Source organism: Chiloscyllium plagiosum, unplaced genomic scaffold (assembly GCF_037043375.1).
Source record: "Chiloscyllium plagiosum isolate Xiang-an unplaced genomic scaffold, Cpla_swu_hap1 HiC_scaffold_35, whole genome shotgun sequence".
NCBI lineage: Eukaryota > Metazoa > Chordata > Chondrichthyes > Orectolobiformes > Hemiscylliidae > Chiloscyllium > Chiloscyllium plagiosum.
The window spans coordinates 34,101,016-34,173,104 of NW_028270173.1; the positions used below are offsets into that span (position 1 = coordinate 34,101,016).

Below are 72,089 nucleotides of genomic sequence, written 5' to 3' on the forward strand. Positions count from 1 at the left end.
CTATCAGTAAAGTTGCTTCTTTCTCACTAGTGGGACCAGTGCCCCAGACTCTGAATCGATCCCTCTGACAATAATCTTTGAGCTATACATTAGTCATTAGTTTTATTTAACCTATGTCAATTTTCACTTAGCTCAAATGCAAATTGGCATAAGGTAAGCAATATTGTAGAGATAATCAGCGATTATTGTTTTTGCAGATTTGCTTTTTAATTCAGCCCGAAGCTGCTCATCATCCCTCGGCAAAACCTGAATCTGAGTTCAAATTTGTCATTGGTACATACAAAGTCATTGGTACATACAAAGACATTGGTAACTGGATCTTGTCTCTCATTTTAGCTTCCTCTCCCACGCAGAGGAGAAGTTCTTAACTTTGGCACCAGAAAGGCAAGATAGACTTTGTGAATTTCTCTCCTTGCTACCGAGAACAGTATCTATTTACTGAAAGACGTTCTCATGCATTTCTCTTCTCTTCACCCGTTCGGTTCTTTGGTGAGTTCATTCATCCTCCCTGCCGTCGGTGTCCCCTTCCACAGAGAATTTCACTAAACTCATAGTTGATATTTTAGGGTATTTTGATGAAATCACACATGAATAATTATCGTGCTCAGTTTTGGTCGCTGTATCTGAGGAAGGATGCTTTTGTTTTTAGATTCAAACATCCAAGGTTCAATAGATTAGTTCTTGGGTCATCTTTATTTTTCGAGATTCTATGTAATTTGTGTCAAGACTGAAGTGTTTAAGAATTTTTGTTGATCTCACTGACATAGATGATTCTGATGGTAGAACAACAGTCTTTGCTGGAAATATTGTGCAAGTCATGAAGCATCAGCGCAGATAATCGGAGTTAACATAAGAATTCAATAGCGAAATTCTTTCACCTTTCTTCAGAACATCAGAATATGCTTCAAACTGTGGACATCCACAAGTTGAATCAGTTGCCTGGGGAATATGGAGGCACATTCTCACAATAAGCATTCAGTCAATTATTATTGGGATGTGGAGAGATTTGAGGAGAAAGTGAGGTCTGCAGATGCTGGAGATCAGAGCTGGAAATGTGTTGCTGGAAAAGCGCAGCAGGTCAGGCAGCATCCAGGGAACAGGAGAATCGACGTTTCGGGCATAAGCCCTTGTTCAGGAAAGCTTTCCTGAACAAGGGCTTATGCCCGAAACGTCGATTCTCCTGTTCCCTGGATGCTGCCTGACCTGCTGCGCTTTTCCAGCAACACATTTCCAGCATGTGGAGAGATTTGTCTACACAAATAGTTGTGAATCTTTGAATTACTCTAATACGAAAGTGTTCTTTTATGAAATACATTTCAAACTGAGAATACATCTTCCATTTGTCACATAAATATCAAGCATCTGTGGAGTGTTTTGGAGAGTGGTAATGATACATAAGAGCAGCCATGATCTTGTTAACAGCAGCACCAGCTGTCGATCCACTCCTCCTCCTATTTATTATATTTTCTGAGTATTGTTGAGATCCATCATTTGGTCATGTGAGTGTAAGATTATTCTGGAAAGAGGGATAAATCAGAAGAGAGACGAACGCACAAGTAAGATCAGAATAGGAGCCACTGAGAGTTGCCATTCATCAAAATGAGAGAGTTGGGAATGAAAAGTTTGCAACAATAGGAGGAACTGGAATTGTAAGAGATGGGTGAAATACGTTAGAGATAAAAATTGGGAGAAATGTCTCCCGATATTAAACACAATTGCTCGTTTCACTTTAGCAATAATCTTCATTGTTTACTTGGTTTAAAGCCAGAATGTATCCACTTCATGATTCAACGCCTTGCTCTTGTTCCCAAAGGTGGAGATCAAGAGCGTCTGCCTAATGACTACTACAGGGAAAGTCCATGTGCAATCAGAGCCTTGTGTGTTCCATCTGGATGAAATTCACTGAGGAATGCATTTCTAACAACAATGTGAGAGACCCACGTTTGTATAAATAGAACTCAAAGTTGTGTCTTTATTTTCACAGTTGCATTCATCGCCTCTACTACAGCAGGATTTCGCATCAGACTGCAAACTTCACCGTAAAAATGTCTCAGATTGCGATCATATATTATCCCATCCTCGCTATGATTGGAGTGCCGAGTAAGTACAATATGTTTGTGAAGTATATTCCCAATAGATGTATTATAATGGTTTCGAAGTCTGTGAGAACTGCTCTCAATTAGTCATGTCCTCGACTGAAGTTGTCTTCACTTTCAGAATATTTATTTTTCTCTTTAACATTCTCTTTTAACTGGTATTGCCTTCTCTCTAACATATTACATCCAAAATATTGTCAATACAATGCATTTCCTTATCAAATAAAGACGGAAAGAAATGTAAATCAAGCAACATGAGAAATTTCTGGAAAGCTCAGCAGGTCTGGCAGCATCGGTGGATGGAAGTCAGAGTTAACTTGTTGCTTTGCCTGATCCCTTCACCGAATGGATTGCCTCAGTACTGAGGAAGGATCACTCGACAAGACACATTAATAATGCTGCCAGACTTGCTGAACTTTTCCACCAATTTCTGGTTTTGCTGTATTTCCTTATTCCTCTTCTAGTCTCTTTTAATCACAGTAATTGTCACCTCTCTTGATCATGTCTGCTAAAATTATTTATGCTCTCTTACTCACTTTGATATTTTCTTTTATTTTCCTATTCTTTAACAGGTTTACTAGTGTTCTGATATCTCTCATCTTGATTTCTTCTTCAATACACTGCTTTCTCTGAAGCAAAGCCCCTCCCCTCTCCAACACCCTTTTACCTTTGTAGTCTTCGGTCTTAATTTATTTATTTTACTCTTTGTATTTGTTTTTCTTTTCTCCTTCCTTTTAATCAGGCACTCGTGAGCCTAATAATAAGTTCTTCTAAATCCTTCTGTAGTTGTTATCTCTCTCGTGCTAAGATTGATGCTCAGTGCTATCAAATTTTAAATCCTCCTACTGGATTGTTGTTGGTTAGAGAAGTTTAGCTGAGAGGATCAATCAAAAATCTGTTCAGATACCCAACGTGATTCTTCAATTTTTAAAGACCGTGGAGATCAAGAGTCATGAGAGAAAGATGGGAATATGAAGTTGAAGATTTTCAGATCAGCTCTGATTTCTTTGAATCAAAGACTGACTTGTTTGACCGAATGGTCTGCTTCTACTCCTTTGACCAAAAACCAAAACCATGTTCTGAAAGTAAATATTTTGATATGCAGTGTGGACATTATTTGTCCATCTTTGGATTATAGCAGCGTTTGCAGTTGAACTTGATACAAAATGCTGTATGAAAACGGAACTTTGAATGGCAAAAATAGCAGATTAGTTTGTGGGTTACTGAGCAGTTACCAATGACAGGCATGTTCTGCTTGTGAACAGCTGTAAGATCTATTCTCTCAGATAACTGTACAGCTTGAGAATGGTGAAAAGATAAAGGTAAGCCATTAGGTCTCCACCAGCTAAGAGTTTTATCTCTCAAGTGCTCTGTCTCTCTCCATTCTGTGTAGTGAGGTAGTAAAAACTATTTTTTTTCAAAAGTTGCTATGACTTTTAATTGACTAGTTTGAGACATTTTTGTAAGGCAACCAGCCACCCTGCACCCCTTGCAAAACAGTGGAAGCAATTGGTAAGGATAACGGAGAAGCAGAATTTTGACCAGCAGGGTCATTCCAGAACATCTTGAGAAAATAAACCGTTGAACTGCTTTCCCAGTGATCATTCGAACCATTTTCTACTTTTTTTTCCAATGTGTGTGTGTGTGCGCACACGCGCGTGCTGGGGAAATTATGATAGGAGTGGTGTTTTAATTGGTACTACAATATGCTAATAGTACTTATAACAAGCTTCTGTTTATTTCTAATAAATAAGAATTATTCATAGAATCGTTGAAACCCTAAATGATGGATGCAGGTCATTTGGTCCTTAGAAGAGTATCCCACCATCACCACCCACACCAACATCCCCCCTCCAACCTATTCCTGTAGGCCTGCATTTCCCATGTTTAAACAATCCCAGCCTACAAATCCCTGGACACTGTAGTGCAAATTAGCGCGGCCAATCCACATAAACTGCATAACGTTGGACTGTGAGAAGAAACAGGAGCACCCAGGCATGGGGTTAATTTTCAAAATCCATAGACTGGTGCCTGAGTCTGGAATCGACACAGATTTCCTGGCACTGTGAGGCAGTTATACCAACCATTGAGCCACTGTGCAGCTTGGTGTATGCTTTTGGTCAAAGATCAAATAAATGCAGGAATTTTTGAGGACTCTTTCACATTTGTAACATTTGCAAAAACTCCAGGAATACTAGGCTTGATTTTAGGACTATGCTCCTAAGCCATGTCAAATTTATTCCATCAGGATGACTAGTAACTTCATCACAGAAAAATGGAATGCAAAGAGAAAATTATGACAATTCCTTACTAGTTGACACATTATTGATAGTTACAGCCTGTTCTGTTAATGTTTCCTTTTGTATTCCTTACAGTAAACTTGGTGGCGATTGTGATCTTGTGTCGTGGGAAATGTGTACTCTCTAAATGCATCACTCTTTACCTGGTGTCTATGGCGACAGCAGACATCATGGTGATTGTCTTCAACGTGACATTACATCAGATTGCTGCAATTTATTGGTGGGACTCTGCGCTGCTCTACACTTCTGTTTGTAAAATTATTCTATTCCTCTCTCCAACTGCCATCGATATTTCTGTCTGGTTCACAGTCGCTTTTACCTTTGATCGTTTTGTAGCCATTTGCTGTCAGAAACTGAAATCCAAATATTGTACAGTGAAAACTGCTGTTGTGGTAACCATCACATTGTCCTTGATTTTCTGTTTAAAGAACATTCCCTGGGCCTTCTTGTACATTCCTTATGAACGAGTGAACAATATACTATGGGGTTGCTTTATATCACCGGTGATTTATTTTCAACCTGCTGCAATGGCATTTTCTTGGATTCAACAGCTGTTAACTCCCATTCTCCCATTCATGTTGATTTTGTCTTTGAACATCCTCACTGTCAGGCACATTTTAATGGCCAGTCAGGCCCGGAGAAACCTTCGGCTCCACAGCAGCAATGGTGAAAATGACAAGGACACTGAGATGGAGAATCGCAGAAGGTCCATTATTTTACTCTTTGCAATATCCGGCAGCTTTATTCTGCTCTGGATAACAACATTCACGTATTTCCTCCATTATCGAATCACAAACTACTTTCGTTTCTCATCTATATTTAGCCGTTACGAAACTTATGAAAAGACAGGAATTATGCTTCAGCTTCTGAGCTGCTGCACTAATACAGCCATTTATACAGTGACCCAGAGCAAGTTCAGACAGGAGCTGCTGCGTGCGCTCAAATATCCCTTCACTTTCATCTGCAAGCAAGCTCAGTGAGGAAAAGGGCTGCATTGATAATGGACCAGCTTTCCTTGACATCTCATCTCAACTCTATTTTAAGTTGACCGTCTCTCAAATGGATTCAATTTTGAGAGGAAAACTGCTTCCCTTAAAAATGCACTTGCCAATAAAGTTAGATTAAATGTGGCACAAAGCTGATCTTTTTTGCTAAAAGCTGTTCCATTTCCAGTTCTGTGTCCTTGGTTTTGTTCAGAGGGGTTGTAGACAGGCCGGTCTCCAGAACAGCTGGGATTGGCACAGAGATGCAAAGCCTTTTTGTTTATACACAAACTGAGTAGTCTATAAGCCAAAGCTTTTATGTTTTTAGAAGTCACCTGTATAAGTCAAGCTAGCATGGCCAGCTCTTTTGCTGAGCAGTTCAGTCCAGAACGAGTTAGTGAGTTCAGCAGTGAGCCATGCGGAAACAGGCTGCTAGATACTCTCTCCTCCTACCCTTCTAACTTCGACCAGTAAGCTTTTGTTTCATTTTTACTGTGTTTAAAGGGGTTTTGTTTATTGGGACTGTTGTGTACGTGTGAACCAGCATAATTAAGTCTAGTTTCGAATGGCTGAGTTCTGTAGGGGTTCTTTATTCTGTATTTTCTGTTTCATTGTGTAATTTTGTGAATAAATCATTGTCTGTTCTAAAGCTTGGTAGTCAAACTCGCTAACTTAATCCGGGTAATTTTCGATGTACAATCAATGCAACAAATTACAACGTTATGGTCTGGGCTGCCCTACTTAAGAATGTTTTGTGTGGTCTGGCCTAGTCCAGAACAAATACAAATTTAATCCTGCAAATTTAGCACATTGCAATATTAAAAAGATAGAGGCAGGGGCTCTGTGTTGTTATGCTCTTGCTCCAAAAGGCGATAACATTTTTTTTCATTTTGTGGTGTTTCTTCATTTCTCTGCTGTGGTTCTGTTCGCCGAGCTGGAAGTTTTTGTTGCAAACGTTCCCTCCCCTGTCTAGGTGACATCCTCAGTGCTTGGGAGCCTCCTGTGAAGCGCTTCTGTGGTGTTTCCTCCGGCATTTATAGTGGCCTGTCCCTGCCGCTTCCGGTTGTCACTTTCAGCTGTCCGCTGTAGTGGCCGGTATATTGGGTCCAGGTCGATGTGTTTGTTGATGGAGTTTGTGGATGGGTGCCATGCTTCTAGGAATTCCCTGGCTGTTCTTTGTTTGGCTTGCCCTATAATGGTAGTGTTGTCCCAGTCAAATTCATGTTGCTTGTCGTCTGCGTGTGTGGCTACGAGCAATAGCTGGTCGCGTCGTTTCGTGGCTAGTTGATGTTCGTGGATACGGATCGTTAGCTGTCTTCCTGTTTGTCCTATATAGTGTTTTGTGCAGTCTTTGCATGGGATTTTGTACACTACATGAGTTTTGCTCATGCTGGGTATCGGGTCCTTTGTTCTGGTGAGTTAAATTTAATCTAACTTTATTGGCAACATGAATTTGACTGGGACAACACTACCATTATAGGGCAAGCCAAACAAAGAACAGCCAGGGTATTCCTAGAAGCAGGCACTCATCCACAAACTCCATCAATAAATACATCGATCTGGACCCAATATACCGGCCACTACAGCGGACAGGTGAAACTAACAACCGGAAGCGGCAGGGACAGGCCACTATAAATGCCGGAGGAAACACCACAGAAGCGCTTCACAGGAGGCTCCCAAGCACTGAGGATGTCACCTAGACAGGGGACCAAACGTTTGCAACAAAAACTTCCAGCTCGGCGAACAGAATCACAGCAACGAGCACCCGAGCTACAAATCTTCTCACAAACTTTGATCTTCATTTCTCTATTGTGTCAAAGTTCATTTTTTCTGAGGCTGCTGTGGAAGAAGACGGTTGCCAGGGCCTACTGTGGCACCGGCAACATGGTGGAACCCGACATCCATTGTTCGTGATAACAATGGTTGCGGTTTCATCAAAGGCGTCATTGTCAGTGGGTCTTGTTCATCTTCCTGTTGGCAGTTTCAGTGGTGGCTATACTGTTGTGGTGGCTATACTGCTTCTGCATGTCGTGTCCAGACCACTTCTCATGGCTTTAGCAGCAGTATTGCACATTCAGATGGTGACTGAGGTAGTGAGGGCAAATTGGTGGGTCTGTATTGTCCCTCCTTTATAATTTCAGAAATTAACATGGCACGAATTGTGCGAATTATACACATCTCTCTGCAGTTTCGTAAATACAAGTGATAATAAATTACTTCTCTCGTCTTTTGCATCATGGTCCTTTTTTCAGATTGAAGATCTGGACCCCTCCTGAGCGGGCCCCTTGGTTCGAGATTGGTCAAAAGAATCACGAGGAGTACGGTCTGATTAAAGCAAGGTTACCAATTTCATAAATTAAGGCAGCCTGTTGCAGATTTGTCCAGAGACACTGCGTTTAAAAGCTTCTGTGTTCCGTGGAGAAATGGCGCCAGGCTGCTTTAACTTATTAAACTGGTAACCTTGCTTTAAACAGACCGTACTCCTAGTGATTCTTTTTACTGATCTAGAACTAAGGGAGTCCTTCTGGAGGGGTCCAGATCTTCAAGATCATTTTGCAACACGAGCCTGAAAATCGTGATTCGAGTTGAAGGGTGAGGATCAGCCATTTTATATTTATTCCTATTGGACTGATGAAAAACTGACTCTGCTTCCAAGAGCTGTGGAACAAATTCCCATTTTAAAATAATTCCAAACCCCAGCCAAGCCCCTTTCAGTCATAATGTCACAGAGTTTTATAGCATGGACTCAGACTCTTCGGTCCAACTCATCCATTCAAACCAGATTCCTAAATTAATCCAGTCTCATCTGCCAGCACTTGGCCCAAATCCCTCGAAAAACGTCCTTTTCATATACCCCTCCAGATCTATTGTAAATATTGTAATTCTACCAGCCTCCACCACTTGCTATTGCAGCTCATTCCATACATGAACCTCCTTCTGTGTGAAAAAGTTGTCCCTTTGGTCCCTTTTAAATCTTTCCCCTTTCACCCCTAAACTTATGCTCTCTAGTTCTGGACTCCACCAACTCAGAGAAAAGATCTTGTCAATTTACTCTATCCATGCCGCTCATGATTTTACACGCTACTATAATGTCACCCCTCAGTCTCCGGGAAAACAGCCCAGCCTACTCAACCTCTCCCTATAGCTCAAACCCTCCAACCCTGGCAACATTCTTGTCAATCTTTTCTGAACCAATTCACGTTTTTAGATTAGATTCCCTACAGTGTGGAAACAGTCCCTCCAGCCCAACAAGTCCACACCGACCCTCTGAAGGGTAACCCACCCATAGCCATTTACCTCCGACTTTGCACCTCAAATTAGGGGCAATTTAGCACGGCCAATTCATCCAGCCTTTGGATTGTGGGAGGGAACCCACACAGACCTGGGGCGAATGTGTAAACTCCACACAGACAGTCGCCCGAGGCTGGAATCGAACTGATAAAATCGATTAAGGAGAAATTGGTAGGTCAGAATTCTGAGACCACATGTTTGAACTATGTTTCCATTTTTTGCGAATGATTAAATAGAGTGGGGAGTTAGCTAGACAGCACTCAAAAGTATCACAGCATACAGTGAAATAGGAAGTACATAAGAAATTTTAAAAACGCACAATTTCGCTGTAGGAGTTAAGGTGTTCACGTTACTTCTAGTGATAGGTGAACCTTTAAAAACATGGTTTAGAGGACTTTATCAAGTCAAAAGGAAATTGGGTGAGGTGAGCTATTTGAGAAGGACACCAAACAGAATGAAATCTTCGAGTGTGTTCTGTAAATATCCTTAATAGGTATTTTGACAAGGAAGGAAATCCAAAAGAGACTGTCTTTTTGGTTACAACACAGAGGGAAGAAACAATTTCAGAGCATTGTGAATTGATTATTCCTCAAATTAAACTGCACAATGAAGAAGTTGTCAAATATTGGGATAAATTGTTGAGTTAACTTCCAGAGGAAAATCGAAATAACATGAAAGGGTTAGTGCACTCACATGGGGAGCTATGTCGAAATAGGCTGAGAAGTACTAACCTAACTGTACATGATGCAGATACAGGAGATGCTGTTCATATTAAGCAATATCCTTAGAGGCATAGCCTCTAACAATGGCACAGGTTCAAAAGGAGATTGAACATATGCTCCAAGGCAAAATAATCGAACCGAGTTACAGTAACTGGAGCTCACCCATTGTAATGGTGCCAAAAGCAGATGGTATCCAAAGGTTCTGTGTGGACTATCACAAAATCAATTCCTTTCACAGCTTGATGCATATCTGATTCTACGTTTGAAAGACTGTCTTGAGAAGGTGCGACAAGCAACTTATATTTTTTATTTGGACTTGCTCGGACGATATCTTTGTCAAAAATAGTGATGTCAATTTCACCTTTCGTAATGCCGAATGGAATGCATACATTTGAAGTTATGCCATTTGGGTATTAAAGGACACAATCCACATTTCAGACACTAACCAATAAGGTCATTACCAAACTACCCAAATGTGTTGTACATGTAGATGAGTGTTTGTCACGTGTGGAAGGAACAGTTGTAGCATTTATCAGACTTGTTTGATTGACTTCGAAAGACAGGCTTGGTGATAAATCTAGCCAAAATTGAATTTGCCAAAGTGCAAGTCACCTTCCTAGGCCATGAAATTGGACACGGACAAATGGCCCCATGGAATGCAAAAACAAAGATTATTGGGGAGTTTCCCATCGACAAATGGAGCAGTACTACGATTCCTGGGATTAGGTGGGTTTTGAAAATTCGCACCAAATGTTAACAGTGTGCCTGCTCTGCTCGCTAAATGGCTGCAGAAAGTCAAGAAGCGTCAGAGGACAGTCGACTGTCAGAAGGCATTTGACAGACTGAAAGCTGTGTTAACCACTACCCCAGTATTAGCCACACCTCATTATGCAAAGCTATTCAAGGTGGGTATTGATGCAATTGATGTGAGTTATGGTGCTGCACTCTTGCAGGAAGGTGACGAGAAGATGAAAAAAACCTATTGGCTATTTCTTCAGGATAATGAACATTCATTTGCAGAAATGTTCGACAGTTAAGAAGGAGACTTTGAGCTCGCTATTGGTGTTACAACATTTACAATATTTATGTGACCAGTTAAGTATCTGAGATAATCATACAGTGATCACAACGCATTAACATTTTTTGAAGAAATATAAGAAGATGCCATACTGTTTAGATGAAGCTTGTTGTTATAGCCATACAATTTGAAAATTGTGCATGTGGCAAGACGAGAAAATGTGATTGCCAATGCATTGAGTGAGAAATTGAGGCATTGGGTGGCAGGAGTAATACAGGCTGAATCAAAATGTGGTGGTGCATGATTACATGATTATTGTCAAGTTAATGTAAACGCTTCTTATAGACTCCTAACAGTTTAAAACTAAGAAAATTTTGGATACTAGTGTTCAAATTTTTCAGGGAGTGTGTACGAGAGGAGATGTGATGATGCTGTCCTTTAACAAAGTTATGTTGGACTTCTCTATTTTTTCAGAGAGGCCGTAACAGACACACAGTCCAAAAAGATGAAGTTGGATGCATTTTCAGGACAATTTGATTATAGCTAACAGATACTGGATCAGGAAAAAAAGGTTTGCAAATAATTTGAAAAACACTTGTATAATGTAAGGGGAGTGCCCAGTTCTCTCAGTTTGGCTTGGTTAGCAAGTAGTAGTGTTGTGCAGCTGCTGCACCCAAGAGACACAGTCCTATGATAACTCTGTCTGTCTGACTTCTCTTCTGTAACGTTCTGCGTTTGATTTTACTTTTTGTGCCAAGAGACGTTTACAGGGATTATTGTAAGTGTTTGGGGCAGCATCATTAAATTGGAATGATTTGTTAGATTTTTAGATAGGATAAGTTACACCGTATTCTGTTCTCTTTTGGTTATGTTTCATTCATTAATCTTTCCCATAAATTCTGTTTTGTTTAAAACTAAGTGGTTTGATCAGCTGTCCCCCTCCTGGGTATCCGCGTTGCACCTGCTTAAAGCAACTAGCAAATTTAGGGTCTGGGATGCATTCTTGAAATGTTTTATAGTGGTCTGGCCTGATCCATAACATGATTATTTCAAGCATATTCTCGCTTTTGGCATATGAGGGAAAATCATTTTGGAGAGAGGGAGAGAAGAGAAAGGAAGAGAGACGTAAGGACTTGCAAAACAGAGACAGGAACCACTAAGAGCAACCATTTATAACAATGAGAAAGTTGGAGTGACAGCATTACGATAATAACATAGACTGAATTTGTGAGAGACGAGTGAAATCCAATCGAGATAAAGAATATGAAAGAAAAGTTTGCAATAGTCATAATTGATTTTTAACATTCTTGATACACGTCATTGTTTCCTTGGCTTAAAATCAGAATATAACCGTTATTTCTATCAACATCTTGCTCTTGTTCCCAAAGGTATAGAAGAAAATGTGTCTGTTTAATGACTTCCACGTGGAAAACCCAAATGCAATGGCAGCCTTTTCTGTCCCAGCTAGTACAAGTTCACTTTGGGATGCAACACTACGGGCTCACTTTATATGAAAAGACATTACTGAGTTCTCTTTATGGACACAGTTACATCAATTGACTCTGCCAGAACAGAATTTCACAGTACTTTGAAAATGTTATGGACAGAATTATCTCCAATACCTTTCATATACTATCTTGTCCTTGCTGTAGTTGGAGTGCTTGCCGAAGATTATATTCTTTTGGAAATTATTCCCACTTCTGTTACTGTATTGATATCAAAACCTATAAGCATTGCTCTCATTAAGGCATCTCAATATTGAAGTCGTTTCCACTTTCATAACATTTTGACTTCAGTCTTACAACATCTTTTGATTGATTAAATTAGATTCCCTACAGTGAGGAAACAGGCCCTTCGACCCAACAAGTCCACAACGACCCGCTGAAGATTAACCCACCGAGACCCACTCCCCTCTGATTAATGTACCTAACACTATGGGCAAATCAGCATGATCAATGCACCTGACCAGCACATCTTTGGACTGTGGGAGGAAACCGGTCACCGGGAGGAAACCCATGCAGACACGGGGAGAATGTGCAAACTCCACTCAGGCAGTCACCCGAAGCAGGGATCAAACCCGGGTCCCTGTTGCTCTGAGGTTGCTGTGCTAACCCCAGAGTTGCCTTCTCTCAAACAAATTACATTCTTCATGTTGTCAACAAAATCCTGTTTCCTTATTAGTCATTACTTCTGTTCTTTTTTAGTCTCAGTAGTGTCGTTTCTGTTTATTCAATTCGATTCATGGTATGGTCTGCTCTATTGTTCACATTGGCTCGTAATATGTTCTACACTTGCACTGTTTTGCTATTGGTTTCATTTGTTCTTCTGATAGCTCTAATCCAGATTTCTTCTCCGAAAACATTGTTTTAAGTGAGTCATCCCATCTCTCTTCTCCAATTCACTTTTAGCTCCATTGTTGTTGTCCCTCTTTCTTTATTCATTTCACTCGTGGCCTTTGTTTTCTTCTCCCTCTTTTTTAACTTGCGTTCAGGACCTGAATATTAAGCTCTCCAAACTCCTTCTATGCTTGTTGGCTTTCTCCTGCTGATAGTTATGTTCAGTGCTATCCAACTTTACCTCGACATCCCCGGGCCCACACACCACCGTCACACCCACCCCCCTCACCACCACCACCACCACCACCACCACCACCTGGATTGGGGTTGTTTAGTGAAGCTTATCCTGAAGTCTAAAACAAAAATAGGTTTAGATGCCCAAATGTGATTCCTCAATTTGGAAAGACAGTGGCCATCAAGAAGAATTATCAGTATGATGCCAGCAACACTTGTGAACAGAAACCACTGAAATGGTTTCCCAGTGACTCTTCCACCCTGAAATCATTTTATCCCCTCAAACTGTGCGTGTGGTAAGAGGAAATTGTAATGTGCTTAGTGGCTCAGCTGTGGTATTAAATTCAAATATTTGTAACTATTTACTTGTAGAAATGTTATCTTTATTTCTAATAAGTAGCAATTATCATTAAATCTAGCCCGTGCTTTCTGCATTCGAATATTACATAAATTGAGAAATGTTATGAACATATCAAGGTTTTCGCATTAATAAAGAATTCAGGAGCAAGGGCTTGATGTGAGCACTATCCCATTGAATCAGGACAAATTCATTCCACCCAACTGGCTCGCACCTCCAGCAGAGAATAACAGAAAACAAAGACAAAGTCAGATGCCAATTCAATGCAGTTGGCATGTTTTTGGTCACTGCAGCCTGTTCTTCTAGTGTTTTCTTTTCTAATTATCACAGTGAATCTGGTGGCAACCTTGAGTTGTGCGAAATGTGGTCTCTCTAAATGCATTACTTGCTACCTGTGGCCATAGCGACTGCAGATTTCATGGTGATTGCCTTCAATATCACATTACATCGGATTGCTACAATTCATTGGTGGGACTCTCTGTTGCTGTACACTACGATGTGTAGGTTTATTCTGTTCCTGTCCCAACAATCGATATTTCTGTCTGGTTCACGTTTGCGTTTACCTTTGATCGTTTTGTAGGCATTTGCTGTCAGAAACTGAAATCAGAATATTGTACAGTGAAAACCGCTGCTGCGGTGATCTTCACACTGAGCTTGTTGTTCTGTTTCAAGAACATTCCCTGGACATTTTTGTACATTCCTTATACTGTCGTGAACAACAGGTCTTGTTTTGTATCACGGTGATTGACTTTCAATGGGCAGCAATGGTATTTTGTTGGATTGAACAGTTGTTAACTCCTACTCTGCTATTCATCTTGATTTTATTTTTGAATATCCTCACTGTCAGGCACATTTTAGTGGCCAGTCAGGCCTGGAGGGATCTCTGGGTCCACACCAGCAACAGCGAAAATGACAAGGACACTGAGATGAAGAATCGCTGAAGGTCCATTATTTTACTCTTTGCAATATCCGGCAGTTTTATCCTGCTCTGGATAGCAACAATCTCATATTTTCTACATTATCGAATTGCAAACTTCTTCCTTCTCTCATCTCTATTTCGCCCTTATGAAATTTATGGAAATACAGGAATTATGCTTCCGCTTTTGAGCTGCTGCACAAACACGGCCATTTATACAGTGACCCAGAGGAAGTTTAGACAGGAGCTGCTGACTGCCGTCAAATATCCTTTTACTCTCGTTAATAAGTGAGCTCAATGAGTACAAGTGTTGCCTTGAAGATCGACCAGCCTTCCTCGGCATATCAGCTCAACTCCATTTCAAATTGACCATCTCTTAATGTGATCCAAACTTGTGAAGAACAATGCTTCACTTAGCAAAGTTAGACTAAATGCAAATTTATTCCTGAAAATCAAACACATTGCAATATTATCACGTTGATGGCTGGGGCAAGGTACAAAGTTTTGGACTCTGACATGGAATGCTTCTGATCTCATGGCCAGTCACATTCTTTTCTTTATTCTTTTTGTACTGTTTCTTCTTTTCCATTTTGTGTCACCCTTTCTCTGGCTGCTGTGGAAGAAAACAATTGCCAGGGCCTCCTGAAACATGGTGCAACTCGACGTGCTTGCTCATCACCAGTGACTATGGTTTCATTGAAGGCTTCATCATCAATGCGTCTGGTTCATTCTTCCTATTGACAGATTTAGCGGAGACTGTACTGTTGCAGCATGGTGGTTCAAGTTCATTTCTCATGGCTCTGGCAGCATTGCTGCACCTTCAGGTGGTAATTGCTGTGTTGAGGGCAGATTAGTAGGTCCATTCTGGGCCTCCTTCATAATTTCAGAAAGTAACATGGCACTGAATTGTGCCAAGTTGTACACAGCTCTCTAGATTTTCATAAATAGAAGAGATAATAAATTGTTACTCTTCTCTTTTGCATCCCGGTCCATCTTTCAGACCATTTTGCAATAGCAGCCTGAAAGTAGTGACTCCAGTTGAAGGGCTGTGAAGTTGGCACTATATACTTATTCCCATTGGATTGATGGGAAATTGAGCTGTGCCTCCCACAACTGTGGGACAAATTCCCATTTTGAACCAATTCCAACTCCTCTTCAGTCATTCTTCAGGTTCTGGCATGACATGGCTTGGATAATTCTCAGTAAAGGTGGGAATGACCATTAGTAAACACTGAAAAAATATTTGACGTTCCTGAAAATATTATTTTCAAAAAAAAAGAAAAAGCAGTTAACCGCACTGGTCTAAATTATGAAGATTGTGGTGACTTTAAGACAATTAAGTTTGGAAGGAGAAAATTAATGTAATCATCCAGAATCCATTTCTTTCCTGTCAAAGGAGTGGAGAGAGGTTGTCATGGAGAAGGATGTTGTAGGAAAGGAATGAACAGATTAAGATATAATTAGTTGGAAACGATGCTGCATAACTTTCACCGGGCTGAATATTAATTCTCCTTTCTCTTCATTGATGGTGTCTGATCTGCTGACCTGATCAAGCAATTTCAGTTTTTGCTTCCAATTGCTGGAGAAAATGGGTTTAAATAATGAGAGGGAGACCACACCGCCTTCGAGACTAAATGTCCACTCAATTTTGTCATTATGTTTCTTTCAAGGCGAATTCCACCTTTCCAGCTTTTGATTTTTCCTTGAAAGGATCGATTAGCAGAAATTGATCACACGTGTCCTTAACGCCACAAATCCATTTAAAATTAATTACCACGAGCTGAGCTCCAATTTCAAAAACTTTAGTGATGAAATCTCTCCTGCTTTCACTGTTACGATATGAATTCAATTTTTAATTTGTTCTGACACTCAAGGCTCCAAATCAGCAGAAAACCTTCTTTTGATATTAATACAAACACAGATTGTTTCCCCAAATTTCAAGGAATGCGACACTAGTTCATTTAATGTTTGTAGTAAATTGTAGACGATACAGGTAGAACTAATTGAAATGTTGCAAATACCATTTCTATGGAAGGTGAGACTTATTCCTTCTGTTTGTACGTTATTCTCAATTATTAACTGTCTCTAAAGACCTTAGATTAACTGTGATGTTATAGTTGATCAGAAAGGCTCAGTCTGAGGCAAAAAACATCCAATTTTGCATTTTCAAAAAGTTTTATAATCTTACAGTTCAGTAGAATATTGAATTCATTGCATACAGGCAGACTGAAACATTAAAGACTGCAAACAGTGGGTCAGGAATTCCAGATTGCATGTGTAGCAGAGTTCATTCAGTGCATGTTGTATATTTTGCCAATGATGTTAAAAAAGGAATTAGAATAGCTTAGTATATTGCTCCCACTGGCTTACCACAGGTGCACTCAGAATTGTGTTATCGCCAACTTTACACCAACCTCGGGAGTTGTCAGCGCTAAACCAGTCTTGAAAAAAAATATCCAATGGAAGGAAATCACAAAGATGGGTGCACCATTCTCTCTAATGTCATCCAGACAGGGGCAAAAGTAAGGAAACGTTTTCTCTGTAAAGATGGCAGTGAAGGTGTGAAGATGAGCAAAATCAGGTGCATTGCAAGAAGACACTTCGTAGTCCAGGTAAAGGCCAATGCGACTGGGTGTACTATTCAGGGGAAGGGGAGTGACAGTGGGGACAGTACTGCCCTTCATTGTTCAGGGAAATTGCCGGCTATCCACTCTCAAGCTTCAAAGCAATGTCCCCCTACTTGACAACTTTGTCCACTTGTGTTGTAATCTCCCGGGAACTGTGGACCTATATATATGTATCACTCCATGTCTTCATGCTTCTAAGCACTGCCATTTACTGTACACTCCTTCCTGTGAAAAACTGTCCAAAATGGATTTCCTTGCATTTGTCCACATTAAATTACATCTGACGGTTTTCTGTCCACATCTCCAGTCTGTTACAACGTCTGGCTATCCTCCTCACTATCCGCAGCTACCTCAATCTTTGTGTCATTCACAAATTTACCAAACATCGCATCTAATTTCTCTTCCTAATCATGAAAACATAGTAAAGGAAAGTGGTCCCAGCACTGATTCCTCCAAAACACCGCTGGTCACAAAATTCTATTCAGAAAAAAATACTTTTCCAACATTGCTCTCTATCTTCAACAACAAGCCAGGACAGTGTCCATCTTCCCAGCTCACCGTGGGAAAAATGTGACTTCAACTTCTGTAAAACTATTCAACGAAAAGAGAGCGTGAATCTCCTCACGTTTAGTGTTTCAACATTGTTCTCAAATAAACTTGTCCAAAATGTTACAGCATATATCTGTCACAGCAGGGACTTGAACATAGGCTTTACATCCAGTAGATGGGAACAATGTCACTGCACCACCACAACCCACTAGGCTGGCTGTCTTCAGTTTCCTCGGTAAAGAGTAAACCTGCCATTTCTTTGCTCCCAAATTAGATTGGCAAATACACCCGGAATGACTTTTGATGTTTGCATATCTTAGATGGGCAGGCACATTCTGATTTCCAGATTTTCATTTTCATGATTTAATTACCTAAAACTGGAAAGCTATCCTTAAGACAGTAAGATCCGACTCGGCAAGTTGGCGGCGGTTCTGTAGAACTGCTGTGGACAGCTCTGACGAACAGCCAAGGCATACCGGTGTTTTTTGCCATCCCTGGCCAACTTATGTGGTGTATTTATTAGTTTAAAACCTGACAGAACACATATTTGTTAATATTTGGGAGTGGGAAGGATGCCAAAGCGAAAAGGAGCAAGCAAACTGCAGCAGGGAGGACACTCCCCTGCAGCACCTACAACTCTAGACACTGCAGCAGCAGCAGCAATCTCTCCTGAAACCCCCGGGGACCTGATAGGCTCATAGGAATTGGCTTCGGCGATGGAGAGACTTACCTTGAAAGTTGTGGTTGCGATTGAGGAAATCCGAGGGGAGATTCGTGCTCAGGTCCAACCTATCGCGTCCTTGCTGCAGAAACACGAGCAGGAGATCCACGGCTTCGTGGAGAGTCTGTTGGAGGTGGAGAATCGAACTAAGGCCTCTGAAGCTGCAATGGAGTCCTCACCAGTCGGATCCAGGTGCTGGAGAGAGAGGTGCGGATCTTGAGAAACCATATCGACGAACTCGAATATCGAGGTCGGGGGATAAATCTCCGAATTGTCAGGCTCCCTGAAGGTGAGGAAGGTGAGCAACCAGTTAGTTTCTTTGAAAGCTGGCTGCCGAAGTTTTAGGGCCTTCACATCGAGTGCAGCAAGCTGCAGATTGAAAGGGCGTATCGGGTTACAGTGCACAGATCAGGCCCAGAGCAGCACCCCCGCTCGGTCCTGGGGCACTTCTACTCATATAAGGACAAGCAAAAAGTCATGGAAGCTTCCAGATCCCTGGGAAAAGATCCGCAACCACTTCTGTACAAGGGGTCAAAAATCATGTTCCTCCAGGACTTTTCAGCAGCTGTAATCCGAAAGAGGAAGTCCTTCGATGAAATTAAAAAGAGGCTGAGGTGCCTGGGCATCCAGTACTCCATGAGATACCCCACAGTATTTAGTTTCAGGCACGAGGACTCAGTTTACATTTGATTCGGCGGGTAAGGCTAAAAACTTTGTGGACACTTTAAAATAGACGGAATGACCTGAAGAGTATGATTAGATTATTTACAGTGTGGAAACAGGCCCATCGGCCCAACAAGTCCACAACGACTCATTCCCCTATATTTACCCCTTTACCTAACACTACGGGCAATTTAGTGTGGCCAATTCACCTGACCTGCACATCTTTGGACTGTGGGAGGAAACCGGAGCACCTGGAGGAAAACCATGCAGACACGAGGAGAATGTGCAAACTCCACACAGTCAGTCGCCTGAGGTAGGAAGTGAACCCAGGTTTCTGGCGCTGTGAGGCAGTAGTGTTGACCACTGTGCCACCGTGCCGCCCAATAAGGTGGTTGTTTGTTCTCTTTTCTATCTTTCCCCATGTTTTCCCTTCCTTTTTTAATCCCTTTGTTTCTCCCTAATAATTTACTTTTTGGAAAGGGGGGGAAAGACTTTGGAATAAGTTGTTCATATTTTTTTAATAACTGGATTTTCTGATGGGAAATTTTGTGGATGCTCTTTGTTGTCTCTCTCCCTTTGTTTTATGTTTGTCCTGCTTCGCTTTTAGTCACAAGTAGGGTGACATGAGGCCAGGAATGGGTGGAGTGCTCATCCTGACATTGTGTTTTTTTTTCTGTTGATTTAAGGATCATCTCCTTTTTATTGTATTAAGGCTGGGGCACAGTCCTGGTTTGAAGGAGCTGTGAAGGAGGGGATGGGTAGAGTAAGTGCCCCCTATGGGCGGGGGAAGAGTATTTCATTCAAGGTTCTATAGTTGGTTTTCTTTGCAGATTTTTGGTAGTAATAGTTGTTTATAGTTATAATAGAACAGTTTTTGTACATATAGTTTTTCGATTCTATGAGCCTTTATTTACTTATGCTTGGCGCTTTGTAAGCAGGGTTCTCCCTCCGATGGGTTCAAGGGTGTCTGAAAGTGGATATGGCTAAGTATCTTATTAAATGGTGCACCTGGAGCATTAAAGGAAGTCATTCGCCTTAAAAAAGGAAAAAAAGTGCTTTCTAGCCTTAAGAGGGGAAGAACTTCTATCACTTTGTTGCAGGAAACCCATCTTGATGATGGGGAACACCTGAGATTACAACAGGGGGTTATGACTGGGAATTCTTTTCATCCTTTCCTACTAAAAGTAGGGGAGTGGCGGTACTCATCCAGAAAAATCTTCCGTTTGCATTATTAGAGCAGGTGAAAGATGAGCAGGGACAGTTTGTGATACTTAAGGTGCTGATACATGGGGAGGAATATGGTATTTTAAACATCTACTGTCCTCCGGCTCATCCCCTCAAATTTTTGATTAGTGCTTTCTCTAAGTTGAGTGCTTTTGGAACACGGCACATTATTATGGGGGGGGGGGGGGGCATTTTAATTGTCTTTTCGATCTGACAGTGGTCAGGATGCCTTGTGGACCCCCAACTATTTCTTCGCAGGCCAAGCAGGTGGTTGACTGATGCGAGGAGTTGGGGCTGGTGGATATTTGGAGATGTCTTCACCCAACTGGCAGGGACTTCACCTTTTTATCAAATACACATAAATGTCACACGAGGATTGACCTTTCTCTGGCTCCCTCGGCCCTTCTGGATTCGATTATTAATTGTAAAATTGGGAATATGGCTATCCATGATCACGCGACAGTATATTTGGAGATTAAGGCTAAGAGTGAAGGGCTAGTTTTGTGGCACTGGCGTTTGGAAACTTTTCTCCTTAAGGATTCCAATTTTGTGGAATACTTTTTGAAGGAGTTTCAGAAATTTTTGACTATCAACGTAGGCACAGCTAGTAGTCCGTCCATGCTATGGGAGACTACTAAGGCCTTTGCTAGGGGATTAGCTATTTCCTATTTGACTAAGTGGAAACAACAGAAGGAGGAACAGCAGCGTCTACTTGAGACGTGGTTGAAAGTCGCGGAGGCAGCACATTTTGCATGGCCTTTGGTTACTAAGCTACAGCGAAGCACGGCCCTTCGGTCTGTCTTGAATTCAATACTGACACAAAACGCAAAGAAAGAACTTGTTTTTGCTAGACAGAGGCTGTTTGAATATGGGAATAGGCCAGGGAAGTATTTAGCGTACCCTGACGAGGAAAAAGCATGCTCCCCAATCTATTACTGCAATCAGAGACAGCGCCAGGGTCCTTATACACAATGCTAAAAAGATTAATGAGGCTTTTCAGAGCTTTTACTCTGATTTGCATTGGTCTGAAAGTTGCAAAGACAGGAGGGCTAAACTGGAGACCTTTTGTAAGATGCTGGAACTCCCAGGGGTAACCTTGGAACACGCCTCTCTCCTTAATGCCCCCTTGACAGTTCAGGAAATAAAAGAGGCTGCTAGGCAACTTCAGAGTGGGAAAGTGCTTGTCCCTGATGGTCTTCTGGATGAGTTTTATGAGGAGTTTATAGGGATTCTGTCAGGGCCGACGTTGGAGATGTGCAGTCACTCCTATATGCATGAATGCCTACCACCATCTTTGAGAGAAGCTAATATTTCCTTAATTCTTAAGAAGGGGAAGGTTCCTCAGGATTGTGCCTCATACAGGCCCATCTCTCTATTAAATTCAGATTTCAAGATTCTGTCCAAGATCCTGGCGCTGAGATTGGAAAGAGTGTTGCACCATATTATTAAAGAGGAACAGACAGGCCTTATAAGGGGCCCTAGGTCCTCTATTAATATATGAACGTTGTTGAATGCGGTCCAAGTTTGTCAGCAACGATCGATTCAGAGGTTGGTGATTTGACCAGGTGGAATGGCCATATCTTTTTTATGTCTTAGAACATTTTGGGTTGGGTGGAGTCTTTGCCAGGTGGGTGGAGGTTTTATATTGGCACCCTCTGGCCACGGGCATCACCAACAAGGTGAAGTCTGGGAGTTTTATGATTGGTAGGGGTAGTCAGCAAAGCTGCCCCCTCTAACCATTGTTGTTTACATTGATGATAGAGCCGCTGGCAGAGGCCATTCGTCAGAACATCCACATAACCGCTCCGGAGGTGGGATCGCGGGCTCACAAGATTACACTGTACGCGGATGATGTCCTTCTGTTTTTATCGAACCCGATGACCTCCGTAACACATTTGATACAATGTATCAATTCATTTGGGGCTGTTTCAGGATATAAGATTAACTTTGCAAAATCGGATGCTATGCCTTTGCGGAACATTAAGGATGTGCCAGAAGTTGAAGGTAGCCCTAAGTTCCCTTTAAGTGGTCATGGGTAAGGTTCCGATACCTCAGCATTTTTAATACTCCCAAGTTTGATCAGTTATTTCGGACTAACTTTGCTCACTTGCTCGACAATATTAGGTGAGCCCTCCAGAGATGGAGGCTCTTTCAATTTCATGGCTGGGCCGAATATCTCTCATTAAGATGAATGTTCTTCCTCGTTTGCTTTATCCCTGCGCATGCTACCTATAATGTTTTTCATGTCATCGCTGCAGAAGATTATGAGGTGGTTTGGTTCCTTTGTCTGGCATCATGGGCGCCCCCCCATCAAACTTACTAAATTGCAGTTGCCTCAAGAAGGGGGTGGAGTTGATTTCCCAGACATCAGAATGTATCAATTGAGTTCCCTGCTGTCCCATTGATCCTGTGATTGGGTAAGTGACGATCCAAACTCAATATGGCTGGATATTGAGACCTTCCAAGCAAAGTGCCCTCTTATTAACCTGTTGTTCATGGATAAGACGAGGACAGTTATGGACCAATGCCAGAACCCCATTGTCATTAGTACAGTCAAGACATCGAGCGAGATGCATCAGAGTGAAGGTTGTTTAGCCGAGACTTCACCACTTACACTTATAGTTGGCATGCCAGGGTTCGGACCAGGGATGACGGACTCAGGGTTCAAACTATGGGCAGTGAGAGGAGTTTCTACTTTCGGAGACTTGCTTGAGGGGGAGGTTATGATGTCTTTTGAGCAACTGAGCCATAAATACGGGTTGCCCAGCAGAGATCTTTTCTGTTTTTTCAGGTTAGCTATTTCATCCAGAAGCAGACTACGTTTCTCACTAAGTCCTATAAGCCCGATACAAAGAGGTTGTTGCTACGTTCCACAACCTTTCAGTTAGTGCCCTCTATCGCCTGCTGGGTGGCAGGGCCTGGCAGGATATTAACCGGTTATGTGAGGTCTGGGAGCAAGAGCTGGGAGTGGAGACCTCTTCTGAAACATGAGAGAACAAATGGCAGAATACTCAAAATATCTCAATCTGTAATAGGACATGTGCTATGCAGTTAAAAGTTCTGCACAGGGCTCATCTGGCACCAGACCGTCTGGTGAAGTTTAAAAAAGGGGCATCTTCAGTGTGCCCCAAATGTAAAATAAGTGTAGGTACTCCTATACCGATTGCTTGTGGACATGTCACAGGCTCCATGTTTATTGGAGTGTTGTGGCAGAAGAGATATGGAGGGTACTGAGGACCAAGGTAGACCCGATATCTCTCCTCTTAGGTCTACCAAATTTACCACCTTTAGACAGGCATGGAAAGAAACCATTTAATATTCTTGCATAATGTGCATGGAAGAATATTCTGATGAATTGGGTGTCTGAGAACCCGCCGGGCTGGCTGGATTGGCAGAAATTAATTATGGAGCACATTCCTTTGGATGTTTTATAAACATGATGCACCACACGACAGACATGTTTTATAAGACATGGCAGACCTACTTGAGTTATTTGGATATAGATTTGTCAGTTATTTTAACTAGGGCGTTTGTTTAACCAATATGATTAGATTTGTCAAGCCCTAGGCCCTAGAGGGGGTCTCCCGAGTTAATAAGAGCATGTATACAATGCTCCCGTTCCTTTGTTTGGCACTTTTTGCGCTGAGCATAGCTGTTCTGTATTTTGTGGGTTTTTGTTGTTTTTATTTTTCTTTTTTTTTTGGTGATGCTTTGCACCGTGTTAGGGTTTGCTGTGTATTAGAGGATAGGTTAGTAGTTAGTAGATAGTAGTTGTATTGTAATTTGTGAGTTTTTTTTCTTTTTATTATACTGATATTTGTTATTGATTATTTTTTCTATAATTTTATATGTTTGTAAAGTTTAAAAAATTTGCTAATAAATATATTACAAAATAAAGACAGTAAGATCAACTACGAAACAGAACATTATCACACTTCCTTCAAAATAAATTCTAGCAGTTTCGTGATATACAACATAAGGTGAATTCACATTCAGTTCTGTAGTTTCGCTTTCCATTGAAGCTAGCATCATATCAGAATGTAGGAAATTTTGACAATTATGAACATTGAAGTCACTTTGAGAACAACCGCTTTATTCTGATGATATTTTCATGATAATCTTCATAACTGTGAAACCATTATGATTTGATGCTGTCACGAGGGTGCTGCTGGCTGGGTAAGTACTTATTATCCCTATTCTGGATCAGTGGTGCTGGAAGAGCACAGCAATTCAGGCAGCATCCGACGAGCAGCAAAATCGACGCATCTCCCAGACCATACAGAACCTCATCACCTCAGGAGATCTCCCACCCACAGCTTCCAACCTCATAGTCCGGGAACCCCGCACTGCCCGGTTCGACCTCCTTCCCAAGATCCACAAGCCTGACCACCCTGGCCGACCCATTGTCTCAGCATGCTCCTGCCCCACTGAACTCATCTCTACCTACCTCGACACTGTCCTATCCCCCCTAGTCCAAGAACTCCCCACATACGTTCGAGACACCACCCACGCCCTCCACCTCCTCCAAGACTTCCGTTTCCCCCGTCCCCAACGCCTCATCTTCACCATGGATATCCAATCCTTTACACCTCCATCCGCCATGACCAGGGCCTCCAAGCCCTCCGTTTCTTTCCTCTCCAGACGTCCCCAACAGTACCCTTCCACCTACACTCTCATTCGTTTGGCCGAACTGGTCCACCCTTAACAATTTCTCCTTTGAATCCTCCCATTTCCTCCAGACCAAAGGGGTAGCCATGGGCACACGTATGGGCCCCAGCTATGCCTGTCTCTTTGTTGCTACGTAGAACAGTTGATCTTCCGTAATTACACCGGCACCACTCCCCACCTCTTCCTCCGCTACATTGATGACTGCATTGGCGCCACCTCGTGCTCCCGCGAGGAGGTTGAGCAATTCATCAACTTCACCAACACATTCCACCCTGACCTTAAATTTACCTGGACCATCTCTGACACCTCTCTCCCCTTCCTGGACCTCTCCATCTCAATTAGTGACGACCAACTTGACACTGACATTTTTTACTAACCCACCGACTCCCACAGCTACCTGGATTACACCTCTTCCCACTCTATCCCTTGCAAAAATGCCATCCCGTATTCCCAATTCCACCGCCTCCACCGCATCTGCTCCCAGGAGGACCAGTTCCACCATAGAACACACCAGATGGCCTCCTTCTTTAGAGACCGCAATTACCCTTCCGACGTGGTTAAAGATGCCCTCCAATGTATCTCGTCCACATTCCGCACCTCCGCTCTCAGACCCCACCCCTCCAACCGTAACAAGGACAGAATGCCCCTGGTGCTCACCTTCCACCCTACAAACCTCTGCATAAACCAAATCATCCGCCGACATTTCCGCCACCTCCAAAAAGACCCCACCACCAGGGATATATTTCTCTTCCCACCCCTTTCCACCTTCCGCAAAGACCGTTCCCTCCGTGACTACCTGGTCAGGTCCACGCCCCCCCTATGACCCACCCTCCCATCCTGGCACTTTCCCCTGCCACCGCAGGAACTGTAAAACCTGTGCCCACACCTCCTCCCTCACCTCTATCCAAGGCCATAAAGGAGCCTTCCACATCCATCATAGTTTTACCTGCACATCCACTAATATCATTTATTGTATCCGTTGCTCCCGATGCGGTCTCCTCTACATTGGGGAGACTGGGCGCCTCCTAGCAGAGAGCTTTAGGGAACATCTCAGAGACACCCACACCAATCAACCAAACCGTCCCATGGCCGAACATTTCAACTCCCCCTCCCACTCTGCCGAGGACATGGAGGTCCTGGGCCTCCTTCACCGCCGCTCCCTCACCACCAGACGCCTGGAGGAAGAACCCCTCATCTTCCACCTCGGAACACTTCAACCCCAGGGCTTCAATGTGGACTTCATTTCCCCTGCCCCCACCTCATCCTAGTTTCAAACTTCCAGCCTGCACTGTCCCCTTGACCTGTCCGGACTTGTCCGCCCTGCCTAGCTCCTTTTCCACCTATCCACTCCACCCTCTTCTCCCTGACCTATCACCTTCATCTCCTCCCCCACTGACCTATTGTACTCAATGCTACTTTCTCCCCACCCCCACCCTCCTCGATCTTATTTCTCCACGCTTCAGGCTCTCTGCCTTTATTCCTGATGAAGGGCTTTTGCCCGAAACGTCGATTTTGCTGCTCGTCGGATGCTGCCTGAATTGCTGTGCTCTTCCAGCACCACTGATCTAGAATCTGGTTTCCAGCATCTGCAGTCATTGTTTTTACCTCACTTATTATCCCTAGTTGCCCCTTGAGAAGGTGGTGATGAGGTACCTTCTTGTACTGCTGCTCTCCACGTGGCGTAGGCAGATCCACAATGCTGTTAGGAAGGGAATTTCGCGATTATGGTGCAGTGACATAGAAGGAACAGTGATGTATTTCCAAGTCAGTATAGTGAGTAGCTTGAAAAGGAAGTGGCATGGGCTGATGGACAAGGTGCTGAGCTCCGTTCCTCATTGGGAAGAGCCAAAGAGGCTGCAACACCCCAAGTGGCCTGTGCAGAAAGCCTACGTGGGTGGCACGGTGGCACAGTGGCACAGTGGTTAGCACTGTTTCCTCATCAGCGCCAGAGACCCAGGTTCAATTCCCGCCTCAGACCACTCTCTGTGTGGAGTTTGCACATTCTCCTCGTGTCTGCGTGGGTTTCCTCTGGGTGCTCCGGTTTCCTCCCACAATCCAAAAATGTGCAGGTTAGGTGAATTGGCCGTGCTAAATTGCCCATAGTGTTAGGTGAAGGGGCAAATGCAGGGAGTGGGTTGCGGGTCGGTGTGGACTTGTTAGGCCGAAGGGCCTGTTTCCACACTGTAAATAATCTAATCTGCATGTGGACGTTCAGCTCTGTGTCCAAAGTAACAAAATATGAATTTAAACATAAACATTCCTCATGCCTCTCCACACCTTACTCACCTCTCTGACTGACTTGCACACGCCAATCTGGACACAGGAATTATAACAGCGCAAAACTCTTTGTGTCCAAGGAGTTCTTTAAAACGAAAGGAATGTGCTGTCACAATGCATCAGCCATGAAACATGAGCATCACCTTTCGTCTCTTTGAGCTTGTTCTGAGATTCACTGAGATCATGGCTGATCTCTTACTTCAATGGCCTTTCCATGCGTTATCCCTGTGCCGCTGTTGTACATAGAAACTTAACAATGTTTGCACTGAGAATGCTCAATGGTAGACCTTCCACTACGCTTTGGGGGCAGGAGCAAAAATTCAAAGAGTCACCACTTTCTGAGTGAGGAATTCTTCCTTGTCTCAATCCTAACTGGCCTTCTCTTTATTCTGAGGAACTGTGTGCGCTTGGTGGTCTACATCAGTTTGAGAATGGATACAAGAGTTTGATGGGATCTCTTAGTTTGGAGCTGGCTGTATCAACTTGATACTGAATGGGGGCATTGCATCAGTTTTACAGGTTGCATCAGTTCATGGAGACTGTATCAGTTGGATGTCTATATTGGTTTTGGGGGACTGAAATATCAGTTTGTTGGGCTGTATTCATTTAGTGGATGAGTGTATGAGGTTGATAGGCTATCTTAGCGCTGTCATGGCGTTAGCAGCAGAATGTTGCTTTATGTACTTACAAAGCTTGGGAAAATATTTGATTAATGTAGTTTTCGCAAATAGAGCAATAGTGGCTCTGTAGACCTATCACTGAAGAACTGAGATTGAAAATGCTGCTGCAGTTGTTTATTCAAAAGACATAGATAAGAAAATCTCACATTACATTTAATTAGTGAATCTCTCTTGAATTAATCACCAATTTGTTGAAAAGCTAATAGTCGGTTTTAGTTAAGATCGATCAACTAATTACAAACATAGATTCCGAAGTAGTTCCAGATTGACTGATAAACAGAGAAGTCGCAAAAAAACACTAGAGGAAAATAATTGGATATAATTATGTGGGTAAGTCAGTCTCAGTCACTAAAACCAGCCCCTACATCATTACAGGGATAAATGAATCACAGCTACAGATGCTAGCAGAATTTGGGATGTGGATTGAATGAACACATTTTAGGACACCCAGCGATTATAATGACAGGGATATCTAGCTTTAAAAAATGGTGCAGCTGAAAAATGTCTGGGACGGAATGTATTTCAATACAGTGTCTATTGTGAAAAGCGACAAGAAGGGAGGGAAAAGTTTGGCAAACATCATGAGACCATTGACGACCCGGAGTTGACCAATAACGTGCCCATTTCTAGCCACGCAGTCATAGATTTAGCTTAATTTGAAATGTATGTTATTAAATAATAATGTGATTAACTTGTGAACGTTAAAGGCCAGACTGAAACAAACGTATTAAAACTCGAAGCTATGTTTTCCTTTGTTTGTTGAAGAACTCCGTGGGTTTTCTGAGAGTTTTTTCCACTCCTGTGATTTCAATAAACTCTTTGATGCTGGAAGTGATGCATTGGGTATCAAGGGAACCATTTGGTCATTCCAGTCAACAATTTGGCACTGTGAGCAGGAGAGCAAAAGTAGGACCACTGATGAGTAAAGAGTCAGGTTATTTTGTGTTCATTTCATCTGTGTGCCTGGCTTGCTTGGAGCTTTTAGCTTCAATGCACCTATCCCTGAACCTAAATTGGGGTTTGTTCAGTCTCAAAGAGTGGGGATACCAGGATAGCGATTGATGTAGTTGGTTGTCAATCACGGTGAACCGCCTTTGCAGTCGGTAATCCCTCCAGGGTGGGTCAATTCAATGTGCCTTGTTGGAGACCTCTAGATTGATCTTCGACATAGGACTTCAGTGAAAAAGTCGGCGCAGACTGATTTTAATCAAGCAGTGTTTTATTGATTCTCACGTGTACCGAGGTACAGTGAAAAGCATTGTTTACCAGCAGTTCAGGTAGACCATATTAAGCAAGAATGCACAGATCAGAAAGACTTAGACAGATGCAGGCAGGTTACATTGCACAGGCCGTGCACTGGGGAGATATACGTTAGAAAGATTAGCAATATCTGAGGCTAGAGACTCCTCCTCAGTCTAATAATGGCCAGGAAGAAACTGTTCCTAAACCTGCTGGTCCAGTGTTCATGTATTTTGGCACTGGTGCATAGACACTGTCACTAGCTCCGTCTGGTGAGCGGCTGCTCCGACAGGTTCAGTAACTGAGGAACACCGTGTCCTACAGAGATAGCTGGTAGAACCTTTGTTTATAGTACGACTCAGACGAGAAGGTAATCTGACGTGTGTGTGCAGGTGATTCACCCCTGCTGATGGATATGGAATGCGTGTGCACAAGATTTGGGTTACCACAGCAGACAAGCGTTGGAGAACAGGTAGATGTGTGGAGTTTAGAGCTGCGTTTTATTTTTGATACTTGGAGTCTGAAGATTTGCCCACTTCCTACCCACTCAACCAATAATGATGGTCATGATAGGAGAGGAAGAATTTGATTGGGGGTCTGAAGGATCCCGGACCCGATTTTTAACAGATAGAAATAAGAAGTTAATTGACGTAATGATTAATGAAAACTGAAATCCCGCAGACACAATTAACATGCAAATAGACTGGTGGGAGAAAGAAGAGATAATTAAGGAAAACACCTTAATATTCATCCTCCACGCTCAACTGATACTAACCAAACGCCTAAATTAACTATTAGAGAAGCAGAGAGTGATGAGAGCAGAATTGGCACGGCTAGTGTTACCAGCCCTTGAAATAAGTTTAGGAACCCACCTTCCGAAGGAGGGAGAAGATGTGAAGCTGACTGGAGTCTACTAATGGGAGAAATTACCAAGTATTGCAAGGGCTGAGGAAACGGCTCTTGGCATGTCCACTGCTACAGTTAAATTTGAATATTTACCTCCTACCACAGGTGCACTAGTTACCCCAGGAGTGGCGGGGTGGCCTGGGAGGAGAATGTTCCCACCACAGTTTTTCCATCCGCCCTGCCATTAAACCTGCTCCCTATTATCGAGCCTAACTCGCACAAATACATGTCATTGACACCGGGAGGCACATTGAAGATGGTAAACCAGCTATCCACTTTGAAACCGAGACATAGTAATGGAGTATTCGGTTAGAAAGTTAAGGAAGTGCGCATTTGCCATAACATACATAAAAGAGATATTGCAGAGTTCGAGGGGGTGCTTGTTCCAGCAGCATCGGTTTGAGATTTATTTTATTGATTTGGGTACTGGCAAGGGAACAGGCATATAAAACTTTTAAGGCAAACGTCAGTAATGCTATGGGAATGGATCCAGTAAATTGGAATTTATTTCTTGATGTCACATAACAAAAGGGTGAGATTATGGAATCGGAAGTGCGAAACTTTTAAAGTACATAATGCGATATCCAATGCTAATCGTAACGGCTCAGGATTCCTTTAGATGTTTAAGGCCAGGCTTATCCCTTTCCGTCCATCAATCCCGAAAACAGGACGAGTTATTGAGAGCGATTTGGAAAATTGGGCGATTGGGATAGATAACACATAAAAAAGCTAAGGTAGCAGCTGTAGAGGACAAGAGGAGCCATAGTAGAAGGCGGCAGAAACAAGAAATGTTATTATAACAGAGACACAGGCTAATGTGTAGTGAATTAATCATATTGATAATATGAAATGCTTAGTTGTAAAAAAAAATGGGGACATTTACAAAAGGATTGTCAGAAAAGAATGGTTGAAATGGGAAGAAGAAGGCTCAATTATGTGACAGATCAAATTACTACAGACCAAACAACAGATACTGAACATCATTGAGCAGTTGTCGAAAACGCACAGACTCCTATGGGGAGCAGAAGCTCCCGTTAAAGACACTGACACTTACCTGTACAGAGCGATGGCCTGCGCAAAGCATTCATAGACTCGAAAACGTCAGTGTCCGTTACAGGTCTAGACTTATCACTGACAAAATGTATAATTTACCTTCAACGAGTTGGTAAAGAGGACAGAAACAGATAAATGTCAGACTCAATTAATAGAGATGGATGGATCAATGATACCAATGTATGTTTGGTAGTGCAAATATTAAGATGTTTCTACATTGGGAGGAGATGTGCACAATAAAGTTAGAGTATTAATTGGTAACAACGGGAGGTAAATATTTTGAATAATAATGGACAAAACAGAGGTGAGGAGGTAGTTTTATCTTACTTAGGAATATTTCAGAAATTAGGTATGTTAGCACCCTTGAAAGCTGAAGAGAAGTTTGGGTCATTCAGCTTCGCAATCCAAACGTGTGGTTTAGGGATAAACAGTATTGTGGAGTGAAAGATACTAAAGCTGTTCAAGTTACTGGCCCGTGTCACAAACCGCTCAAGCAATATCCCATCAAACCTAAGCTGCAAAATCATTTGATGAAATCATAAAAGTGATTCTGCATCCTGGACTCCTAAGGACCACAATATCCACTACCAATTCCCCACTTTCTGATGAAGGGTCACTCGATCTGAAACGTTAACTCTGATGTCTCTGCATAGCTGCTGACAAACCCTGCTGAGGTTTTCCAGGAATATCTGTTTTCATTACTAACTCAGCAAAGCGGCCAGTCAAAAATCCAGATGGGTCATGCCAGTTCACAATTAATTGTACTGAACTGAATAAAGTAATTCCGAAGGAACATCCTAGTGCAGGTAGCCCAGCAACAATTTTTAATGGTCTAAAACCTGAGACCTTTTCAATCTAAAATACAGCAAACGGGTTAAGGTAAATTCCACTTTATCATAAGTTCCAGAACAATTCTGCCCTTACTGCGAGAAGAAGGCAGTATACAAGGACAAAAATATCTCAGGGTTTTCATAGCATTCCTAAAATTTCCCAAAGAATAATGAGTGAAACCATAGAATTATGTACTGTAACTCCGTGTGACAGTATCTGAACCCGAATCTGAACACGTGGAGGCTCTACTTACCGTCCTTCAACACCTGGGAAGGACGGGTTTTTAAATTAGTCCCGAAAGGCGCAACAAGTGGGACTAAGTAAGGTCGGTTATTTGGGCTTGATACACGTCAGAATAGTAAAACTCTTCCTAAAGACAGAATAATGGTGATAGTCAACATGCCTAGATCAGTAACTGTACAACGGGTGACGAAAGTGGTGTGCATTCGTAGGTATGAAATGTAATGACCAATGAGCTGCTGAATCTACAGATGGGAAACAGATGACAGATGTACAAATAGGCCACATAACAAAAACCGCCTAGTATGCAGAAGGAGATCATAATTGGAAGAATGAAATAATTATTTGGAGCTTTGACAATCATATTATTGCAGTCAGGAATGTGGTATTTTTCAGGTGGCTTCATGATTGGACATGACATATTAGAAACACAAACCAAATGTGAAGGGGACGTGTGAATAATGTCATAAGAGAGACAATAAGATAGTTATTGTAACTCCTGGCTATCCAGGATGTGTTCGGTATATACAGGAGAAAATCCTTCACGAGGAAAGGAAAATAGCAAGCCGAAAGTAAACCAGGTGACCCTTGGGTCTCTTGTGTTAAATTTCCAGATCCGAGAAGGAATCAAGGATGAAGGGATTCCAACGGCTATGAAGCGTGGCTCTAATGTCCGAACATTCGAGAAAAGCACCAAAAACAATGATTGGAGATCAGCTGATTGGCATGAATGACATCTATGAATTTACAAACTTTTGGGCTCTTTGTAACGCGTGTGAACCCGCGAATAAGGTCCCAAAAATTGAAAAGTTGTGCTTTAATACATGGTTAATGATATTACCGGAGAAACGCATAGTGATTGTGTACAAGGTAAAATGGGCATAACCGCTCCGTGTGTGTTGAGGAAGGAAGTGGAATTCATGGATCTGTACACATCCGGGTAATTTTGTTTCCCCATCCATCGCTTCTCACCACACCTCACTGCAAAACCGGTGGTAAAATATGATTGAAGAAAAGTGGCAGAACGTGGATATTACACAGAGGTGGAGGCTTCAGCATTATCATTATAAGAGTGCTTCCCTGCCTTTCTTGTCACTTTCAATCCTACTCCTTCTCTGACAAACCTGAGGAAGTTGAAGTGTCCAATCCTAACAGAGGGGGCGAGACAATGGATTGTGTTGTTAAATGAAAGAGAGATATCAGATGATGATGTGAATCATGAGATTGCGCCCGTCCTGATTCATATTTCAGCTATCGAGATGCCGGAGAATTGCTCAGATAGCTTAAAGAAAATGCATAGTACTTTAACCAATATAATATTGTGCCAAGCGCTGACGGGACGACTAAAATCAGCAACTACCATACTTTCACTGGACACAAGAGGGCGATTTTTATTTCCATATTGACAGGGTTTGATACCGGATTGTCCATAGTAAACACATTCGATGTAGAGTATAGTGAGCAAATGAAAAGATACAAAGGCAAAACAGATTATGAGAGGATTGATAATGCAGGTGGAGGAAACTCAGATGTAATAAACAGGCTCAGAAAGTAACGTAGATACGGCTGGATAGGGAAGTCCTAATGGAAGCACATGCCACGACAGGTAATCGATTTATTGAAAGAGAATGAGAGAATGCTAGAAATCTTTTACAAAATCAATTATGGCATGCCTATGGACATTGGCTGGCAGGACTGTAAGGTACAATTTGCATCGAATAAGAAAGGGTGAGGTACGTGAATGGGTCAACAGTACGTAGGTCGTGCAATTAATTTGATTGTACATTAAAGAAACTAAATAGAGTTGCGCCAGTAATCTCCAGTCGTAACGTCACAAATGTAGGGACGGTTCTGATAGTTCCTGCAACATATCTTCATTATCAGATAGGCAATATCAGCATTTTCCAAGGAGCTATTCTCTTCGACACTTAAAGGAAGACTACATCGAAGTCAAACGGTGTATGGAGTCTCTCTTTCTGGACAGAGCAAAGAGGAAGTATTATCATACTTCATTCAGTCAGACGGGGAGACCTAGTTAAATGTGGATTTAGGTGAACTAAAGGGCGTCTGCTGGAAATCAACCTTGCCCTCACAATTCATCTGTTCATGATACGGGTGAAGAGGAAAGTATTATGTTTGTACACCAAAATGTCATACAGATGTGAAGCTTAATTTGCTCTATTCCATTTCATAAACTTCGCCTCAACAGCATCCCACCCCCACCCCCCGCCCAAGTATGTCAGTTTCTCTCAGCCATCTCCGTAATACACAAAAAGACAACGAGAACTGGAAGTTTTACAGCATCTGATACACTTCACACAGCCTCATGGGTTACAAAGCAATAAAAGTGGCTTCTATTCCGCACTTCAGTGAACATCATGGGAAGCTTCGATAGAAGTTAGGTCAGACAGCAAACTGCTACCATCAACTATAAAAGAAAATAAAAGTCCTACAAGAAGATACAGAACGAAAATTGCAGGCAGAAAAGTGATTGGAGAAAATATGGAATTGGAGAATTAATGCGAATATAACCTCCAGAGTAGGATAATATCTCATATAGTAGGAGGAGTTCAGATACTGTTGACGCTATCAAGAGGATTGATGGCGTGAAAATCATTTTAACCATCCAAACTCAAGAGGAGGGCATTGGCACGTGACTAGCTAGCATGATGAGGAAAGGAAAACGGACGATAAATAGACAGTAAAATTCGGTTTAAGGGTCTTTGTATGGCGGCCCTTATCAAAGACAGGAATCGGCAAATTGTTGGCGTGGAATTACACAATGAGTCACTCGACACCCAGGAGTTCACTTCCAACATCAAATAATGTTTTACAATCAAGCCGAGGGCAGACATCACCTGAAAATCCAGAGACGTCTTCACCACCAAAGGAAAACAATTTTTTATACATTTGTCTCATCCCACCTTCAACATTTCCAACCCAATCATGTTATTAATTAACTACATATATTAACAACAAAGTTAATCATAGGACTGAACGGCCACAGATGGACAGACTCATGGTCAACCTCCGTGCCTCAATTTGTCTCATGATGTTTCCCAGACTCTTTTACCTCCCTTCTTGGAGCATTTCACAATAGACACTGTATTGAAAACATTCCTTCCAGACAGTTAGCAGCTGCACCATTATAACTAGGCATTCCTATCCTTTTGCTTTGTTGTCCTATTCCATATTCATAATATCCACATTCTGCTAGTTTCTGCACCTGTGTTTCAATTCTTCCTGCTTTTAATGTATGAGATTTGTTTGCCCTCATAATTTTATTTAAATCATTTCCTCGAATACTATTCATGAGTTTTAGGTACAGGTGTATGGGTTGATCTACAATCATATCAGAATCTATGTCTCTCATTAACTCAAACCTACTATTAGTATTATAATAACTGATTTTTAAAAAAAATTGAAGAGAGATTCTCTCAGTAAATTTAGTGTAAAATGCTCTAATCGATATCTTATGCATAAACAAGTGCAGCTTCATGCTCTATCTCAGCTCTGTTACCTTAGGTCTATAGAGCTACTGTTGTTCTATTCGCAAAGATTGCATTGATCAAATACTCTCCTAAGCTTTCTACGTACTATCAGTCATGTTCTGCAGCTAATGCCATGGGCAGCCCTAACAGGCTGTGGCAGCTTTGGCGCAGTTATATCAGATTGATGGGTTATAATCATTTGGAGTAGTTTGTATCAGTGTGATGGTCTGCATCAATTTAATGGTTAGTATCAGTTTAAATAATTTGAAATTGTTGATATGCCATAACTGTTTGAGGGCCTGTAGTGGTTTGAAAGTCTGTATCACTTGCATGAAGTATACCAGTTTGAGGAATAATATTAGTTTTGAGGGACTATACCTATTCGAGAGACAGCATCACTTTGAGGAACAGGAATGGTTGTGAATGGTTAAAGAAGCGTGACAACATAAAGGAGTGCATCAGTTTGAGGGCCACCTCAGCGACTAGGACATCCTTGAAACAAAATTCAATCGTGAGCTGGGTCATATTGTGTTTAAAAGAAAGCTCAGTTGCTAAGACAGAACTGTGTCCACCTTCTTTGGCTAATTCGTGTTATCAGAATTGGTTGACTTTGGGACTTCCAGTCGAATTTCAGCACAAAATGTTTATTATCATAACAGAGTTAACGCTGCTGCAATCGATTTTAGCATTTTACATTTTAAAAGGCAATGGTGCACTTGCGTGATGTTACAACATCAATGCTCCCATGGAAATCTCCACTAAGTATAAATGAAAGAGATAGGAGAATGTATTCCCTCTGAACGGGCACATCATTTCACACAGAAAACCATGCAAGCGTTTCACATCATCAGGAAAATGTACCATGTAGCCGTTGCCATCATTGGTGTTCCTGATAAGTGACTATGAGCCTTGACGCTGTGTAAATACATTGAAGAACATTTCTTTGGCTCTAGTCAATGTCTCATAATGTTGCATTCTGAAAAACAGTGACCTGCCTGTAAAACTTTGTCAATGTTAAATCAAATTTCCTGAATTAGTCCTTTGCTTTAATTCCATCCCTAAGTTGAGAATAAAACCGTTCTGCAAAGGCAAATTATTTTCCATGGTGGAATACTGGGTATATGACCACCACTGAAAGGATGCATTACTCGGAGGGTCTGTCATTACAGAATTATACTGCATGGGAATCATTCAGTAAAGTAGACCATCCAGACACAGTGATCACATTATGATTCGAAGCATGATTCAGTGCAGGGGGTTGGTTAGGTTGTGTGGCTAGTTTTCAATGGAATGTAATTCCAAGAAAGCGGTTTCAATTTCCACACCATCTGAGATGGCCACAAACGACCCTCCTGCTCAACATCTCCATTTGCTTGAAGGATGTCGTACATATTTCATTGCATCCTTACAGTGTGGAAACAGGTCACTTGCCCCAACAAGTCGACACCGACCCAGCGAAGAGTAACCCACCCAGACATATTCTGCTAACCTACATGCCCCTGACTAATGCAAATAAGCTACACATCCCCGAATACTATGGGCAATTTAGCATGGCCAATTCATTTGACCTGAACAGCTTTGGATTGTGGGAGCAAACTGGAGCAACTAGAAGAAACCCATGCAGACACGGGGAAAATGTGCAAACTCCACATGGACAGTCGCCCAAGACTGGAAAGAACCCAGGTCCCTGGTGCTGTAAGGCAGCAGTGCTGACCATTGAGCCATCCTGCCACATGTGGATCCTCAGGTTAAATGATTACCAGTTGTCTCTCTCTCTCTCTCTCTCTCTCTAAAAAAAGGACAATCCTATGGTCCAGTTGGACCTTGATGACTTTACACAGACGATGTCAAATTGTGCTGTGAGTGTGTTACTACTAGGACTGAAACAATTTAGTGTAGCATCAAATGGGGAAAAGCTCGCCAATCAGAAAAAAGTTACACTGCTAGGTTATGTCCTAATTCAGGACAACGTTGCGAGGTCAGCCCCTTGAACTTCCCATATCATTTGATATAAGTAATGCACAGATGATCTGTTCATGTTCTGAGCTTGGCTTTCATTCCAATCCCCAGTAATGATCATGCTCCCTTTTCAATCCCTGATCTCGATATCAGCGTTGAGTGCACCAAATGGATCAGTTTCAGCTGTTCCTTGAAGAAAAGAGAATTTCTCAGATGAAAGAAATCTCCCTTTCTCAGACTTATATGGAAGACCCCTTATTGCAAAGCCGTGTCCCTTTGTGACATGATGTCGAGGTGCCGGTATTGGACTGGTTTTGGACAAACTCAAAATTCACACAACACTGGATTGCAATGTGACAGGTTTTGGAGCCTCGATCCTTCCTCAGGTAGCTAGTGAGAGAAACTTTGTCCCATGTTAACCCAGAAGAGGATACATCCTCTCAAACAACATTACATCCGATTTCTTAGCAGATATGCAGCGCTCTGAGGTCTATATATGACCATGACTTACTGAAGTAGTGCTCTCAACATCGTCTCAAAATCTTGTATATTTCAATGAGATCACCATTCCTTCTTCTAAGCTCCAAATGATATCGGCCAACCTACTCAACTGGAAATCAGTCAAGTCAATCTTTTATTGAACTTCTACTGTAGTTACATCATTCTTTAGGAAAGGAGATAAAAACTGCACTCTGTGCTCTTTGCATCGTCATATTTCCCTTCTCTTATAATCGATTCCTCTGCAATTAATTTTAAAATTTACTTTCCTATTGAATCACTCGATGCACCTCTACAACAATATTCTGTATTTTGCATACGGCGACATCTAGCTCCCTCTATATCATTGAATTCCACGATCTTTTAGTTTAATTAATTATTGTTTGCTATTCTTCTTGAGGGTTCCAGCTTCAACAAAACGTGTAAATTTGCAATGTATCTCCAGGCAATGAGTGTCTATTCATCCCGTGTGTCAACTCTGTGAAACTGTAAACAGATTGGAGTCTGGTTGGAGATTTTTTTTAAATTCTCTAAAGCCTGCCATAAGTATTTTGGTGCTAGATATCCTGCTGTTACTTCGAGGACTCGGAAAAGGAAAGTATATGGCCAGTAACCTGTTTTCCTTTCTTATCTTTATAGCTAATGTAGGGCAATTCTGATCTTCTTCTCGGGAAAATGTGGTCATTCCACCTGTACCACTTGCTACCTTGTGACCTGGCAACAACAGATCTACCATTCATTATTGTAGAGGTCATACGGTTGCGAATTAGATAGTAGTATTTTCCAGGATCATTTGTGGATGTCACGACAGTATGCCTTGTTATCATTGTCCTGCTTTATGCATCTAGAGACTGTTCTGTCTGGTTCACCATCACTTTCTCCTTGGATTGCTTTGTGGTTATTTGTCATCAAAAGTTGAAGACAAAATATTGCAACCAAGATAACTGTCAGTGTAGTTCTAGCAACAACATGCATTTTGCTTTATTTAAAAGGTATACGTTTTAACTTTGTATACAAAACTGCAAAGATAATTGATAAAGTTACCAGGCTTTTTAATGAAAAACCAAGCCGTTATAATGATCCTGGTTGGGTAGACTTTAGCTGGTTTGATAGAGTTTTGATCCCATCAGTCCCATATGCCTTGATTTTATTGTTAAATGCCCTCACAGTCAGATGTATTTGAGTTAGAAGTCAAGTCCGTAAGATATTGGAAGATCAGAGCAAGACATATGATCACCATGACCCGAAATTGAGAGCAGAAGAAAGTCTATGATTTTACTCTTCACCATATCTGGAAGTTTCATACTCCTGTAGTTCTTATATGTTCTAAACTTCTTATATTATAAAATTACTGGAGTTTGTCCACAGAACTTCAACGATTCCTTTTATATCTTCCAAAATGTAGGATTGATGTTGGCAGAAATAAGCTGTTGTACAAACGCATATATTTATGGGGTGACTCAGTCAAGGTAGGAGAACAGTTGAAAAATAGAGTGCATGACCAATTTTCAATAATTATTCATGTGACTAATAAAGCAAATGTAAAGTGACAAGTTTTACTCTTTTCTGTCAACAAATCTAATTCAGTTTTCTAACAAATATGGGGTGTGTGTGTGGGTGGGGGGGGGGGGGGGGGAGGAGACCATTCAGCAGCTCAAAACTGCTCTGCCACATCTTAAGATTTTAACCTCAAATCTACATTTCCACCTCACCCTGATAAGCAGGTGCTTGAGTGTTTGTGAAGAACCTGTCTACATCTGTGTAAAGATATTCAAAAACAGTTTCCCTGAACATTCCAGAGAAGAGTTGCAAAGGCTCATTACCCTCACCTGTTCTTTGTTTTGCAATGAGTCTTCTCCAGTTTTTAACTTTATTTCCAGATCCGATCTTCAAAGAGGGCAGATCGTTTTCATGTGTAACCTGTCAACATTTGTCATGAACTTTGATGCTTTATTCAAATTGGCTGTTATTCTCTAAACTCTAATGGATGCAAGTCTATACTGTCCAACCTTTCCTCACAAGACCAATTTATCAATTACAATTGTTAATGTACTTCAAATTCTCTCAATTGCCTCCAATGTATTTGCATTTTCGCTTGATTGTGGTAACCAATACTGTGCACAGAATCCAAATGCAGTTTCACCAATGTCCTGTATAACTGAGGCATGCCTTCCCGACATTTGCCTTCTGGTCTCATTACAACCTTAACCAAAGGAGCTGACTTCCAGAGTGGAGGTGACTGTAACTCTCCTTGACATTAAGGTCTCATTTTATTGAGTGTGGTATCAAGGAACCCCAAGAAAACTACAGTCAATGGAAATTGGGACAATAACTCTCCTACTGATCAAAATCTAGCTATCTCAACATTTCATATCTGACAGCAACCCTACCACACGTTGTGTAAAGCAATGCGCAATATGCACAAAGATCTGACAGAAACAAATAATTCTTCTCATCTCAGTGTTATATTGATGTCCTTTAATTCTGAAACAATGACTTTTCGTCTGCAACTATCCCATGATGGCAACATCCTTTCAGCATTTACCCTGTCAAACCTCTCAAGAATTCTGCCTCTTTCAATAAGAACCCCTCTCATTCTTTTAAATTCCAGTTTTAACGTTTGTACATAACACACGTTCTTCACTCTGGGGATTATTCTCATCAACCTAGTTCAACAAGTCATATCTTTTGATTGGAATGATTTTGCTGACACTCTTAAATATCTTTTTTTTTTAAGTTTTGACCACTGTACATCCATTGACTTACTCCTTTTGTCAGTAAAAAAGAATTGAGCCAATCTTCCAAAAAGTGTCTGTAATTGCCCTTACTTAAGGTGGGGACACTGGCTTAAGACTAGAGTTCAATTCTCTGAAGCTGAGGCAGAATTCGAAATTTCATTCTACTTTGATCACTACCTGCAACAGGGTCATTAACTGCAAGACATCTTTATTATTCCGTCATATGACACATTACTCATTTTTACATAGCCTGTTTCTGGATAGACAGTGCAGTGTACTGCTCCAATCAACAATCTCTGATGTACTCTACAATATTGTTTTCGGTGTCATCTTTGCTCAGCTGAATTGTTCGGTTGAGGAGCAGAATAAAATCACCCATGATCATTATAGAGCCCTACGCACACACCGTTATAGCCAAGTTTATTCTTGTTGCTACAATGAGACAACTCTTTGAGATCCTATAGACAACGCCCATATATTACGCCTTCCCCTTGCTATTTGTTTGTTCCAACCAAACTGCTTCAAAGTCACCGTGTATTGCACTTGTATCACTTTTGTGTCCACACCAATACTGTGCTTTAAGTTATTATTAACACCATCCCAACGTCTTTTACTATTTGCCTCGTCTCAGGAATGGTGAATGCTCAGAAATATTGAATTCACAGTTTTGCTCATCAAGTCACTACGTCTTGTAATACCTGTCAGCTATTTCCATTTGTTCAATCAACTCATCTATCTTGTTCCAAATATTGCATGTCTTCAGGTAAAGAGCCTTATGCTTTGACTTTCCACTGTTTTGACTTACTTTGGCTCTAGTTTCTGCCGCACAGTATTTGCTTATATTTTCTGACCCACCCTTGATTATTGTTCACCTCTTCACCATCTGGAACCTCCTCTATCTGAATTCTTCTTCATATTTTATAAGCTTCCTTTAGACTTACCCCTTAATTTGACAATTAGTTTTTACCTCTATCTACCATACTCATTATATTATTCGAGAAGATATTGGTCCTAGTATAGTTCTAACGAAGCCCATTCCAATGGAACAGTTCTCTCTTTCCCAGCACTGGAGACAGTGGTCCATGAATCATCGCCCAATCCTTTGACCTCAATCATAAAGCCAGGCATTCACCTCTAATTTTATTCAATCTTTGATAATTTTCACTTAGCTCACTTGCAAATTGGCATAGGCAAATCATATCATAGAATAATCTACAATTGCTGCTTTTGTCGGTTTGCTATTTTTTACTTCAGCAACAAGCTGCTGATAATTTCTCAGCAAAACAAATATTCCAGTCCACGTTCATCGTCGGTACATATGTGCACACTAATAACTGGATATTTCCATCTCATTAATATTTCCTCTATTTCTCAGAAGAGATGGCCTTAACTTTGGCATCAGAAAGGCAACATGTATCCCTGATTCTTACAGAGAACAATATATATGCCCAAATGGTCATTAGTACAATGTTTGGCTATTCTCCACCTACTTGTCCATACAATGGTATTTTGGTTAGTTCACTCATCCTCCCTGCAGTCTATTCCCGCCTCCAAACAGAAAGCAATAGAACGTTGATGAAATAACAGAGGAAGAATTGTGATCAGTATTGGTTTCCACGTCTGAGGAGGCAGTTTCCTTCTCCTAAGTTGAAACAGCCAGATTTCAATAGAAAAAGTATTGGGACTTTTTTTTTTTGAGATGCTAACTAATTTGTGCTGAGACTCTGGACATTATCAGAGTGCTCGGTGGTCTAATTGACACAAACTATTCTGATGGTAAGATTAACATTCTTTCTGGAACTACAAGGCAGACCATGCAGCATCAGTGGAGATAAACAGATTTAGCATAATAATTCAATTAGCAAAATCTCAGACATTTCTCAGAACACCAGAAGACGGTTCAACAGGAAGACAAACAGAGGTTGAGTACTTTGGCTGGGCAAAACGGGGACAACATATGAAAAATAAATAGTCATTTAAGACAGAGATGAGAGGTTTGTCTGCTCCGATGGTTGTAAATCTTTTGAATTCTCCACCACAAAATTGCTGAGAGCACAATTAGTGAATAAATTTAAGACTGGCAAGATCTTTCTTTATCTCATGGCAATCAAGGAATGTGTGCCGTGTTTGGGAGAATGGAGACGATACACAAGGGCAGCCGTGATCTTGTAAATAGCAGCAAAGTTGGAGGCCTATTCCTGATCATACATTCTTATGATGGAGTTGGGTGTGACCAGCATTTGCTCTTTCATTCCATGTGAAGGGAAGATCATTCTGGAGTCAATGATAAAACAGAGATGTAGGAGCAAGCGAAGTAGGAATACAAGGAAATGACAGCGACCACTTGTCACAAAGAGAGAGTTGAGCGTCCAAGGGGTCCATTAAAAATGGGGACTGGATATGTGGGATGCAGATGAAATCTGATAGTGGTAAGAGCTTCTATCTATGAAAATAATGGCTACAATTTATTATTTAACTCAAATGTTCATCCTTTACTTGGTTTAAAGTCAGAATATATCATTTTAATAATTCATTATCTTGCTTTTGTTCCCAAAGGTGTCCATGAAAAGCGTGTATTTGCATAATGTTCACTATATGGAGAGCGCAGGTGCAATGACAGCCTTGCATGTTCGACCTGGATGAAGTTCACTTAAGGAACTCAATTAGGAACTCACTTCACTATAAAGGTACCTCAATATTTTCTCTTTATTCTAACAGTTGTATTAATCGTGTCTGCTGCAACAGGATTTCATAGCACCCTGAAAATGTTTTGCACAAAAATGCCTCCATTACATCCATATACTAATCTATCCTCTCAGGGGTTGGAGTGCCTGTTAAGTATTATATGCTTTTGAAATGTATTCCCAGTTAATGCATTACATTGATTTCTATGTCTGCAACACTAGCTCACACTTAGGCATTTCCACTACTGAAGTTGTTTTCACTTGCAGAACATTTTGTCTTCTCTCTAACATTCTCTTTATATTGATGTTGCCCTCTCTCCAACATATTACATTCTTCATATTGATAACAAGAATGCTTTCCCTTTTCATTAATCATTAGTCCTCGTCCATTCTCTTTTAGTCTCGTTATTGTCACATCACTTGATCAATTCCACCCGTGGTATTGTCTACTGTCTCACTCTTTTTGACTGTTATTACAGTCCTATTTTTCATTATTGCACAGTTTTACTATTGATCATCTGTTCGACTGGAATCTCTAATCTTGATTCCATTCCCAATATACTTACCTGAACCAGTTCAACTCTCCTATCCTATTCCCTTTTATTACTGTTGTTTCCTGTGCTCATATTATTTGTTATGCGCTTTGTGTTTGTTTCCTTTGTATCCTTTCAAACAGGTTTTTAAAACGAGTGTAATAAGCTCTCCTAAATTGTTTGGCTCGTTGCCTCTTTTCTGCTAACAGTTAAGCTCAGTGCAATTCAATTTTACCTCTCTTACGGGATTGGCGTTATCTCGAGAAATATAATTCAAATGCTCAAACAAAGGAAAGCCTCTGTTGCCCAATAGGATTCGGCAATTTGTAAAGTCTGTTGGTATCAAGGCCTTTGAGGAAAATATGGAAACCTGGAGTGCAAGACCATCAGATCTTCTGTGAACTGATTCAAATGCGGAACACACTTGGAATAATCGTGTCATAGAGATGTAAAGCACAGAAACGGACCCATCTATCCAACTTGTTCAAGCCGACCAGATATCCTAACATAATCTAGTCCCATTTGTCAGCAATTGACCCAGATCCCTCTAAACACTTCCTATTCAAATATCTGTCGAGTTGCCTTTTTAATATTGTAATTGCACCAGCCTCCACTACTTCCTCTGGTAGCTCATTCCATACAAGCACTAAGTTCTGTGTGAAAAGTTGCCCCATAGGTCCCGTTTATATCTTGCCCCTCTATCCTAAATCTATGCCCTCTAGTTGTGGACCCCTCTACACTAGGGAACAGAACTGTCTATTTATCCTACCCATTCCCCTCGTGATTTTATAAACCTCTATAAGGGCACACCACAGCCTCTGACTCTCCCAGCCTATTCAGCCTCTGTTGATAGCTCAAATTCTCCAACCTAGCAAAATCCTTATAAATCTTTTCTGAACACTTTCAAGTTTCATAACTTCCTTCTGATACTTCTTGAGTGTTGTTTGGTGTTGCACCCACCCAGCCAAATGGAGAGTATTTTGTCACATTTCTGATTTGGGCCTTGTTGATGGCAGATATTCTTTTAGGAGTCAAGAGGTGAGTTAGTTGCTTCAGGATTTCTAGCCTCTCAGTTGTTCTTTGCAGCCAGAGATTTTAAACGGCTGGCCTACTTCACTTTCTGGTCAACATTAATCTCCAGGATATTAATGATGGCAAATTCATCAATGGTAATGCTGTTGAACATCAAGGGGTAATGGTTAGATTCTCTTAGAGATGGTGCTTACTGGACTTTTGCGGGCATTTCGCAGCCAAACCTGGATGTTGTCCAGAACTTGCTTCTGAGTATCTGAGTCATCACAAAGGGTGCCACTCACTGTGAAATTATCAGTGGATGACGCACTTCTGACTGTACGCAAGGGCAAGTCCTTGATGAAGCAAGTGAAAAGTCACCCCACGTTTTCAAGACCCCAACTATAGTATGGATGGAATTCTAAATGAACAATAACTTCAACTTGCATACCTCTGTAAAAAAGAAAAACTTCACACACTACTTTGTAACATAAGAAGTAGAATCTGCAATGGGCCATTCAGGCTATTAAGCTTGATCTGCCATTCAATTATATCTTAGATGATCTGGTTATGACCTTAAATCCATTTACCTGTCTGTTTCTCATTGACTCCATTGTCACACAAATATCTTTCCAACTTTATTGTAGATTAAATCAATGACCCCACCCCCACTTACTGGCTGGAGAAAAGATTTCTGAAGACAAATGACGCAATGAGAGAAGAAATTCCTTTTCATCTCTGTCTTAAATTGGAAAAGCTTTTACTTTCAAATTATACTTTAGTTAAAGAATGTCATGACAGGAGTACCCTCTCAAAATTTATTCTGTCAAACTTACTCAGAATGTTATATTTTAATAAGATCATCTTTTGTTCTTCTAATCTCCAATCAATACAGGCTCAATTCGCTCAGCATTTACTCCAAAGATAATTTTCAATCTCAGGAATCAGTCCAGTGAACCTTCCTTAAGTTGTTTCAGTTTCAAACATGGGCCTCCAAAAGTAAAATGACTAAAACACCACAGTATCAAGGGTCAGTATCACCAATGAGCCAGATTTTCCCTACGTTGCTGCTTCATTCTCCTTACAATAAAGATTAACAAGTTGGTTGCCTTTCTAATTTCCTTGTTTTATTTAAATGCTGACATATTGTGGTTCAAGGACAGTCAGATCCTTTTGCAATGTGCTGTTGTATAATTTCTCTCAAATAACATTCACCACTTTGATTATTTCTACCAATTTGGACATCCTCCCTCAAATAATTTATTCCCAATCCACCTTTAGTATTTTCAACCATGGTATATGGGCGTTGCAGGTTGGCCAGTTTTGTTGCCCATCTCTAATTACCCAGAGGCACATAAGGATCAGCCACATTTGATTGGCCGAATCGCATGCACTTCTACTGCTTCATCCTAAGGTTCCAACAATCAAGGTTTTGTTACATGTCCTGAAAGCAAGTCGTTTGACATTCATTCCAAACATTATGTGTCCCAGTTTCGATCAAAACGGTGCTTGTAAATCAACTGGAGCCAAAGGATTGCATACAAATGGAACTTTAGCCACAAATGCAGCAGATTATACTGTGGACGACTGACCGGTTAGCAAAGACAGACATCTCTGCCTCCAAACAGTCACGTGATTTGTTCTCGGATAACTGAACAGCTTGCTCATAGGACCAAGATACAGGAAAGCTTTTAGGTTTCCACGAGACAAGAACTTTCTTTCTATTTATTCAGTGAACTACTTCAAAGCTGAAATAAATCAGCTTATTTCTTTTTTCAAGTTTAGAAGTTTGCCTTTCAATTAATAATTGGAGATAGTTTTGTAAATGAACTAGCCACCATGTGACTTTTTGCAAAACAACAGAAGCAATAGAGAAATATGGCTGTGAACCAGAATTCTGTCCATTAGGTTCATCCCATTGACCGAGATTATATGCCATTTACCTCTACCTAGGTTCTTTTTTTAATTCTGGCAAGTTTTAACTATTGTTCAAACAGTCTTTCAACATGCATCTCGAAATCGTGTAAAGTGACGAAACTTTGTGGATATTATAAAATGTGCAACCTTCGTGAAGACATCATGAATGAGGGCTTGGTTTGAGTTTATCTTCCAGTGAGTCATGACAGATTCATTCTAACCTCAGCAAAGAATGAACCAAAAAGAGATAATATGATGCCAGTTGATATAAAATGATTCACTACAACTTATTACATGACAGATTTATTTTCCATTTCTCATAGTGAACATGGTGGCCATTTTGATTCTTAGTCGAGGGAGATGCAGTCTGTCTAATTGCATCACTCACGACCTGGTGACCATGGCAACAGTGGATTTCACGGTGATTGTCTTTAATGTGACATTACATCAAATTGCTGAAATTTATTGGTCGGACTTCCTGCTGCTGTACACTCCAGTCTGCACATTTATTCTGTTTCTGTCTCCTATTGCCATTGATATTTCTGTTTGGGTTCACAGTCGCTTTTACCTTTGATCGTTTTGTAGCCATTTGCTGTCAGGAGCTGAAATCAAGATATTGCACAGTGAAAATCGCGGTTGTGGTGAACATTATATTGACCTTGGGTTTCTGTTTAAAAAACATTCCCTGTGTCTTCTTATATATGCCTTATGCTCTAGTCAACAATAAACCATGGGGTTGCTTTGTATCATCAGTGATCCATTTCCAACCTGCAGCGATGGCATTTTCTTGGATTGATCAGCTGTTAACTCCTATTCTTCCATTCGACTTGATTTTATTTCTGAACGTGCTCACTGACAGGCGCATTTTAATGGCCAGTCAAGCCCGAAGGAACCTTCGGGTTTATAGCAATAATGGTCAAAAATACAAGGACCCTGAGATGAAGAATCGCAGAATGTCCATTATTTTACTGTTTGTGATTTCCAGCAGTTTTATCTTGCTCTGGATGACAACGGTCACATATCTTCTGTATTATCGAATTACAAACTTCTTTCTTGTCTCATCTCTACTTAGTCCTTACGAAATTTATGAAAAAACAGGATTCACGCTTCAGCTACTGAGCTGCTGCACAAATACAGCTATATATGCAGTGACCCAGTATAAGTTCATACACGAGTTGATTTTCACTGTCAAATATCCCTTTACTCTCATCAAATTGTAAGTGATCTCAATTTGTAGAAATGCTGCAATGAGGACCGAACAATATCACAGTAAATCCTTCTTGCAGATGAAACACATTGTGGTAATTTCAGATATCCAATATCTATTCCATGGGAATGCAGAATTTTTTCCTGATTTCAATCTGTTAAGATTCAATTTCAATTTTTAATTTCCGTTCCTTTGTTGTAGACTCGAAATAATAAGAAAATTTATTTTGATCTGTACACTACCGGTTTACCTTTGATGTTATTACCGCTAATCTTCTAAATTCCAGGGAATGTGACGCTAATTTGTTCAACTATTTCCATCGACTTGCAATTTACAAGTATCTTTCTTCTAAATGGAATCTAGACTCCCTCCAAGACCAATATCGCCTTGCTGAGATATGGTGTTTGGAATGGCTCACAATATTTCAGGTGTGGTCGACCCAGGGTTTTGTAAAGTGAAAATATATTTACAGTCTCCTTGTATTCTAGTCTTCTGGATGTACAAGCCAACTTTTCAATTGTTTTTCCTAATTAGCTTCAAGATCTGTTCATAGATTTTCAATTACTTATATGGCTGGTTTCAATTTACTATGGTCCTCCACTGTTTCAGAGTTTCCATTGTTTTGAAAGAATCTCCTTTTAACCTTTTTTTCTTCCAAACTATGTGACGACCCATTTGCTGATACTGAAATCAATTGAACAAAGACTTCCAAAATAAGTGACCTCCTATTTTCTGAAACTAAAATCAATTGACCAAAGGTTTAGACATTCACTGAACTGATTAATATCTCACTGTCATTTCACGTTTCCATCTGCACTTTTAGTATTACTCATCACTTTGTCATCTGCAAACCTGTATGTTTTTTCGTAGTTTGCTCTGTCACTAATAAGTGTGGTAAATGATCCAGTCCCAATAGAGATCCTTAGGACTCGTCACATCCTATCAGTTAGAAAAATTACCCAGCATCTCCACTCTCTCATAAGCAAAAACAGAAATTATTGCAAAACGCAGCAGGTCTGGCAGCATCTGTGCAGAGAAAACAGAGTCAAGGTTTTGAGCTTAAAAATGTGTTGCTCGAAAAACGCAGCAGGTCAGACAGCATCAAAGGAGCAGGAGAATCGACGTTTCGGGCATAAGCCCTTCTTCAGGGATGAGGAGGGTGTGTCAAGCAGGCTAAGATAAAAGTTAGGGAGGAGGGACTTGGGGGAGGGGCGTTGGGAATGCGATAGGTGGAAGGAGGTTAAGGTGAGGGTGATGGGCCGGAGAGAGGGTGGGGGCGGAGAGGTCGGGAAGAAGATTGCAGGTCAAGAAGGCGGTGCTGAGTCTGAGGGTTGGGACTGAGAAAAGGTGGGGGGAGGGGAAATGAGGAAGCTGGAGAAATCTGCATTCATCCCTTGTGGTTGGAGGGTTACTAGGCGTTTTGAGTCCATTGAGACTTCTTCAGAACCAACTTGCTGCTCGATTTTTATCAATTTTTATAGGTACAACTGCGCTACCAAGGACTGAAAGAAACTGCAGAGCAGATAGCTGTGGGAGTAGAGGAAGCCATTTTGCTTACAGACCATTTTCCTTCTGAAGCCATTTTGACCTGAGCTAAAAGAGGGTTTACTTATAATACCATTGAGGACTCAAATTAGATATACCTGGGAACTGACTGCGAATGAGGCATTACCTATCGGAGGAAAGACATTATCTAAACGACCCGCTAATGGGATTCTGTCACACACAATGACAGTGCACCTCCAGAAGCCCCTAAGGCTCACGCTCTCTCCATGGGAGCCAGTCAACACAATGCCCGCATACAAGATGGCCCCAATCTACTCAATATGTTGGCCTGGGCCTGTGATCCATTATGGACAGGATGCTACTGATTATTAATTCAATGTTCTTAGATTTGTTAATTTCTTGTTACCATTGTTTAACTGTTGAGTACTGTCAGCCCCGAAGTATCTTTAGCCCTCTCCAATACTATTAAGCTTTAATTAGAACCGTATTGTCTTGCAAGCAACTATCCATCGCTTGTAACCCTTTATAAACCACATATGCCTGCACCTAGGTAGAGAGTTTATGACTCATCAGTTCAGAGTATTATGTGCTGAGCAGTGATTGAACTCTTCACCTATTTGTGGACAAAACAAACATGCCAATTTCACAAGGTCTGCTTACAAGCTTTATTTTAAATTGCACAGTTCTGTGACAATATCCCAGTCCCTCACACAAGATATCCTCCTATCTATTCAGTCCATTTCCTTGGGAATTAACCAATATCATCAAAACCCCTGCCACCGCGGTTATAATCTCTCCCAACCTCTTTTGACAGGCAAAGGGTACAAAAGCTAAGCATTCGTACAAACAGATTCAAGGACAACTTCTTTCCCACTGTTATTGGACTCCTGAATGGACCTCTCAAATTTTAATTTTGATTTCGTACTTTGTGTGCCTTCTCTGCAGCAGTAACATTACATTCTTTGCTCTGTTCTGATACCCGAACGCACTTTGTATGATATGGTCTGCCTGTGCTGCATGAAAAGCAAAACCTTTGACTGTACCTAGGTACACGTGACACGGCTAAATCAAATCAAATCAATTAAAAACTTATATTTCTTTCTGCTCATGTCATTTCCTAAACAATCAATAACATTCCGTTGGCTCCAAAATTTTGAACTTTCACGAACAATCACTAATGATGGAAACTTTCAAATGTTTCTGTCCATACAGTCACATATTTGTGCATTTCTGATTGACAGGAATGAGGAGCCTTGGACGACAAGAGATATTGAGGCTTCGACCAGAAATAAAGGAGGTATGGCTCAGGTACAGGCAGCTGGGATCAAGGGGATCCCTGTAGACACATGGGGAATACAGGAATTTAGAACATAGAATATAGAACAGTACATGCCCTTTGGCCCTCAACATTGTGCGGACCTTTTATCCTACTCTAAGATCACTCTAACCTGCATATACTTCATTTTACTATCATCAATGTGTGTATCCAAGAGTCGCTCAAATGTCCTTTAATTTATCTGACTTCACCATCACTGCTGGCAGTGTATTCCACTTTCTGTGTAAAGAATGGGTGGCACAGTGGTTAGCACTGCTGCCTCACAGCGCCAGAGACCCGGGGTCAATTTCCGCCTCAGGCAACTGTCTGTGTGGAGTTTGCACATTCTCCCCGTGTCTGCGTGGGTTTCCTCCGAGTGCTCTGGTTTCCTCCCACAGTCCAAATATATGCAGGTTAGGTGAATTGGCCATGCTAAATTGCCCGTAGTGTCAGGTGTAGGGGAATGGATCTGGGTGGGTTGCTTTTCGGAGGGTCGATGTGGACTTGTTGGGATGAAGGGCCTTTTTCCACACTGTAAGTAACCTAATCTAATCGACCATTGGGAAATTTATCAAACGTCTTTCCAAAATCCATATGCACTGCTCTAGGATCATCAATGTCTTTTGTCACATCCTCAAAGAATTCAATAAGGCTTGTGAGGAACGATCTGTCCCTCACAAAGCCCTGCTGACGAACTCAAACCAAACAATGGTTTTCCAAGTATTCAGAAATTCTGCCTCACAAAATCCTGTCCAATAATTTGCCCACCACAATGTTATTCCCTTTCACAAACAAAGGAATAATCCTTGGCACTCGAAAATCATACAGTACTACTCCATTGTACATTGGAAATGCATTGATCATCACCAAAGCCACAGCAATATCTTCCCTGAAGAAGGAAATCAGTAGGGTGAAAAGTGGGTATGAGAATAGCCTTGCCAGGGATTCCAAAGAAGTTCTGTAAGTATATTAAGGAAAAAGAATAACTAGAGAGAAAATAGGATCCCTCAAGGACCAAAGTGGGCATGTATGTGTATTACCATAGGAGATGGATGAGGTCCTCAATGATGTTTCCGTGCTGTACTTCTCTATGATTCTATCACTCAGTCGTTACTATGGAGAAAGACATGAAGACGTGGGATCATGAGGGAGTTGGTGGTCATAGTTTGGGAACAGTCTGTATCACAGTAGGTGTTGAACATATTAGAATGTATGAAGTTGAATTAATCTCTTGGTATATCCATGAACACTGCAAGAGGCTAGAGAAGAAATAAGGAGTGTAGTAGAACAGAGGGACCTTGGAGTTCAGACTAGCTGATTCAGGCACGGGAGAGTTCCATAAGACTGGATGGTAGCGAATGTTGTGCCCTTATTCAAGAAGGGCTGCAAAGAAAATCCTGGGAACTATAGACCAGCTTAACATCCGTGGTAGGTAAGTTATTTGAGGCAATTCTGAGCGATAAACTATACAACATTTGGAAAGACAGGGTTTGATTGGGAGTAGTGAGCATGGCCTTGTGCATTGGCGATCATGCCTCACAAAGTTGTTAGAGTTGTTTGATGAAGTGACCAGGCAGTTAGGTGAGGGCAGGATGGTATATGCAGTCTACATCGATTTCAGTAAGACCTTTGATATGGTAGGCTGCTCTGGAAGGTTCGATCGCATGGAATCCAGGAGGAGCTGGCAACTTGGATGCACAATTGGCTTGATAGTGGGAAGCAGAGGGTAACAGTGGAATAATGGTTATGATACTGGAGGCCTGTGACTCGTGAAATGCCTCAAGGATTGGTTTTGGGCCCTTTGCTGTTTGATATCTATAACAATGATTTGGATGAGAATGTACAAGACGTGCTTAGTAAGTTTGCAGATGACATTAAAATAGGTGGTATCATAGCCAGTGAGGAAGGCTATCAGAAGTTGCAGCAGGACCTTGTTCAGCTGGGGGAGTGAGCTGAGAAATGGCAAGTGGAGTTTAATATAGATAAGTGCGACGTCTTGCATTTTGGAATGTCAAATCAAGGGAGTATTGTGGTGAATGGTATGGCATTAAGGGGTATAGTGGAGCAGAAGGACCTTGGAGTTCAGATGCATGATTCTATGAAAGTGTAGTCATAAGTAGACAGGACAGTGAAGAAGGCTTTTAGCACACTGGCCTTCATCAGTCTGGGCACTGCATATAAACGTGAGGAAGCTGTGTTGCACTGTTACATTAGTGAAGCCACACTTGGAGTATTGTCTTCAGTTTTGGTCAATTTGCTATCAGAAGAATGTTATTAGACTGGAAAGAGTGCAGAAGAATTTACAAGGATATTGCCAGGACTGTAGGGTCTGGGGAATAGGGAGAGATTGGACATGCTAGGAGGCTTTTTCTTTAGAGTGCAGGAGACAGAGCGGGGAGCCTACAGAAGTGCATAAGTTCATATGAATCACGGATAGGATGAATGCACCCTATTTCTCCAGGGTTGGGGAATTGAGGACTAGAGGACATCATTTAAGGTTGGGGGAAGAATAAAAGGGAACCTGAAGGGCAACTTATTTACACAGAGTGTGGTACACATATATTATATTTATTAGATTCCCTGCAGTGTGGAAACAGGCCCTTCGGCCCAACCAGTCCACACCAACCCTACGAAGAGTAACCCACCCAGACCCGCTTCCCTCTAACTAATGCACCTAGTACCATGGGCAATTTAGCATGGCCAATTCACCTAATCTGCACATCTTTGGACTGTGGGAGGAAACCAGAGCACCCGGAGGAAACCCACATAGACACGGGGAGAATGTGCAAACTCCACACAGACAGTCATCCGAGGGTGGAACCGAAACTGGGACCCTGGTGCTGTGAGGCAGCACTGCCAACCACCGAGCCACCGTGCCGCCCATGAGCCACTTAGCCCCGTCCTGCATATGCAATGAGCTGCCAGAAGAAGTGATGAGGCGGGTACTTAAAATGAATTTCGACAAAAACAAGGATAGGTAAGGTTTAGAAGGATACTGACCAAGTTCAAGGAAATGGGGTGAGAGTGGATGGGCGTACAGTTTGGTACGGACCAGTTTGGGTCAAAGGGCCTGTCTTTGCTTAGGACTCTATGAATCTATGGCTCTATGGATCAATATTCCAGATGTCCAATTATGTTGTGATTTTGCATTTAGCAGTTGAGGGGAATGTGAGTTTAGTTCGTGAAATCTGTGATTGAAAGTTGATCTCAGTAACAGTGAGACCAGAACTATTATTAAATACTGTAGAACCTTCTGTTTCCTTTTCAATCATGTCCTTTATGGAAAGAAAGCTGCTATCTTTACGAGGACATGGCTTTGAGGTGATTAAAAATTTAATTAAGCCAAAAAATGTCAGCAAACATGATCTGCTTGGATTTCTAGAAGGCTATTGACAATGTGCTGCAGAGGAGGCTGTCAAATAAGATAAGACACCATAGCGTTGCGGGCAAGTGACTGGCAAAGATAAAGGATTAGCTGACTGGCACAAGGGAGAAAGTCAGAATAGAAGGGTCTTTCTCAGAAATGCAACTGATAACTTGTGCAGTTCTGCAGTGCTCTGTATTTGGACCACAACTATTCACGTTATAAATTAACAATCTGAACAAATAACTGAGGGCGTTTTTGCTGAGTGTACACATGTCACAAAGATAGGTTGATGTGCAGATAGTGTTGAGGAGGTAGGAAGGCTGTGGAAAGACTCAGACAGGCTCAGAAAGTGAGCAAAGAAATGGCAGGTATAATGCAAAGTGTCAGGTTATGCACTTTGGTCAGAAGAATACAGAACTGGACTGTTTTCTAAATGGGGAACGGTGTCAGAAGACTGAACACAAAGAGACCTGGAGTCCTTGTTTCGGATTCTCTTAACATGCAGGTTTAGTTGGCAGAAAGGAAGGCAAGTGCAACGGTAGGATTCATTCCCAGAGAACTAGAACAAAAGAGCAGAGATGTATGCAGATATAAATACGGAGATTTTAGAGGGATATGGGCCAAATGCTGGCCAATGAGACGAGATTAATTTCAGATACCTCGTCGGCATGGACGAGTTGGACCTAAGGGTCTATTTCCATGTCCTACGTCTCTGTGACTGATGACTCTAGGTACTTCAGAGAGTTTATACGGCTCTTGCTAGACTGCATTTGGAATATTCTGAGCAGTTTTGGGCCCCATTACGATGAAACATGGACAAGTTTTCGACAGCATCCACAGGAGACATAAAAATAGTCGTGAAGATGAAGGGCTTGTCAAATCAGTTAAAGACTCTGGGTCGGTATTCAATGGAGTTTAGAAGGATGAGGATTCCATTGAAACTTACAGAACGCTCAGAGACCTGGATAGATTAGATGTGGAGAATATGCTTCCACTACCAAAAGAGACCATGTCCTGAGTGCACATCCTCAGAATAAAGGGGCAATAGTTCAGAACTAAGATGAGTAATTTCTCCAGCCAGGAGAGGGTGAATATAGGAACTCCTTGTTCCAGAAGGCAGTGAATACCAAGTCATAGAGTGCATTTAAGACAGGCATAGGGATGCTATTGATTTTTAAGTTGATCAAGGGTTACTGGAAGAAGACAGGAGAATGCGGCTCAGAAAGATATCAGCCATGAATGGACATTGAGCAAACATGATAGGCTGAATGGCCTAATTCTGTACCTATATCTTATGGTCTTATGAAATCTGCCAGCAATTCCTTCAGATCCACAGTACTGCAGAGCCTTTTTGGTCTTATTTCACTTTCCCGACCTAAAGTTTCATCAAGAAAAACTGGCAGCCTCATATCACAGAGTCATAAAGATGTACAGCATGGAAACAGAATCTTTGATTCAACTCATCCATGCCGCCCATATAGCCTAACCTAATCTAGTCCAATTTGCCAGCATTTGGCCCATATCTCTCTAAACCCTTTCTCTGCATATACCCATCCAGATATCTCCACGGCTTTCTTTGGCAACTCATTCCAAACACGCACCATCCTCTGCATGAAAGGTTTCCCCCTTATGTCCCTTTTAAATGTTTCCCTTCTCACCATAAATCTACTCCCTCTTTTTTTGAATCCCCTACCTGGGGAATAAACCTTGACAATTCACTCTATCCATGCCTCTCATGATTTTGTAAAATTCTGTAAGTTGAATATATTTGGTTATTATGCTAAATAATATCTTACTGCAAAAACTAAGTTCAGGCTTAAATGGACTGGTATAAAATTTGCATTTTCATAGCAAAATTTTCAACAAAGGACATTTAAAACAGATAACCAATTCAGAAGGGACAAGACAGTGTTCCCCGAGACATGTGTCAATTGGAATAGAATGAAACACATCAGAGAATTAAATATGAACTGCAATGATCTGTGTGCAGTGAACGGATTTAACTTCATGAAGCACTTGCATCAATACACAGGGAAGAATGATCTGTTCCATTGGGACGGACTGAAGCCGTGCTCTGGTGAATCATAATTAAGACAGCAAATGGGTTTTGAAGTAACAAGAGTGTTTGGGTAAAAAGGAAATTTAGAAATCTCATCAGAGAAAATCTGAGCCAAAAGATCAGAGATGGGGACAAGGACCAGCATAGTGCAACATGAAGGGACAGTGAATGCTATATCAGTAACAACAGTCCACGCACAGATTCATGAAAAAAAATAAAATTGAAGGTTCGAAGCATCCACAAATTTAAGTGAACTATTGGCATATATTAATGCGACCGCTACAACTTCAAATCAAGATCAAGAATTAAATATTCTCGTGAATATGATATTCTGGAAAAGACAGAGAGAATGACAAAGGAGGAGTAGGAGCATTTACAGCAAAGGACAACAAAACCGTTAACGAGGAAACATCTCAGATTAAGTCACGTCAGAACAAAATAAGTGAAAACAGAAATAGCTGGGGTATCCAAGCAGTTCTGGCAACATCAGTCTACCTATATTCTCCCTGTATTCTCTGACAGTCGCTTATACTTTCTGCTACTCCACCAATCTTCGTGTCATCTGCAAACTTGCTGATCATGCCAATAGTGCTCTCTTTTAGATCATTTAGGTATATTACAAACAACAGTGGCCCCAGCACTGACCCCTGTGGAACATCACTGGTCACCTTTCTCCATTTCAAGAAACTCCCTTCAACTACTACTCTGTCTCCTGTTGCTCAACTAGTTCTTTATCCACCTAGCTAGGACACCCTGCACACCATATAACTTCACTTTCTCCATTAGTCTACCATGAGAAACCTTATCAAACGCCTTACTAAATTCCATATATATGACATCAACAGCCCTTCCTTTATCTATCAACTTGGTCACTTCCTCGAAGAACTCTGTTAAGTTGGGAAGGCATGATCTCTCCCGAACAACGCCAAAAGCTATCACTGATAAGCCCATTGTTTTCTAAATATAAATAAATCCTATCCCTCAGTACTTTGTCCTGCAACTTTCCCACCACCAACTTCAGGCTCACTGGTCTGGAGTTATCCCTACTACACTTCTGTACAGGGGGACAACATGAGCAACCCTCCTGTCCTCCAGCACCTCACCTGTATTTAAGGATGCCACAAAGTTATCTGTCAGGGCCCCAGCTATTTCCTCTCTCGCCTCCCTCAGCAACCTGTGATATATCTTACCCAGTCCTGGGATTTGTCCACCTTAATAACCTCTAGTCTACCCAACACATCTTCGATACTTATGTCAACGTGATCCAGCCTAATCAAACTTCTATCTCTAATCTCAACATTCATCATGTTCCTCTCCTCAGTGAACACTGATGCAAAGTAATCATTCAGAATCTCACCCATTCTCTCAGGTTCGACACACAGCCTTCTTTCGTTATCCTTTAGTGGACCAATCCTTTCTCTAGTTACCCGCTTGCTTCTTATATAATAATAAAATGGTTTGGGATTCTCCTTAATTCTGCTCGCTAAAGTTATTTCATGACCCCTTTTAGCCCACTTGATTCCTCATTTAAGACTTGCCCTACTCTTCTAATATTCTTCCAGGGCCCGTTCTGATCTTAGCTGCCTAGACCTTATTATGCTTCCCTTTTCCTCTTGGCTAGTCGTACGATTTCTCCCGTCATCCACGGTTCACGAATTTTGCCCTTCCTATCATTTGCCTTCAACGGGCCATACCTATCCTGCACTATCTTTAACCTATCTTTGAAAGCCTCTCACATCTCAAATGTGGACTTCCCTTCAAATAGCTGAGTCCAATTTACATTTCCGAGCTTCCCCCTAATTTTGATATAATTGGCCTTGGCCCAGTTTAGTTCTCTTCCCTTAGGACCACTCTCTTCTTTATCTAAGAGTATTCTAAAACTATCAGAATTGTGGCCACTGTTCCCAAATAAATTCCCCACTGCAACTTCTACCACTTGTCCTGGCTCGTTCCCCAATACCAAGTCCAATATGGCCCCTTCCCTCGTCGGACTATTGACGTACTTCTCTAGAAAACTCTCCTGGACACTTCTTACAAATTCTACCCCATCCAGAGCTCTGACGTTAAGTGCATCCCAGTCAATGTTGGGAAAATTAAAATCTCCCATCAGCACTACACTATTGCCTCTACATATTTCCACTTATTTTACTGTTTGTATTTGTTTTTTTCTCCTTCCTTTCAATCAGGCTGTCGTGAGCCTAATAATAAGGCTAAATCCTTCTGTAGTTGTTGTCTGTCTCGTGCTACTATTTATGCTCATTGCTATCAAATTTTAATTCCTCCTAATGGATTGGTGTTGGTGAGAGACATTTAACCAAGAGGATCAATCAAAAATAGATTCAGTTGCCCAACGTGATTCTTCAATTTGTAAAGACTCTGGGGATCGAGAGTCATGAAGAAAAGATGGGAATACCAAGTTGAAGATTTTCAGATCAGCTCTGACCTCTTTGAATCAAAGACTGACTTGATTGACTGAATGGTCTGCTTCTACTCCTTTGTCTTAGGGGACCAAAAACCAAGGATTGTTCCATGTTATGAAAGTAAATAATTTGATATGCAGCGTGGACATTATTTGTCCAACTTTGGATCATAGCAGTGTTGCAGTTGAACTTGATACAAAGTGTTGTATGCAAACGGAGCTTCGAATGGCAAAAATAGTCGATTCGATTGTGAATTACTGAGCAGTTACCAATGACCGACGTGTTCTGCCTTCAAACAGCTGGAAGATCTATTCTCAGATAACTGCACAGCTTGAAGGTGATGACAAGATAAAGAGAAGCCATTAGGTTTCCACCATCTAAGAGCTCTATCTCTCGCGTGCTCTGCCTATCTCCATTCTGAGGTAGTAAAAACTTTTTTTTTCTTCAGACGTTGCTATGAAATTTAATTGACTAAATTGACACATTTGTGTCAGCCAACTAGCCCTGTACCATTCGCAGAACAGTGGAAGCAATAGAGAAGGATAACTGAGAAGCAGAATTCGGACCAGCAAAAAATTAATCAGGGTCATTCCAGCAAATCTTGTGAAAATAAACCATTGAACTCCTTTCCCAGTGACCATTCGAACCATAGTCTACTTTTGTTTTGTTTTTTGGTTTTCCAATGTGTGTGTGTGTGCGTGTGTGTTGGGGAAATTATGATAGGAGTGTGTTTTAGTTGGTAGTATACTATGTCAATGGAACTTTCAACACCTCTTCTGTTTATTTTGATAAGTAGTAATTATTCATAGAATCATCGAATCCCTAAAGGATGGAAGCAGGTCATTTGGCGCATCGACCCTCAGAAGAACATCCCACCATCACCATGCACACTATCCCGCCAACCCTATCTCTATAGCCCTGCACTTCCCATGGTTAACCAACCCCAGCCTGCAAATCCCTGGACTCTGTAGTGCAAATTAGCACGGCCAATCCACCTAAACTGCATAAATCCGGACTGTGAGAAGAAACCAGAGCACCCGGGCATGGAGCTACTTTCCAAACTCCACACAGACTATTGCCTGAATGTGGAATCGACTCAGATTTCCTGGCATTGTGAGGCAGTTATGCCAACTGTTGAGCCACTGTTTAACTCGGCATGTGTTTTCTATGAAAGATCAGGTAAATTGAGGAATCTTTGTAACATTTTCAAAGACTCCAGGAATAGTGGGCTTGATTTTAGCACTACCCTACTGAGACATGTCAAATTTATTCCATCAGGATGACTAGCAACTTCATCACAGAAAACTGGAATGAAAAGAGAAAATTCTGCCAGTTCCTTGCTAATTGACACATTATTGTTAGTTGCAGCCTGCTTTGTTACTCTTTCTTTTTTTTTATTTCTTGCAGTAAACTTGGTAGCGATAGAAATCTTGTGTCATGGGAAATGTGTACTGTCTAAATGCATCATTCACTACCTGGTGTCCATGGCAACAGCAGACTTCATGGTGACATTATATCAGATTGCTGCAATTTATTGGTGGGACTCTGTGCTGCTCTACACTTCTGTTGTAAAAATTATCCTCTTCCTCTCTCCAACTGCCATCGATATTGCTGTCTGGTTCACGGTCACTTTTACCTTTGATCGTTTTCTAGCCACTTGTTCTCAGAAGCTGAAATGCAAATATTGTACAGTGAAAACTGATGCTCTTGTGACCATCATATTGACATTTGTTTTCCATTTATAGGACATTCCCTGGGCCTTCTTGCACATTCCTTATGAACAAGTGAACAAAATACTATGGGGATGTTTTGTATCACCGGTAATTTACTTTCAACCTACAGCAATGACATTTTCTTGGATGGAACAGTTGGGAACTCCCATTCTCCCATTCATGTTGATTTTGTCTTTGACCATCCTCACTGTCAGGCACATTTTAGTGCCCAGTCAGGCCCGGAGGAATTGGGTTTGGCACAGAGATGAAAGGCCTTTTTGTTAAAACTTAAACAGATTAATCTTCAGGCCAAAGCTTTTATGTTTTTAGAAGTAACCTGTATAAGTCAAGCTGGCGTCGCTAGCTCTCCAGCTGGGTGGTTCAGTCCAGAACTAGTTAGTGAGCTCATCAGTGAGCTGTATGGAAACAGGCTGCTGGACTCTCTGTCCTACTGCCCTTTTAACTTCGACCCATAAGCCTTTGTTTCATTTTTAAGGAGGTTTGTTTATTGGGACTGTTGTGTATATTCGGAACAGAATAATTAAGTCAAGTTTGGAATGACTGAGTTCTGTAGGCGTTCTTTACACTGTACTTTCTGTTTCATTGCGTAATTTTGTGAATTAATTATTGTCTGTTTCAAACCTTGGTTGTCAACCTACCTAACTTAATCCAAGTAACTTTCACTGGTCACTTTCTGAAACAAATTGCGAAGTTATGGTCTGGTCTGCCTGCCTATGAATGTTTTGAGGTTGTCTGACATATTGCATAACAAATGCAAATTTAATCCTCCAAATTTAGTACATTGCAATGTAGGGGCAGGGTAGCGACAGGGACTCTGTGTCGGTTTGTTCCTGCTCCAATAGCCGACCACGCTGATTTTTTTTTTGTGGTGTTTTCATTTCTGTTTTGTGTCAAAGTTCACCTTTTCGGTGGCTGCTGCATAAGAGGGTTGCCAGGATTTCTGCGGCACTGTCAACGTGGTGGAACGCAACATCAGTTGCTCGTGACCAGAATAGCTGTGTTTTTTTCGAAGGTTTCATTGTCAGTGCTCTGCTTCATTTCTCCTGATAGTGGTTTCAGTGGTGGCTATACTGATGCGGTGACCAAACTGTTCTGGTGGCTATATTGTTGTGGTGGCTACACTGTTGCTGCATGGTGGGTCCAGGTCATTCCTCATGGGTCGAGCAGCAACGTTGCACTTTCAGGTAGTGACTGTGGCAGAGAGAGCAAATTGATGGGTCCTGTCTGTCCCTCCTTTATAATTTCAGAAATTAACATCGCATGAATTGTGCCAATTTATCACATCACGCTGCATTTTCATAAATACAAGCGATAATTAATTGCTACTCAAATCCTTTGTATCATGTTCCTTCTTTCATACCATTTTGCAGTAGGAGCCTGAAAATAGTGACTCCAATTGAATAGCTGTGGGTTAGCCATTGTATATGTATTGCCATTGCATTGATGAAAAATTGAGCTTTGCCTCCCACAGCTGTGGGGCAAATTACGATTTAAAGCAATTCCAAGGCCCAAACAGGCCCCCTTCAGTCATAGTGTCATGAGATGTATGGCTTGGGCACAGACTCTTCAGTCCAACTTATCCATGCAGAGCAGATTCCTAGAATAATCTGGTCCCTTCTGCCAGCACTTTGCCTATATTCGTCAAAACCCTCCCTATTCATATACCCATTCAGATACCTTGTGAATATTATAATTGTACCAGCCGCCACCAATTCCTCTGGCAGTTCATTCCATACACACTCCACCCTCTGCTTGTAAAGGTTGCCCCTTCAGTCCCTTTTAAAATCTTTCTTCTCTCACCCTACACCCATGCCCTCTAGCACCTCTCTAATCTAGACTCTGGTTTCCAGCATCTGCAGTCATTGTTTTTACCAGGGAAAAGACTATGTCAATTTACCCTATCCATGGCCCTTATGATTTTATAAACCTCTATAATGTTATCCCGCAGCCTCTGATACTCCAGGAAAAACAGCCCCAGCCTGTTCAACCACACCCGATAGCTCAACCATCCAACCCTGGCATCATTCTTACAAATCTTTTCTCAACCCTTTCTTCCTATCGGATGGAGCCCAGAATTGCACACAATATCCAAAAGTGACCAAATCAATGTCCTGTACAGCCGCAACATGCCCTCCCAACTCCTGTATTCAAAGCTCTGACCAATAAAGGAAAGAATGTTAAATGTCTTCTTCACTATGCTATCTCCCTGGGACTCCACTTTAAAGGGACTATGAACCTGCACTCCAAGGTCTCTTTAGATTAGATTACTTACAGTGTGGAAACAGGCCCTTCGGCCCAACAAGTCCACACCGCCCCGCCGAAGCACAACCCACCCATACCCCTACATTTACCCCTTACCTAACACTACGGGCAATTTAGCATGGCCAATTCACCTGACCTGCACATCTTTGGACTGTGGGAGGAAACCGGAGCACCCGGAGGAAACCCACGCAGACACGGGGAGAACGTGCAAACTCCACACAGTCAGTCGCCTGAGGTGGGTATTGAACCCGGTCTCTGGTGCTGTGAGGTAGCAGTGCTAACCACTGTGCCACTGTGCCACCCACAATCTCTTTGTTCAGAGACACTCCCCAAGACCTTATCATTAAATGTAGTCCTTTAAGTCCTGCCCTGATTTGCCTTTCCAAAATTCAGCACCTCATATCTATTAAAATTAAACTCTATCTGCCACTTCTTGGCCCATTTGGCCCACCTGATCAAGATCCCATCGTACTCAAAGGTAACCTTCTTTGCTGTCCACGACATCTCCCACTTTGGTGTCATCTGCAAACTTTCTAACTGTACCTGCTATGTCCACATCCAAGTCACTTACATAAATGATGAAAGGCAGTATACCCATCATCAATCCTTGTGGTGCACCATAGGTTACAGGCCTCCAGTCTTAAGAGTAATGCTTAACCACCACAGCATCCTCTGTCTTCTATGTTCGAGCCAGTTCTGTATCCAAGTGGCTCATTCTCCCTATACTCCCTCTGATCTAACTTTGCTAACCGGTCTACCATGAGGAAACCTGTCGGAACAACTTACTGAAGTCCACATAGACCACGTCCTTCTTTTGCCTTCATCAATCAACTGTTACTTCCTCCATTCTTCAAATGTATGCTCCGTGTTAACATGACCTGGTTTCTTCTCAAAATGGTGAGAATGGCCAATATTAAAAGCTGAAGAAATATTTCATCTTGAGTTCAGATAAAGAGCCTTATGCTTTGACTTTTCACCATTTTACTTACTCTGCTTCTAATTTCTACTGCACTCTTCCATTTATATTTTCTGTCCCTACCTTGATTAATTTCTCAACTGTTCTTTCATTTTTTCAACTTCCCTTCACTTGTACCTTCTCCTTGCGAATTAGTGTAAAAATCTATCTATTGAGCTTGTTATGTAATTGGCCAGCACACTGGTCCCCACATTTCCCCAAATAAAACCCATTTCAATGGAATACTCCCCTCAATCCCAGTATTGTGATCAATGCCTGTGGTGTAACCCATTCCTCTGAAACCAATCTTTTAGCCACGCATTTATCTCTGTAATTTTATTTAACCTGTGTTAAACTAATCCTTCAGAAAATCTCTATCCAAATCCTGCCTTTGTCATTCTTACATTTATCGACAAGAATAACTGAATTTTTCTCCTTTCATTTCAAGTCATTCTCTTGGACAGAAGAGATTGGAATATCCTTGGCACAGAAAGACAATGCAGCCATTGCAACGTTCGGTCTTTACGACAGAGCACAGTATCGATTGCCCTAGTGATGCAATCCCAGATTAGTTCTTCTCTTCTCTTTTATCCAGTCTCTTTCATGTACCATGGTGCATCTGTTTTCGCATCTTCCTCTGCAGTCTGTGCCTGCTTCCACACAGGGTCCAATAACTACTCTTATATTTCACAAGGGCACTGATTGAATCTCCTCCAATGGTAATTATTACATTGCAATACCTGTCTCACTCACAGTCATATCTTCTTTTGTTCCACTGTCCACGCTTGTTCTAATTAATCTAAGTGGCTGTGCAGAATCATGAAACAATGTTCAAGTAATTCTCCTCGCTGCTTGATGTGTCACAGTGTCTGTAAATGATACTCCAGCCCATGAAATCTGAGCTGAAAATAGTCAGCAGCCAACACTTATTGCAGATAAAATCCAAAAGAACTGCAGATTCTGGGCATCAAAAACAAAAACAGAAATCGCTGAAAATGACCAGCAGGTCGGGTAGCATCTGTGAAGAGAAATCAGAGTTAATGCTATTGGACCAATGACCCTTCGTGGGAACTTCTTGTAGATCGTATACTTGGAAACACGTTGGCATGCCTCAGGTGCAATATACTACAACTGCAACACACCACTTGCCCAACAAACTAGGGCGACATGGTGACTCAGTGGTTAGCACAGCTGCCTCATAGCGCCAGGAACCCAGGCTGGATTCCAACCTCGGGTGACTGTGTGGAGTTTATACATTCTCCCCGTGTCTGAGTGGGCTGTCTGCTGGTGCTCTGGTTTGCTCCCACAATCTAAAGATGTGCAGGTTAGGTGAATTGGCTCGTCTAAGTTGTCCATACTGTTCAGGGCTAATGTTCAGGTGCATTAATCAGGGGTAATAGGGTAGGGGTCTGGGTGGGTTACTCTTCAGAGGGTCAGTGTGCACTTGTTGAGCCAAATGCCCTGTTTCTACACTGTCGGAATTGAATTCCAAAAAAAACCTCTCTACGATATTATGTATTAATTGAAGTGTTGAATAATTAATCTGAATTTCTCAAATAAATTTCACATCCTTCAGATGTACTAACATCACCTGATATAAACTAGATGGTCCATTAAAGCAGCAGGGAATAAACACACACCAATTATCTACTTGTTTGCTGTGAAATCGTACGTTCTCCATGACAGGTCAGGGCAGGTTGACGGTTGCCGTCTCTGATTACTATCGAATCTCTCTGTTATACTTCTCTCGTGTGTCCACTCTATTGGTCTACTTCACAGTGACGCATAGCAGATTGGGGATTTTTTTGCGGGATGTGTTCTATTGTTACCAATTGTGAAATAGGCTTGTTGCTCTTGAAGGCAGCGAGTGGCATGTGTCTGTGCACTTCTTTCTGAGTATTGGATTCGGTTGGCTTAAACAGTACTTGGGATAGCAATGGCCCAGTCAGTCACCAAGCGTTTTCCAGGGCGGAATAAGTGACCTTGGAGTTTTCGCAATATGTGATTAAGGCCTAGCTGCTGGAATTATCAGGCAAGCTGGAGTTGGAGCTGTCTCATTCCGTGATGAAAGAAGAGATAATCACAGCAATAAATCATAATTTAAATTTGCTGGATCTGCCAGCAGAATCGCCAGGCGTACCTAAAATTCAATTGATAATGAAACAGCCTGAGTTAGAGGCAAAAGGCAAGCAAAGGGCAACAGAAATGGAATAGTTTAAAATACGATTAAAAACAGAAGAGTGAGAAAAAGAGAGAGAAAGGAAGAGAGAGGAAAGAAAGAAAGAGAGGGAATTTGAAATTCAGAAATTGGCAATGAGAGAGGAGCGCAATAATTGCCTTTCGGAAGTAGTGAGAACTCATGTCAAGAGGAGAGAGTTAAATGACAAGAATGTCAGCTGAAATGGATGATGATTGCGAGTTGGTCCGTAAATCACGGTTTGGCGTCCAATATCAATTTCAATCCGTGAGAGATAGATATTGGGGAAAAGGAAAATTCTCACCTGGAAAGGCAAAGGTAGATCTCGGTGAGGATCATAAGGATAACTTGCCACAGGTTAAAAAAGGAAATCATTGAAGCACAAAGAGAAGTTAAAAGAAGTCAAATTTGTTTTCACTGCAATAAAGTAGGCCACGTGAAATCACAGTTTAAGATTACGGGTTTAATCACGGTTTAAGAAAAACTCTGGGAAGCCACATGTAGGAAAGCAGGATAAACCAGTGACTTTTGCTGGAATGGTAATGGGAAACACAGTGGAAGTTAGAAAGTTGCATCAGAATATATAACTATGTCAGATATTTGTTAAGGAGGAACTGCCAGATCTTCTTAAACCATATACCTGTGAAGCTAAATTTTAAACGCAATGGCTACAAACAGCAAGTAAAGCGGTTATAATATTAATAGACATCGGATCATTGCAGTCTCTTATGCTAAATGATAAGGAGATATGTACCACCGAGGAATTATCGCTAGAAAATGTATTAGTAGTGGGAAATGACGGTGAGGCAAGAAACATTCTGTTATGTATAGTGAGGTTAGAGTGTCCAGTGAAGTGTGGAGAAGTCGTGGTAGGAGTACTGGACAAACTCTCAGCGACAGGAATATAATTTGTCTTTGTCTTTGCTGGTTCACAGGTAGGAGTGCATCCGACTGTGGTTGAAAAGCTGGTGATGACGCTGGCAACTGAAATATTGCAAGACACATATCCTGGGATGTTCCTGACTGTGTGGGAACGCGGTCACAAAGTTCACAGTTGAAACGGGTGAGATCAAAAAGTACAGATAAGAAAGTTGAAGCGGAATTAGCAGAGACCCTGTTTGATTAGATGTTTGACACCAGCTAGAGGAGGTAGATAACACAACAAACATCTTTAGGCCAGATAAATTAATTGAGTTACAGCAGAAAGATGAAAATTTGAAGTGATTTAAAGACATATACAGAAACAGAATCCTAATGTATCCCTGAATGTTATTACCTGAAAGAAGATGTCTTAATTAGGAAATGGAGACAGTCACATCTTTAGGAAATGAGAAACTGGCAGACGTTGATCAAGTCGTATTGCCAGTGGGATGTAGAACAGATGTATTATGACAGGCACATGAGTTAGCCCTGGGGGTCATTTATTGGAGTGAGAAAAACTCAAGTTAAAATACAAAAGCATTTTTGCTGGAATAATGCACAAGGATGTCATTGGATTTTGTTATACATGTCATATTTGTCGGGTAATTGGAAAACCAGAGGTAAAAATAAAACCGCACCTTTAATACCCAGTTCTGCATTTGAGGAATCTTTTACAAGAGTCGTAGTCCATTGCCTCAAACAAAAAGTGGGAATCAATATTTGCTAACAATAATGGATGTGTAGAATAAATCTCCAGTGTCTATTCCATTGCGCAATGTCATGCCTAAAAGGGTTGGAGAGGAGTTACTCAAATTTTTCACTAGATAAGGGCTATCTCCAGAGATACAATAAGATTAAGTATCAAACGTTACGTCAAAGTTGTTCAAGGAAGTTACAGACAGCTTTGCAATAAAACAATTGAAATCTACTGCGTATGATCCACAGTCGCAGGGAGCGCTAGAAAGGTGACATCAGACATTAAATACTATGTTGAGGGCTCAAATGATTGGGGGAAGAAATTCTGTTTGCACTCTTTTTTTGCAATTAGCGAAGCATTAATCAATCAACCAAAGTCAGTCCATTTGAATTCGTTTTTGGACATGAAGTGAGAGAACTGATAAAATTGATTAAGGAGCAATTGGTAAGTTAGAATTCAGAGAACACATATTTGGACTATGTTTCAATTATTTGCGAATGATTAAATAGAGTGGGTGAGTTAGCTAGACAGCATTTGACAATATCACAGCATTCAATGAAACAGGAAGGCGACAAGAAATAAAATGGTGGGCGGCACGGTGGCACAGTGGTTAGCACTACTGCCTCACAGCGCCAGAGACCCGGGTTCAAGTCCCGCCTCAGGCGACTGACTGTGTGGAGTTTGCACGTTCTCCCCGTGTCTGCGTGGGTTTCCTCCGGGTGCTCCGGTTTCCTCCCACAGTGACAAAGATGTGCAGGGCCAGGTGAATTGGCCATACTAAATTACCCGTAGTGTTAGGTAAGGGGTAAATGTAGGGGTATGGGTGGGTTTCGCTTCGGCGGGTCGGTGTGGACTTGTTGGGCCGAAGGGCCTGTTTCCACACTGTAATCTAATCTAATCTAAAAATAAAACTCGCAATTTTGCGATCAGAGTTCAGGTACTCATGTTACTTCCAGTGAAAGGTGAACCTTTAAAAGCATGGTTTAGTGGACTTCATTAAATCAAAAGGAAATTGAGTCAGATGAACTACTTGATAAGGACTCTGGATTAGAGTGGTGCTGGAAAAGCACAGCAGTTCAGGCAGCATCCAAGGAGCAGGAAAGTCGACGTTTCGGGCAAAAGCTCTTCATCAGGAATACACGCTTTTGCCCGAAACGTCGATTTTCCAGCACCACTCTAATGCAGAATCTGGTTTTCAGCATCTGCAGTCATTGTTTTTACCTACTTGATAAGGACACCAAATAGAATGAAATCTTACAGAGTGTGTCATGTGAATATGCTCAATAGGTATTTTGACTTGGCATAAATCCAAAAGAGACTGTGTTTTTGCTTACAACACAGAGGGAAGTAACAAGTTCAGAGTATTGGCCTCTAACGTTGGTACAGGTTCTAAGGGACATTGAATGCATGCTCCAAGGCAACAGAATCGAAGGGAGTTGCAGTGACTGGAGCACACCCATCGTATTATCAAAACCAGACGGTATCCAATGGTTCTGCGTGGACTATCACAAAGTCAATTCCTTACAAAGATTGATGCATATCTGATTCCATATTTGGAAGACTGCTTTAAGAAGATGGAACAGGCGACTTGTATTTCTAAGTTGGACTTCATCAGAGGATGCTGGCAGGTACCTTTGTCAAAAAGAGCAATGGCAAGTTCACCTTTCGTCATGCCGAATGAAATGCATAAATTTAAAGTTATGCATTTTGATATTAAAGTTCAACATCCACATTTCAGACACTAACCAATAAGTTCATTACCAGACTACCCAATGTGTTGCATTTGTATATGAGTGAGTGAGTTTTAGTCACACATGGAAGGAACATTTGGAATGGTTATCAGACTTGTTCGATTGGCTTTGAAAAGCAGGTTTGGTGATTAACTGAGCCAAAAGTGAATTTGCCAAAGTGCAAGTCACCTCCCAGGGCCATGAAATTGGACACGAACAAATGGCCCCACGGAATGCAAAAACAAAGGTTATTGGGGAGTTTCCTACACCATCGACAAACTGAGCAGTACTACGATTCCTGGGATTCAGTAGGTTTTATCGAAAATTCGTACCAAATTTTAGTGGTGTGTCTGCTCTGCTCACTGAATTGCTACAGAGAGGCAAGAAGCATCAGAGCACAATCGACTGTCAGAAGGCATCTGACAGACTAAAAGTTGTGTTAACCACTGCCCCAGTATTAGCCACACCTCAGTATGCAAAGCCAATCAAGGTGGCTATTGATGCAGGTGATGTGGTCTTGCAGTACTGTGCTCTTGCAGGAAGATGACGAGCAGATAAAAAGACCTATTGGGCATTTCTTCAGGAAACTCAACATTCATTAGCAGAAATATTCGACAGTTAAGGAAACTTTGAGCTCAGTGTTGGCGTTGCAACATTTACAGCGTTTATGCTACCAGTAACGCATCTGAGACAATCGTACCGTGATCACAATGCATTGAAGGCTTTTGAAGAAATTTAAGGACAAAGATGGCATACTGTTTAGAAGGAGTTTGTTGCATACAATTTGAAAGTTGTGCATGTGACAAGATGAGAAAATGTTCCGCATTGTCGAGACCTAAGTGAGAAATTGAGACATTAGTGACAGAATGACCACAGGCTGAAACAAGTTGTAGTAGTGCATGTTTACATGATTATTGTCAATGCTTCTTGCAGTCCTAACAGTTAAAATTTAAAGAATCTTAAATGAAGCCGTCTTTAGATGCTGGTGTTCATTTTTTAAGCGGGGTGGAAGACAAGGTGTGATGATGTTGTCCTTTAACAAGGTTATGTTGCCCTTCGCCGTTTTTTCAGAGAGGCCGTAAAAGACACACACGCCAAAAAGTTACTGCCTCAGGGAGAAAAAGGCTTGCAAATATTTTGAAAACCACTTGTACAATTGAAGGAGAATGCCCAGTTCCCCCAGCTCAGGTTTTCTCTAGTTTTGCTTGGTTAGAAAGCAATGGTGTTGTAAAACTGCTGAACCGAAGAGGCGCAGGTCCATGATAACCCCCTCTCTCTGAATTCTCTTCTGTAAGACCCTGCGTTTGATTTGACCTGCTGTGTCAAGAGATGTCTACGGGGATTGTTGCAGGTATTTGAAGCAGCATCATTAAATTGGAATGATTTGTTAGACTTTTAGATCGGTTAATTTATACTGTACTCTGTTATCTTTTGCTTGTGTTTCATTCAGTCATCTTGTGAATAAATTTTGTTTTGTGTAAAGTGAAGTGGTTTAACCAGCTGCATCCGTCCTATGATATCCGTGTTACACCTGCTTAAAACATCTCGCATATTTAGGGTCTGAGCTACCTTCTTGAAATGTTTTATGCGTATCTGGCCTGGTCCATAACATGAGTATGGCAAACATTTCCTCTTTCACGCCATAGGAGGGAATATCATTTTGGAGTGATCGAGAGAAGAGAAAGGACGAGAGACGTAGCAGAGAGAGAGATAGGAGCTACTATTTGTTACAATGAGAAGGTTGTGGTGACCGGATTACAATAATGACATGGACTGGAGTTGTGTGAGACAGTTCAAATGCGATAGATATAAAGAGCATCGAAGCAATGTTTACAATAGTCATGATTGATTTTTAACTTTAACTAGAAACATCGTCATTTCCTTGGCTTAAAATCAAAATGTATTACTTTTTTCAACATCTTGCTCTTGTTCCCAAAGGTGTAGAAGAAAGTGTGTCTTTGCTTATTGACTTCCACAGGGAAAACTAAGGGAAAATCCAGGTGCATTGTGAGCCTTGTATGTCGCAGCTGAATTAAGTTCACTTCGGTATGCAACATTACGGACTCACTTTACTATAAAAGTACTTATTAGCACAGTTATATCAATCACCTCTACCAGAACAGAATTTCACAGTACATTGAAAATGTTATGGACAGAAATGTCTCCGATACTTTGCATATACTATCCCGTCCTTGTTGTAGTTGGAGTACCTGGTAAGCATTATATTCTTTTGAAATATATTTCCACTTGTGGTATTGTTTTGATATCAAAACCTACAAGCACTGCTCTCGTTCTGGCATCTCAACTAAAAAAAATCGTTTCCACTTTCAGCACATTTTGACTTCTGTCTTACAACCTCTTTTGATTAGTGTTGCCTTCTCTCAAACAAATTACATTCTTCATATTGTCAAAAAAATTCTATTCCCTTATTATTAGTCATTACTTCTCTTCTATTCTCTTTTAGTGTCAGTAATATCATTTCCATTGATTCAATTCGACTCGTGGTATAGTCTGCTTTCTTACTCACATGGACTCGTATCATTTTCCACCCTTGCACTGTTTTTCTATTGGTTTCATCTCTTCTTCTGACATCTCTAATCCTGATTTCTTCTCCTGAAACACTGTTTTGTAGGGCATCTCACCTTCCCTCTCCAACTCACTTTTAGCTTCATTGTTGCTGTCCCTCTTTCTTTATTCATTTCATTCGTTGTCTTTGTTTTCTTTCTCCTTTAAACCTGGCTTTTATAAGCTGAATATATAAGCTCCCTAAACTCCTTCTGTCGTTGTTGGCTTTCTCCTGCTGAGATTTATTTTCAGTGCTGTCCAATTTTACCACACCACCCCTACCCCAAACCCCAACCCTCACCCCGTACTGGTGTTGTTTAGAGAAGTTTCACCTGAAGTTTGAAACAAAAACAGGTTCAGATGCCCAAATGTGATTCTTCAATTGAGAAAAA

The 72,089-nt window shown here is 41.4% G+C and overlaps 2 protein-coding genes and 2 pseudogenes across 2 annotated transcripts in view; all 4 read left to right on the plus strand.

Annotated features, from left to right (window-relative positions):
* The first annotated feature begins 2,045 nt into the window (after positions 1-2,045).
* LOC148140630 (uncharacterized) lies at positions 2,046-5,376 on the plus strand. Its single transcript, XM_087978974.1, has 3 exons — positions 2,046-2,150; positions 3,304-3,307; positions 4,472-5,376. The coding sequence occupies exons 1-3, from the start codon at positions 2,046-2,048 to the stop codon at positions 5,374-5,376; spliced, it is 1,014 nt and encodes a 337-aa protein (XP_087835100.1).
* Positions 5,377-5,733: 357 nt separating this feature from the next.
* On the plus strand, positions 5,734-14,546 carry LOC148140631 (uncharacterized; annotated as a pseudogene).
* A 3,600-nt stretch (positions 14,547-18,146) lies between these two features.
* LOC148140632 (uncharacterized) lies at positions 18,147-60,382 on the plus strand (annotated as a pseudogene).
* A 10,908-nt stretch (positions 60,383-71,290) lies between these two features.
* Positions 71,291-72,089, plus strand: part of LOC148140633 (uncharacterized) — a 2,211-nt gene continuing 1,412 nt past the window's right edge. The window contains exon 1 of the mRNA XM_087979094.1: positions 71,291-71,397. Within this exon, the coding sequence (XP_087835220.1) occupies positions 71,291-71,397 (107 nt within the window). The remainder of the gene's footprint in view (positions 71,398-72,089) is intronic.

Excerpts from the sequence above, each read along its gene's own strand:
- LOC148140630 (XM_087978974.1), top strand. The coding sequence starts at position 2,046 with ATGTCTCAGATTGCGATCATATATTATCCCATCCTCGCTATGATTGGA.